Source organism: Elaeis guineensis, chromosome 13, assembly GCF_000442705.2.
Source record: "Elaeis guineensis isolate ETL-2024a chromosome 13, EG11, whole genome shotgun sequence".
In the NCBI taxonomy this organism is placed as follows: Eukaryota; Viridiplantae; Streptophyta; class Magnoliopsida; order Arecales; family Arecaceae; genus Elaeis; species Elaeis guineensis.
In genome coordinates this window covers 65,535,123-65,585,838 of record NC_026005.2, presented here as the reverse complement: position 1 = coordinate 65,585,838, position 50,716 = coordinate 65,535,123, and the positions used below count along the sequence as shown (strand labels likewise).

Genomic DNA, 50,716 nt, shown 5'->3' with positions numbered 1-50,716 from the left:
ATATTCCATTTGAATTTATTTTTTTGGTATCTAAATCAATTTGGATATGGACAGAAATTTGAGGATTCAACTAATATCTATATTTGTATTCATATCCATCAAAGAAAAGTAAATATGGATATGGATAGACAACTATCTGATCCATATCTGAATATCCAAATATACTTGTAAGTCTATATAATATTATATAGCACTTATTATATTTTTTAAAAAAATATACAATCATATGAACGTGCTATTAACTTGATTTATCATCTATTTAGTAATATCTTTGACTTTGCAGTCATAAAGTTTAATTATCCAACTTATATCCATAATTATATACATACTTTCGGTATCTAAATTGTATCCGTATCTATTTAAAATAAATATAAATATAAATTAAAGTAAATTATGTTCGTAGTCCCTAAACTAAGTCAGATTTTTTTAAGTAATCCCTAAACTACAAAATCCTAAACTTTAAACCTCCAACTATCTGAACCTCTTTAATGTTGCCCTCAAGTACGATTTCAATCATTTTTTCTCATCAAAATCTGATCTGACAAAACTCGATGCAGATGTGGACAATCAAGCTCGACCGATATTGACGTGGCTTTAAAAAAATTTGAGAACCTGATGATGATGTGGGCAAAATAGGTGATTAGACAGCTTAAACCATCCGAAGGGATGTTTAATGCTATATTTTCCTACCTATGCCCTAATCTCAGAAGACGCGGCTCTTTGTCTCCAATTGAAATCTCTTCTTCCCCTAATTCGAAGAAGGTCGATTTTTGGAGTCATATGTTCACCACTCCTCTTCCATAGTATTCGTCGGCCTAGATTTCTTTGCTCCTCATTGTATTTGGCATCTTTCTTCCCATCGAACTGAGATATTTATCCTAGATTTATATTGTTGGGTTTCTAATCTGCATGTATATCATGTTTATGAAATAGGGTATAGAAATTTAAAAATTTTGATATTTTTTGGTTTGTGATTATGAATTCAAGGGTTTGTGCCAAAAGGAGTCAATAGGCTAGGGCATGAATCCCTTTGTGGCCTGCGGCAATTGTTGAGATGGGTTTGGAAGGGACTCACCAGTTTGTGTGGTGCACATGTGGATATTTGAAATCTGCATACTCTGTTTAGACTGAATTGAATATGTTGGTGCTATGATTTAGAGGTCCTCATGCTTATCTATCTATGTTTTAATTGATCCTTATTCTTTATATATGTCTATGTTGGGTGCTATAATTGAACTTATGCTTTTGTATGTATGTATTCATTGTTAGGTAGTAGATTGCTCACTATTGTACTCTTGTTAATATGCAAATAGTGATTTGCATTCTTTTAACATATATCTTTGTGGTCCTCATAGTATATATCCTTTTTTAAAATGAACACTAATCTTTAAATAACATATAATTTGGTCCTCATAGCATTGTGGATATGGCTTCCAATATATTTTCTATCATAATTCATCATGGTGGAAAATTCATATTCAAACCTAATGTAAGATATGTTGGAGGGGCAAATTCAAATTTTGACAATGTGGATCCAAATAGATTTCTATTCTAGAGATGAAGAGTATGTTGGACTGATTTAGGATTTTTAGTATCATCTTAATTTTATTATGGTCAAGCCAGAAAAAAGATTTACATAATGGTTTGAAGTTCATTTTGTGATCAAGATGTTTTAGACATAATTTCAGATATTCTTCTAGATGGCGTGATACATGTTTACTGTGAAACATGGAGATAAAGGCAAAAACTATGCCAGAGCCAGTGTAGAGAATGAATTGCAGCCTTGTTCAGTTGCCTAGCTATGCTCAGTTTAGAGTATTGTCCCAATTCATTACATGAAGAACTTGTTGTGGAAGAAGTGAGGGAGGTGGGTTGAAGGCAGTGAGGGAGGTGGGACTAAAGAAGTGGAAGAGAGGAGTGATAGAAGCATTAATTTGGATGATCTATACAAGCGATTATGTTAGGAGTGATGGCAATTTTAAGGCAAAGTTCAAAGGGTTTGGTACTTAAAAGATGCCCTATGAAACGCAGCCAGGGCTACTACGAGGACAAATTTGATTTCCAACTAATCTAATGAAACATTGATGCAGCTGACAAATTTTGATTCCAACTAAATCTAATGAAACAATTGATGCAGCTGCATATCATGGTTGATGGCTGTTCTAACAAGATTCTGATTCAGACATACATTTAAGGTATGGCCAAGATGTGATATGCTGCTAAACAATTTGTCTGAAATTTTGATGATTACATATTGCATTCTAAAAATAAGCAAAAAATACATATACTGGAGATGATACGCAAAGCTGTGATGTCAAGGACAACTAAGAAGAGAGAATTGATGCTCAAATACATATGCTTAAATACGCAAAGCCATACATTTTTTAAATTTATTTTATTTGATCCTCGATGTTACTGCAATGACATATGTGGACCTATTTTATTTTTCATTAGTGCAACAAAGTCATTTGATGCATTGGCTTGCAATATACTTCAAAAAAAAACTGGCATATGTGGATTGATCTTGTTTTTTATTACAATGTATATCTCATTTCATTAGTCTATAACTTTTGAATTTATTTTATTTGATCCTCAATTTTACTGTAATGTCATATGTGCACCTATCTTATTTTTCATTACTATAACGAAGTTATTTGGTACATTGATTTGCAGTATACTTCAGAAAAAAAAAAAACTGACAAATTAAGGAACTCATTACAAACATTCCATTACAAATATTTCAATTGATTAGTGCACATTTCATTACAAATATTTCATTATAAATATTTCATTACAAATATTTCATTTAACATTAAGAAACTCTACTACAAATTAAGGAACTCATTCCAGTTGACAAATTAAGAGTTCATTACAAACATTTCATTTAACCCCTAGGTCTAACTACTGATTTTTGGCCATCAACAAGCCAATAAGCAACCAAGACAACAAAATAAATCCCTAACACATCTTCTCTCTAGCAAGGCAATGTCCAACTTGATCCACCATCTCCTCCAATTCATCCTTAAGCCGATTGATGACCACCTTCCCACTGGGATAGATTTTATCATCATACTATCCAAAGTAGTCACTAGATGAATACCTCCCCTATACAAAAGCATTTTTGAAAGTCAAAAACAAAAAAAATATCAAGTGGGGTTAGGGCAAAAGATAACTCATATCCCAAATCATGGACAACTAAAGAACCTTCAGTCTGGATTTTTTTTATCCATGAGGTCCTTATTTGAGCTCGCTGCCTACAAAGCAAAATCTTTTTCCTTCATTATTTGAAGTTCTCGATCGATGGGAGTCAGAATATCCAACTGTTGAATTTGTATCCATGGACATTGCAACTAGAAGATGGAAAAGAAATGAGGAAACTAGGGTTACAAAAGTGGACGAATATACTGAACCAAGACCCATACAACCCTAGGAATGCATACTTGTAACCAATAAGAAAGAAAAACGCTGAACAGAATGAAAAAATGAAGAAATCCCGATCGATGGAGGAGGGGATTCATGCTGGAAATCTTCCCTCTTATTCGAAGTGGGAAAGAACATAGTTACAACTCACAGGAGAAGAGACTGTTAGAGATTCTGACCAAGTTATCATCATATTTTAAAATTATTTTTAGCCACATCAGCATCGATCGAGCTTGATTGTCCATGTCTGCATCAAATTTTGTCAGATCAGACTTTCGATGAGAGAAAACAGTCAAAATCATACCTGAGGACAACATTAAAGGAGTTCAGATAGTTGGGGGGTTAAAGTTTAGGATTTTATAGTTTAGAGATCACTTAAAAAAATCCAACTTAATTTAGGGACTATAAACATAATTTATCTTATAAATTTTTATATCCAAATAATATCCATATCTATCTTTGTATTCGTCACAAAACAAACATGGATACAGATATGCTAGTATCCGATCCGGTTCCAACCCTATCCATGGTCCAAACCTTTTGTGGTATGTGAGGGCTTGTTTGGTGTTGCATTAGAAAATATATTATGTTATAATTTTTAAAATAAAATATTTTTATAAAATATAAGTTTGTCACCCATCTATCATGACTGAGCATGTGACTAATAGTTGCACATTGAGGATTTAGCCCCATGAGTCTGAATCCTCTACGGTGTATGTTTTGCACCATAAAGAGTTACATAACCATCATTGGGCAGCCATCATCTACTTTAGAAAGAGATGGCTATCATTCATCTAAAAATAGAGATCACCATGTTTGCATGTCAAATACGTGGCTTTCAGTGCCAAACATAGTGGACGAGGAGATGAGCCATAGTCTCTTATTTTCGAGATAGGTGCATGACAGCTATCCAAAGATGCACAGCTAACCTGCACTGCAGAATATCCTAGTTCTTAGTCCTATAAGACATGTCTTTCAAATAATTTTATAATTTAAAAATTAGATTTCTCAACACAATAATGTCCAAAAAGTGGTAATTGATGCATTTCTATATTCTATCATAATAATTTGAATAACCAAATTTTGATAGTTCAAAAATTATTTAAGTGATCAACACCCAAGAGTAGGCACTACTAGATAATACATAACTTGATCAAATTATTTTCAAAAAACTTCAAAGCAGTGGCCATTACTAGATCTTAATCTTCCTGGCATATTGTCCAAATCTAGTCCATGCTACTCCATATCTGAAAAAAAGATAAAAAATAAATGATGACCTAACAGCCCAATAAGTTACCTCCACATCTCTAGTTAAAAAGGCATATATATATATAAAGGGAAAGGTCAGACAAATACAAATATCCAAAAAAAGTGCTTTGTAAAAGGCATGTAGATGTTTATCAATTTATTGACTCACTTTTCAAAATGCTAGTATAAAAATCACATTTAACTCATCTTATTGAGGGAAAAAAAAATTCATTGCAGACATTCTTGGATAAAAGTAATTAAATTTTTCTCTTTCTTTGACAATAATAGTAATAATTAGTCTATGACAAAGCTTAAAAGAGACTACCCCCTAAATACATGATTGTTAGTGATCAACCCCACTAGCAAGGCTCAAAAGAAACTAGCTATGAACACATATTTACTGGTGATCAACCCGACTAACTAGGGTCGAAAGAAACTAATTTCTGAATATACATTAGCTACAATTAACCTTTAGCTAGGCCCAAATCATAGATCGATTAGATAGTGTTCAGTTAATTTATTGAAAACCATTACCTCAATCACACATTCATCAATGTAAAAATTTTTGAAGCCCGTGAACTTTCAGCAATATTCGACAACTTAATTCGTACTAGTCCATCATACAAAATCAAAGTAACATGTCCTTTTGATGCATAAATGGATTGCAACATGCTTATGTGTGATCCATATTCTAATCATTTTCATGCATAGCATACATAATAGTTAATTTAAACATAAATATACATAAGCAATTTTCATAATTTTAAATTTCAAATATTATTGCTATTTTCCAAGTATATATGTAAAACTAATGAATATAAATTTTTATCCTGATCAAATGGCATAGATGGTAAAAGCATTAGGGTAGAGGCCCTTACAGATCTAATTAATGATATTCTTGGTAGAAAACTACTCATAACCTATAAGAATTATAGCAAATCTTTATGCCTCTTTACCAACGAATCCAACAATTCCTTTGCTTTACTTATAGGAAGACCATGTCGAGTTGTAAGGCCCTTCAAGATTTCAAGAATGGGTCCTTCTAGGTCAAAGAGACTTACTCTACATTTGCAGATCATTAGCTCTACCTCTGGATGGTAAAAAAGCCTTGGTCTAGGTATACCTCCATTTGTCTAACAAGAAAAAACCCCTGATCCATGTATAAATTAATCCATTACCTTAACACACAAAAATCCTGATCCAAGCATTAATTGTTCTAAAAATATTGAGCCAAAAAATATTTTTAGAGATTACCTTAGGTATATTATGAGATCACAATCTCTAGCCTCCTGATTTGTGAAAGAGCGAAGAGTCAAAATACTCAAGTATAAGTCAAGACATATGAGGGAATGAGTCACAGGGAAGAAAGAGATTCATGCAGATGAAGAAAATACTAACATGGAAGCATAGGTGAGAGAAGAGAATAATGGTGTAGGAGATTGGGCACCAAGAAAAAGAGGTGAAGAGTATGAGCGATCAGGGAGAGAGACAAAGAGAAGACGATATATAGTTTGGTGGTGGCAATAGTGGTGTAAGAAGATGCCTAGCAACATCACAATGTAAATGCTTGGGAACACTGTAGACTAGAGGAGGAATAGAGGAGATAAGGGTTGCACATGGTGGAGCAAGAGAGGGTAGAGAGAAAGGAGGAAGAAGATTAGGGAGGGGAGTGCAACTTAGAATGGAACAAGGGTGTGGGCAAATGCAAAGGAGGGCAGGCTACAAGATCCACTACATCCATCAAAAGAAAAATATTAAGTGAGGAAGAGAAAAAATAGTGAAGGGAAGAGATCAGGACTCTCTGTGCCTACAATCAAATAGCATTTGAGGGAAAATAAGGAGGGAGAGAGGTATGCAACTAATCTCTTCTTCCCCCTATGATGCCTGGTCTGGTCCATTGACCGAGCAGCCTAGCCTAAAGGCCCAAGGCCTTGGGCCCATCTTGACTTTAGATCACGGCCAAAATGCTTGCTCCGAAACACAGAAGGCAAAGCATGTATTTGTATATGCTATGGATGAATATTAAGCTATCTAAATGATTGTTTGGTCCTCAAAGTGGTTATGGGTTATATTGCTCCATGGTTGCATCTCATAGTTTAATGTGTAGCATCTATCTATCCTATTACATTTTTATGATAATAAAAAACCAAGCTTAATAGGGGTGCATGTGTCGTAGTGCCCTATCATCAACCAATATGCAACCACATTGTATCCTAATGATGACCTAAGTTTTAAAGCCTAAAATACATCCGATAACATTACAAATTATTATTATTGTTACTATTTATTATAGTATAATATCGACAGTGGGAGGAATGTGATAGATGGAGGTAAGTTTCTGCGCTACTTGAAACAAACCAAAATGATGCATAGTCATAATTCAATTCAATTCATATGAACATATGTTTGTTGGAAAAATATTATCTCTCAAAAGAAGAAATGTTGTGATACTTCTATGTAAGGAGAAGTACTTAACTTTTTTATTTCACAATATATAAGGGTGTTCCCACCCATGAAAGCAAAAACGGATTCTTAACCCATTAACCACCATCTTGCATATTGGCATCAATGGTGGGCTAAGTGAGAACTAATCAAAATAATGAAAAACTTTATTCACTAGTTAGCTAGTTAGGGAATAGATATCAATGATTAAAACTATTCAGGAGTAGTTTGGCATTCAGCATCCAAATGCAATATAAGAGAGGGCAATATAGATGCTAGAGCAGTCTATGGATAATGTGCATAGGAGCAATGCTAGAAGTCAAAAAAATCCTAAGATGCCTTGCACTAATCACTTTGTTTCATTTAGGGGCACACTTCACAAGGAGATCAATGACAACAAATCACACAAGCTGAGTGACTTTTTTGAGTTATATATGCATTTCTCTATTTTTAAGGAAAAAAAAATTTGGCCGAATGTTTATTGGAAAACAATGGTTTGATGGAGTGTAAACTTTTGGATCATGCATTCAGATGCATGAAAATAATTTTAGTATCTTGTGTATGCATGGCTTCATATTCTCATGTGTCTGAAGCATGATCCAACACTCATGAAGTATGAGACTATATATTAAGTCCTATTTGGATAATATAGCAGGATTTGAGCTAAATTCTTACTAGCTAGATTCGTGGACTAGGAAGTCTATTTAAACATGCCATATCAACCCAACATCCTCTATCTCGACCTTATGGGGGAAAAAAAAAGAGATCTTCATGTGTCCCACAAGCCCGTATGTGAAAGATTTAGACTAGTATTTTGTCAGGATCATAGAAGATGCAAGCCGGACAAGCCAACAAATTCGACTCCTGCAAGAATATCCAAACATTCCCTAAATAGTCCTTTTAGCTTATCTGATTTACTTGAAAAAACTTTTGTTGAGTTACTTGAACGTTCCTCTATACTTAGAAAAATGATTTTGGCAGATTAATGAAATATAATTGTTTGGTAGAGTGCCAACTTTTGGATCATGCATTGAGATGCGTTAAAGCACCATTTTAATATCATGTACATGCATGACTCCATATCCTCATGTATCTCAAGCATGATCCAAGGCCCATGGTGTATCAGACAATTAAAGTCTCATCTTTCATAGCTTACCTGATTTACTAGGAAGAAGACGGGATAAGACAAATTGAAGTTTAATTGACTTTACTAGCTAAACAAATACAACTTTCAAAGAGGACTTCAATCTTATATAATCCAAATACGTATGAAACCTTAACTATATGATATAAAACCTTTGCTAGATTAAAACTAACGGAGACAACCAAAGCCAAACAAATTTGGAAGAGAAGTAAATATTTTAGAGCCAAATAGAATGGAGGAAACGAAACAAAGCTTAAAAAAGAATAACAAATGCTTGCTTTGGCGTTTGCCATTTCCACATAATGAACAAATCTTCCTTCCGATAATCCTATGCACAACAACACAGTCCGCCACAACCAATTTTATTTGTTTTATAAACTAAAGCAAAGAACATATAAAAAGCTTCATGCCTCCATGCAATATAAAAACACCGAAGTTTAGGCCGAAATCAAAAGCCTTGGCTTCTTCACAGTCAGAGGGCTCTGGACCTCCTCCTCCCCCCCTCCCGCCGCCCACCTCTCCACCCCAAACTCCGGCAACGGCGGCAGGTTCAGATCAAAATCCCTCAAAGTCACATCCGAGCTCGATGACACCTCCCAGTAGTGACACCGCTTGTGCCCACCCAGCGCTTGCCCCGATGGGAAACTCCTAAAGCAAACAGAGCACCGGTGAACCCTGCCACCCTCCGAACCGCCGCCAGAGCCACCCGACGACACCGAGCCATTGCCAGCAAACGAAGAGAAGAGCCGGACGTCTTCAATCCTGGTTGGCCGCCGGTGGCTGGACTTATGCCCGCCGAGCGCCTGGTAAGAAGGGAAAGCCTTGCCACAGACTGAGCACTTGTAAGCAAGCTTCGGCGGCGGCGGCGGTGGAGGAAACGAGGATGGCCGCCGGTGGCCGTCGCCACGTGCGAGCATAACGAGGCAAAGAGCAAGATATTCTTCCGGTGTTTGGAGAGGGGAGGAGGGGTGGTGGCGCTTGGAGCGCTTCCCCCGCGTCCATGGCAAGGTCTCTGGGGCTGGCTTCGGTGCAGGAGGAAAGGAGGTGGAGTCCAGTGGAGCTTGGAGAGCCATTGGTTTTAAGTATAGAAGGTGTTTGTTTTCTTGAGTGGGGAGTGAGGTTTGGGCGATACATATATAGAGAGAGAGGAGAGACTACTTTTTACTCGAGGGAGGAGGGGAAAGGGTTAGTGCAGCTACGTGGGATGGAGACCGATAATGGTAGGATTCTTCGGAGCGAGAGGCGGCGAGAGTTGGGATATCGGATTTAATTAAAGAGGAAAATGGTGTGGGTCATGTGTCACATCATGAAATTAGTGGTCATTATTTACATAAAAAAAAAGGACATCAGTGGTCAAAATGTGGTAGCTGGGCACGACATCGTGGAAAAGTATTCAAAGGTTGGCTCGGTTGCGCTGTTGAGCCGGGTGGAGATGATGCACTCCGGTCGTCACCAGATTTCGGCCGGTCTGGTTTTTTAAAATTGATTCTCCATGCACATGTTCTGAATTTTGAACAAAATCCCCTCTGAAATCAAAGATAAATTATACTTACATTCAATAATATAAAAATTTATATTTATTTTTTTAAAATTTATTTTTATCTAATACTTTAACTCATAATTTATAAAATATTAGTCAAATTATTAACTTTAAATAAAACCTGGATATGATATCAGAAAAATTTCGATAATAACTTTATATGGTATAACAACCATTCAAGGATATATAAAAATATATGTATCCACCGTTTCACTCAAAGATAATTTTAATTTTTTATATAAAATAAATAATTCTAACAACATCATAAATTTAACCAGATGTAAGCGTATAAGTACAAGTTTTAGAAATATTAGATATAAATATAATAAATGTAAATCTCAAAAGAATTTTTTTTAATTTATTTTTTTAATAATAAGAGGGTTGGACTTGTCTATTTTTATCATCATAAACATATTGCATATTTATTGGGAAAAAATATGTTACAAGAAATATTGATGCATCTGCCTCGGCAATATATCCAAACAATCAAGGCATTGTATTCCACATGATTTCACCTCTCTTCTCAGCGGTAGAATCAAAAAAATATTTCAAGATTGATCATAGAAATAATAATATTTGAATAACTTAAGTCTTATATTAAAGAATTATACATCTGATGCGAGTAAATTTCTTTATTTCTCCATAATCTGATTCTCTATCGGTGTGAGGAAAAAATAGAGCAAAAGGAGATCTACATGACCAGTTTGTGATTTTTTGGTTTGAGATTCTTGAGTTTTGCGAGCATGGTTTTAGAGAAAGATCCTTAAACTCGACCTATCTGGAGTGGGTTTAACATCAGCAAGATGAGTTGGTCTTGGTGCAGAATGTGGACATGAACCTTATAATATTACGTCAGACCGGGTCTCAGAACCGCAGTTTTGGAAAGTTCTTATCATGCAACATGGAAACTGTGTGCCAGCCCGTTTGGGCTGACGTGGATCCCACTATCTTCTTTCTAATTAGTGTGGTGGTCTCCGTAGGGACGAATCGGTCTTCTTTTTGAAAACCCACACTCTATCCGATAATAAAATAGAAATAACACACGCGACGGGACCACGGCGTGAGAGCGATCGGACTCTCACCGAGAGAAATTATTGCATGCAAGTGAATCAGGAGAAATCCCAGATCATATACCGGTGGATAGCGTGTAATCAGAAATTGATGAAATATAAAAGATAGCATGGCTTGTTATCCACCGTGGGATTTGACACGGTCCAATTGCATCTGATGCATGCATGTAATACGGAGGCCTCACTGGGATCTTTTGCATCTGTTCGTCTTTTAAAGAGAAATTATTGATCGGATCAGTTTACTATTGAGCTGATAGATCAGACCAAATGCGAATCAAAATACAGAAAGATAGGTAGGATTTTGATTATATTTTTTATACAAAAAAATAATTGATTTTTTTTTACGACAATAATCATTAGATTATATCCCACACAGATGTTAAAGTACTCAAAACTCTCTCTTTCATACATTTACACAGATGTTGTAGCAGCAATTATGCAATCTAATGTTGTATATGGTTAAAAAAAAAAATATTCTTTCATCTAAAATATATAACTCAAGTTCAGATGGGTGAAAAAAAAAAAATACAATATACACATATTTATGTATATTGCTTTGTGGTCGAACCGGTCCACCAGCTCACTGATAAATCAGATTCAATTAAAAATTTTATCCTCCAAAAGGTACGCATAATAACCAAACTTCACTATCACACATGACATCTGGGTTGCTCTCAGATTGGTGGATATTTCCTTTTTTTTCCCCTTCACTGTTTCTGCCTAGAGAATCTAGTCCAACACTGCATGCAGTCAGGAATCCTCGGCTGCACGTCAACTAAGTCGATCAACAAATATTTGGGAATGTTCCTTAAAAAATAAAAAAAAAACCGCACGTTTTGGAACGTTGACTCGAAAATAAGGACTAAGTAGGAGCCACTTGGATTATATACGATTTATGGACCCCTCCCATGTAAGCAAATTGCGAATATGACGAGTATTTGCAGTGCCACAAGAAAAGGAAAAAGGAAACCATTGGATCTGGATTAGTGGGGTATCTTTCAATCCAGTTGAACTGTTAAAAAAGACCTGTATCATTGGCCATTGTTTTCATACATAGTTTACTTCATGATCTTTAAAGAATAAATGGAATTTATGCTGCTTGTGATGCAGCCTTACTTATGTAATACCTACAATCTTCCTTTCTTTTTCCCAAAAAATATTACAATCTTGAACCCATCTTACCCTTTCATCAAGTGGTCTGCCGCAACGTTTAGCGACCAAGATTGATGATATGAAATTGGATGAAATGAATGACTCTCTCAAGGATTTTAGATCATCTACAAAATGCCTGCTAGAAATGATTTAATTTAGAGAAGTAATTTTCTGGTTTTTTGTTCTACCTTGATTTAATTTGGATCTGTAGCACCACCCACCCACCCCCATGCGTACCTACAAACACATATTGGGCCGTGTGCTGCATTGCTGGTAGGTGGAAAATGACTTCTAATTCTTTCGGTAGGTTAGTCATGAAGGTTTCGGCAGTCATGTAAAATATTAGCACCATATTTCATGAATAATGTTATGCTCAAAAGAAGTGCTATAGCTATCACAGTCATAACAGCCATAGGAGAAAATAGCTGACACCATAGAGTCGTCCAAAGCCATCACAGTGGCTTAATTTTTTAAACATAACAATTGGTATGTGCATATTTAGCAAATCTTAGCTTTCCAGCATGCATTTGACTAGCAAAAATTTAGGACTGCAGAATATATGCTCAGGACACCTTTAAAATATTTATGGCAAATGCTGCATAAAAAATGAATTAGATAAATTTATCATCAATTCATCATCGCTGGTGACCAGAATTTAGAATCATGAAATGTTGAAAACAAGCTTCACTCTTTTTAAAACATCAAATCTGTGTTCTGCAGTGCTTTTGGATAGTTTAATTGCAGACTTTTTTCCTATAGACATGTGCATTCAAATAGTAATATTGAAAAATGGCAAGTTTCCACCCGTTACAGTCTTTCTTTTAGGGCATAGTTCAACATCCCTCTCCAGCAAACTAAAATGTAAAATGCTAACCTTATCAATCATTATATCATGATTCGTCATTTGAGCAACAAATGCAGTAATACAGCAAGAAAACATCATGCCTTTGCCACCAGTAAATAATCAGGATACTCTTACATACGACTGGATTCACTACTAGAAAAGAAGAAAACCCCCTTTTTTGTTTGATGGGAGTGGTTTGCCGTCGCCGTTGTGTGTGCATTTGTTTTCTTTTTCCCTTTTTTTTTTTTTGTTGGAAGTGGAAGCAAACTTCAGAACAGAAGGTGTCCTGTAACAGAATATCAGCAACGTTAATATACAACTACAGTTGGGACTTTGCCTAGCATTACAACAATTTTGGATAGTCTGAAATCTTATTTGTAATTCAAACAAGAGCATCTTGTGCTGCTAACATGGGGAGAATACACAGCTTGTTTAGCTCTGTGGAGTCTTCTTAGACTTCTATGTCAAACCGTATGTGCCTAAGCAGAACAGGAATGACCATTTCTGGATTGCTCAACTGTGGAAGATGGCCTTCTGAGGGCATAACTTCGACAATGGAAATACCCGTGATGTTCTTATGCAAGTACTCAGATACCACAACAGGCACTGCAAGATCCTTGCTACTCTGAAGGATGTGACAAGGAACTGTAACAAGGCCTAGGAGACGCCTCACATCACTTTGGAATATTGTTTGTGCTACACTTAAGGCAATGTCAGGACGGATATTGAAAAGTGTTCGGCTGAACTCCTGAACTGCTACCGAATCCAAGTCTCCTCCCACACATAATGGAGCAAATCCAGATACCCATGCCTTGTAATTAGATCTCATGGCATCAAAAAGCTGGTCCAGTTCTTCCTGTTCAAATCCCCCAAAGTAGTCCACATCATTCAGATACCTGTAGTGAATTATTTAAGGAAAAAGGAGACCTTAAGAAGCAGAAGGAATACTCCAATGGTGATGCACAACAAATAAATGCAGAATCAACAAGTCCTAGATGGTAGGATTTGGAACACAAAGATGGTCTGGATGCAGAAAGATAATAATGGTTCAATTGGTTCTCTGTAGATAGTTGGGCATGGCTTATAGAATTTGCAGTCATGAAATAATGAAATATCAAGTATTCCCCCAAAATAAAGTCAAAACTAATTCTTCAAAACAAAATGAATGGTCCATGACTCCATGTTCATGAAGCTTGTGAGTGTTCCACACTTTTGAGAGTCAGATCATTTGCTCTGAGCAATTTGACAGACTGATTGACTAACAAAAGTGGCCACAGCTATATAGAACTTGGAAAATTCTAGGCATGTCAACTTTCTTAGTTACAAAAAATTAGTAAGAGAGAATAGGCACAAGAAGAAATGAAAGCTTGTCACTCAATATGTAACAACCTTTGCTCCAGAAAGTAGTATTTTTTTCAGAGATAAGACCATTTCCTTGGCCTTAATTTACAAGATTATCCTACATATAAGGGTTGCCGTTATGGCTCAAGGTACAATTGATTAAAATAATTAAATTTTGAGAACCGTCAGTCAACTTTATGTCAATCATCTATAAAATAGTAAAGAAATTTCTAAAATGCTGAAAATGTGATGTAAATTATCAGGAAACCGATCAATCTAAAGCATTGAATTCCAATGACTTGTTTCTTATCAAATGTTGCTTTAAGGTGGCTCTGTTCATTGACAAGTCTTCTCTCATGTGATTTCTTCTTTTTTCCTTGTAATCCTCACCAAGATGGGTCTTCCATATTCCTTGTGCATAGAAGACTCATGGACGCTTTTAGTAGTATTGACTGTTCTGAATCTTGAAGAATGCACAACTTATGTTCTTTGTGGCTTTTTCTGCCATAATAGAAATCTTGCACTATTTATAATAATGTGCAATGTTGTTAAAAGCGGCTGCCTAGGCACCTAGGTACTTAAATTTGGCCAGGCTTCCTAGACCAAGCCCATTTGAACCCTACCACTTTAAGGGTTTCTTTTCCAATTTTCTTTCCCTACTTAAGTCCCATAAGGGACATGTGGGCTGCTGGTGAAGATTACCACCAACCTACTAGTAGTTAGCAGGCTGATCAACAGGTACCAATAGGTCAGCTGACAATACAAGTGGCAGTGACGACTGTAATAACCAACAGAGCTCTCATTTAGGCAGCCATTATTCCACCTTTTCCCTAAATTTTTTCTTTTCTTCTGCTTTTCAGCCCCTAATCTTCTTGGCTCCTCCTGCTTGCTAGGTGTTGGCTACCTAGCTATGTTCTGTAATGTTTGATGCTGTAGTGGCAGCAATGCTGTTACTGCTCTCCATGTAGATTTTGGTCTCTGGACTTCTTAGTGTGGCAAACAGGTCCATGATCTCATATATGGTAAAAATAAAGTATATATAATAAATGCACTTGCATATTTACACATATGATTAAAAATATGCACTATAAAATGCTTGGAGACCCTTTTTCCCTGTGGCCACCTAAGCACGTAAGCGCCCACCTAGGCTATAGAAGAGGTCCACTGCCTGGCCTTGACTAGGCAATCTGACAACCTTGGTAATGTAATGGAAGCAAAGGAAATGCAGACTTGATCCATTATGAAGTTTGATGACAAATAAAACCTTGTTTCTTTGTAGCAAAGAGCGCAAAGTTTATAAATATAATAAGGATGACATTGAAAGCAAGTTAAAGAAATCTGAATATATACACATAGAAGACAAGGTTTGGAGTTCCAACCAAAAACTAGTAGTGAAGTTTTCAGTAGAGACCAAATAAAACTAACTATAGTTTTGGGTTTTCATCAGTTTGATTGAAACAGGTTGGCTTCCAACCAACTGAAATCAGCCATTGATGCTTTTCTAAGACTTTGTCTTGTTTTTTGTTTTCATATTGTAATGATTTCTTTATTTATTTGCAAATAAAATCTATATGGTACCAATTTTTACAGGATTTTCATTCTCTTTCTTGAGTTAAAAGAGGATACACAATAAACAAAATACTTGATAGGCACGGCCTTTGAAATGGCTCTTATTATAGTATTTACAAAAATCATTATAAACAACTAAACACACTACACTTCATAATAATAGCATTTTTTATACACAATAAACATAAAATTCCACAACTACATGGACTTGTGATGAGCTATCTCTTTACGGTCCTCATTCCCATCAATACTCCCATACATGTTGCAAAGATGATGATGCCCACCATTATTTGCATAACCTGCCTTGCAATAGTATATGATATTGAATAGGTAAACCTATTCCATTTTAAACTTTTGCATACTGTCTTGTTAGTTTATGCTTGACCATGTGACACTTGAATTTTACTCAAAAAGTTAGTGCTCTCATATATATTATAATCCTAGATAACTTAAAAGACAATCAAATAATGGGAGGTAAGTTGCACTAATTTTTTTTTCCTAATGCTTTCTCTATTTTTTGGATTTTTCCAGACTTTTTGGCTAAAAATTTTAAATTCAGAGCAAAACTACTAAAACCACCAAGACTGCCAACTGAAAAGCGATCCAAGAGACCAAACCTGAGATCCAAGACCTTGTCTATAACAATTGTTAAATTGGAAGGAAATAAGCATTGCTCGATTTTCTTGAAGACAGTATGATGTACAATGTGAAATGGCAGCTTGACACTTGAAAGCCCCTTAAATAACAAAGTTTCTGATAAGCAAAATTACAACTAAGTCTGCAATTATATACCTTGCGGGCAAGGGAATGCCATACTATGTTTTACTGCACTAACATTACCAAGTGGATCATAATTCATTTGTTCAATGTGGGCAAAAAAGCAGAAAAGAGATTATTCATCACAAAAAGACTGAAAATTTGATCCTGAATTTCATTCTAAGCCTGACTATAGATACAACATATCTCTTTTAGACTAGACCTCAGTGTTCGAACCTCAAACATTATAGAATTAAAACTTTCTTTCGTATTTAAATAAAACATGTAAAGACAAGGTCTACCATAATGATCCCTACGGACGATACCATATTGTACTGATAAGGCATCAGTATGGTATTGAGGTTTGATTAGGTATACCAGTGAAATTGGTAATACCAGTCTGAATCAAGCAAAACTGCCCCATCCCACCTAATATCACCAAAACCGGATGTTTGCCATGTTTTGCTGACTCATACCGTCCGATTTTGGACAAAACCATGATAAAAAGTAAGAACAAAAGGGACCGGAAGTTGTTTCAATTGCAATGCATACCATATTGTACCAAATTGGTAGAGTACTGGTATGATATCCAATACTAAGATTGCAGACCTTGACATGACCCTCAAAAAAATTGTAAAAATAAGTGAAAAGTCAAGGATCTTTTTTTTATTCTTTTCTATTTTTCAAGATAACAATATAAAAACAAAGTAGAACACACGTTTGGTACTATTATTTTTATTTTTTATTTTTTTAAATTATTTTCTTTATTTCTACAAAAAAATGTAAACAAGAAATCTTCATTTTCAATATTTTCAAAAACAATAAAGATGTGCTGCTATCACTGCCACACCATCACTACCATCATTGCCGCCACCACTGATAATGCTACCACCACCGTTACCACCTCTACCAAACCTCACTACTACTATCACTATTGCCATTGCCACCACAATCCCTGCTTTTGTCATATCGCCATTGCCCCTACCACCACCACTACTAAAGTTGCTACCAGTACCATTATTATTGCTACTAGCTACCAACATTGCTGCCAATACCACTATTATGACTACCACCTACCAACATTGTTGCCAATATCACTATTATTGCTACCAACTACCAATATTGCTGCCATCTCCACTGCCACTACCACCGCCGTCACTGCATCTATCACGTTACGTTTCTAAAAATAATTGACTATACTAAACATGTTTATGCTTTACAAAATTTACCAAACAGTAGAAAGAAAGTTTCTCTTTATCTGTTTTTTAAAACAAAAAAAGGTGAAAGCAATGCCAAAATGGCATCCAACTTTTCAATATTTAAGTAGTATCTTTCAAGTAGCATTGAGTGTTATCTTTTGATATCTGTGAATTTTGATTGGACCTCTTCCAAAACAGGAGATTTTTATGGATGTTCAAATTATCACCATCCACTATATTTAGTATTCACAAGTTAAATTCTAACTCTTTAAGAAGCAGAACTTTAGGCCTTTAAAATTTAACAGCATGCACTGACAAAAGTTCTTATTTTAACTATTGCCATTGCCAAGTAGGAAGGTAAGGAGCATGTGGAATCTATATTGCTTTTCATATAGCCCTTTAGCATTGTTATGTAAAAAATCAATTTGGTGGACTATTTTGTAAGGTGGGAGGTGCTCTTTCAACACTACTTCCTTTGTTTTTGAGCCTTTCTCTTTATTTATGAAAATAACTAACATGAAATAAAAATTCACTCAAAGGTTAATCTTATTTTAAAAGATTAAAATATTGGCATAGCAAGAAGACTCTATCCTTTCAAAAGAGAGAAAGGAAAAAAGAACAAATATTGGCACAAAATTACTGAAAGGAGGTTACAAAATGTCTAGCATTCCAAAAGTTCAGAGATGAATAATTTTGGTTATTGTTGAGAATACCTGATTCAGTGATGTGCCATCAGTTCATTAATCAAAGTTTGTAAGTAGCTATACTTCACCTAAATAACTTCTGTCAAATTTAATTTCTTTGTTTTCCCATTGATAGTTTCAAAGAAAAGGTGCAGTTCCTAAAATCTCAGGCTGCAAAGTGAAACCTGGCTATTCTTAAATTCAACAACCCTATTATTAAACTGGGAATGGTCTGAGATCTTCCTGCATCTGATTCCAAAGACTAGCAACTTATGTTTGACATTGCAATCTCATATCCACCAATTTAGATCAGTAGGAAAAGTCATTTCTATGTCTTACCCAAAAATTCTCCCCTTTCCATGATGCATGTGAAGCCCTATATTATCATTCTATACGTTAACTTACCGTCAAAAGTGCATGCAACATCACTACATTTTGCCATCCTTAGACTCAGTAACCTATGATAAAGCAAATCACAGCAATATTCCACAACTAGGAAATTTACTAACTCAAATTTTGATAGTAGGATTGTCACTAGGCATCATGTTCACTCCCCGGTACCATTAGGAGACATCCTAATCAACCATGAAAAGAAATATATATATTATCACCAAACCTCGAACTGCAACACCACCTCTACTCTAACAAAAAGATTCCCCTTTCCTTTTGGCACCTCCAACATGCACATGAACAAATCAACTTTACACAAATAGACCTAACATATTATGACAACCACGAAAAGCCCAAAACTCATCACCTTATAGTACTTCACGTTTCAACCATTACATAAGGCTTTTTTTTTTTTTTTTTTTTTTTTTGATGGAATGTTTCAGCCATTACATAAGTAATACAAGCCCAATTCATATCTAACCATCTTACCTTCGAAAAGAAGCATAGTGCAATCGTCTTCTTATCCACTAAGAGCAAAGAGGTGTAGAAAGTTTCAATTCTGTAATGTTTGTAGGCCTCAAGATACTTATCCTAGAGAAATCTAGGCAGTTATCTAGAAACTTTGGATTACACGAAAGGTCAAATACTTGCTTTCTGTTTTGGTTTCAGCCAGACCAAATGAGCTATACTTTTCACAGTGATGAGGGATTTGACAATTTCACTCAAATTCTGGCAATTTAGGTCAAAAAAAATATTCATAAAAAAGAAGCAAAAAATTAAAAAAGATGATAAAAGTAAAGAAAATAAAACAATGATCTAGAAAATTAATAGAAATTTATTTATTCTATTGTTTGGCCCCTTGGTTGCATTGCTTCCATGACTCACGCTAACATAGTTAAAAAAGACTTTTTTTTGCATGATATGTAACAACAACATTCACATTATTTCAAATTGCAATATATCTATCATAGTTTGATGAAAATCTACATAGTTAAATTTGAATACTGAGTACCTAAACCTACGTCACAAAAGAAAAAAAATCTTGGAAACCCGGCAATATATTGCTTCCAAATTTTCTCAGGTCACAAAATTCAACTCTAGTATCAACAATGTTCTTCTTGGAACTCAAAGACGAAACTAGGAAATGGCAAAAATAATCACAAAATGCCCACCTATGGATTATAGTTGGTCTTTGGCTGAAGCTTTGAAATTCAGATCGACTTGGTCTAAAGAAGAAAAATTACAATTTCAAAGTTTTGGCTGAAATCACAAACATAGGTTATGAAACTAAGAACTTAAGACACTTAGACATGGCATGACAAATGCTCATTACCACCCCAAATTTGAAGTATCCTGCTTGCATCAGCTAAAAGTATGGGCATTTGGTACAGCCTTTCTGCCGTATGCAATCAAAGTGCACTTCAGTCCATATAATGAAACTTTTGATTTTTAATTGCACCAAATGTCAGATATACCAACATAATGCCCAGAGACACCTCAATGAAGTCTCCCAGCCTTTTTCTTTTCCTTTTCCTAAATGTAGCATGGCATAAATGCCAAATATGTTTTCCATAGTTAAAAGATTGTCCATTCCATCACATTCTACATGACATGCTATCATTTTCTTCATACATCAATCCTAGCCCATGTCATGGCTACGAGAAATGGCTAATCTACAACCATCTTGCACCGAAAGCAATAACTACTACTAATGAATCTATCGCGCCGTGATACAAAATAGGTTCAGCTATCACAAACTAGGAACTATTCCAGAAGCAAAGCAAAATCAAGTCAGAACCATCAAGAGGACAGTGGCATGCTCTAACATCTAACGCGGGAGGTGCAGCCCACTACGGGATGATGTTTTAGATGGTTAATGATCGCAAGAAGAACTAACATCTTGGTTGGGAGTTTGGGAAAAAAAAAAAAAGAAAAGAAAAAAAAATATTAGCAAGAAAAAAAAAGAAAATAAAATAAAATAAATATATCTTTTTCTTTTTGATTGGAGTTTAAAAAAAGAAAAGAAAGTAATTTTTTCTGTTTTGATTGGAAGTAAAGAAGAAAAAAAATATTACAATTTTTTTTATTATTATACACTTAAAGGAACCGAACAAACTTAAAAAAAAAATAAAAAATATATTTTTTTTATTTTTTTATTTTTTTATTTTCATTGATTTTTTCTATCCACGAGAGTCTCAATCGAATGGAAAGCTTAGATGCCTTAAGATTAAAATATAATATTAATTTTATTATTCATTGAAAAAATAAGATGGAATTATAAAAGATTCACTAACTCTCAATTCTTTTCTTTCTAATTTCGCTGGATTTAGAGAAGAAAAGGATTATGGATTTGAGGGGATTTGTGATCCCTCCATTTCCCTCTTTTTCTTTTCATTTTTTTTATCAAAAAAACTCCCAGCCAAAGGAAAGCAGTAATTTTCTCTCCCATTATTTTTCTCTCTCGTATGGGGGGGGGGGGTGGGGGAAGGCGACGGCGACGCTTCACAGAGGCAAAGGGTCGAGCAAGTGGTACCTGGGGGAGGCGGAGAGCATGACGAGCTTGGAGAAGAGGTCGGGGCGAGAGATGGAGGCAAGGGCGCCGATGACGGCGGAGACGGAGTGGCCGACGAAGGTGCAGGAGGCGACGTGGAGCTCCTCGAGGATGGCGAGGAGGTCGAGGGCGTAGCCCTCCAGCGTGGTGTAGCGCTCGAAGTCGAAGTAGTCCGGGTTGGTGGGCCCCGCCCCCATGTTATCGAACAGCACCACCCGGTAATCCTCCACCAAATGCGGCACCAGGTGCTTCCACACCGACTGGTCCGTCCCGAACCCGTGCGCCAGCACGATGGTCCTCTCCCCATTCCCCAACACCCGAACGTTATGCGCATCCTCCACGATCCCCATCTCTCTCTCTCTCCCTCCCCTTCCCTTCTTCTTCTTCTTCTTCTCTCCCTCTTTTTGGAAGTGAGGAATTGGAGGCGAATACTGCCACAGGAGAGGAGGAAGAGGAGGAGGAGCAAGTGGTTCGCCGTATTAACTCATGGGAGTCCTCCACCACACAAATTGGATGGGGGAGGGGAGACGATGCGAGGGGCAACGTGACCGAAATATAAATATCTGGGCGGTGGATGGGCTGACGTGACATTTTGACTCCACCCAAATCTCGTTCGAAGTTAAAGTGCAAGCGGAATGAACCTGGGAGATCCGATTTGTTTTGACTGCTGCATCAATCCGCCCGTCAATCCATCAACTGTAGCGCTTGCGGCTTGGAGTGTTTACATTTGTTTCGACGGCAGAATTTGGACGGCAGACTTTGGACTTGGAGTCGACGTTTTTGCGTCAAACAGCCAAAAATATCGTACGGGCCAGCCACGGAACAGGAAATATGAAACGGACTTTCGGTTTTATTATGCTTCTCTGGTGCCTTTTTTTTTAAAAAAAAAAAAATCTAAAAATTATTTGATAATTAAAAAATTTATTTTTATAAAGTACTCTTTATTGATGATCAGATGATATGTACCAAATAAATTAACTATTTAGGGTATATTTGATTAGCCATTAAAAAAATATTTTTTTGCTTTTTGATTTTTAAAAAATATAAATAAAAAAATAATATTTGATAACATCATAAAAAATTAAAAATTAAAAATTAAAAAAAATCAAAATTATTGCTTTATATACAAAGCAAAAAATTTTTGCTTTCTAAAACTTACTTTTTTGCTTCTCTATATCTAAAACACTAAATCAAAAAGTAAAGAGTCTGAACTCTTCTCTCTCGTCGAGCTCTTCACCTCCCCACCACTTCTTCCTTCCTTTCCGAGCCTTTCTTTCTCATCGAGCTCTTCACCTGCTGTCCTCAAATATTATTTTTTTCTTTATAACAACATAGTTACCCAACATACTTTTTATTTTTTACTTTTACTTAATAGTAAAAATCAAAAAAAATAAAAAATATTTTTTAAAAATAAAAAATTAAAAAGTGTAATCAATATACAATTCTAGACAAATTGATACATAGGATCTAAAATATTATGTTCATCAGCATATAGTACATAGTCAGATAATATACGGTTAGCAAATTAATCATCTAATAATCCAATACATATATCTAAACAAATTAATATATAGTTTTCGAAGCATCATATGCATTTGTACATACTGTATAGCCAGATCATATATATTCGTCGACTTTATAATGATATGCACCCAGCAATGATCCAGTACATATCTTCAGATAAATCGATATGCAAATTTTAGAACATGCTCTTTTTTACTGGATTATGGGCCCTCCTAATATATAATTTCATCCTACTATATAATATATACTGATGAATATGATGTTCCAAAAAATATGCATCAATTTGCTTGAAAATATATATTAGATTACTAGTTGATTGATTTGCTAAATATGTATCATCTGATCTTGTACTATGTACTGAAAATATTATATTTTGAAAATCCTTTACTGATTTATCTAAAGGAGTGCATTGACTTGCTAGATAATTAATTTACTTAGAAATATAGCAAAATTGAAAGCCCGACCCATATATCTTTCTCTATTGTCCGTCCCATATTATTTTGTTCATCTGCACCAATGTGATTCTGCTCCAAGTTGGCTAGGGTAGAGGTAAGAAGGATAAACCACCACCCTCTTTGAACCATATTAAACACCAACCTATGCATCGAATGAACACTAAGGTGGCATTTGATAATCCAAATAAGATCATTGTGGTAATCCTAGATCATCGATGATTCTTATCATGGGACAGTATAATCCTAGTGATATAAAATCATCATATTTGATTTGCTATATTCCAGTGAGAGATCCCTAATTATCTAAGAGTAACTTGTTTGATATGTAATAAAAAATTCAAAATCACTGATCATATAATACCAAAACCATCCTTAGTATATCATATATATTTTGCAACTACTAAGTAGAATTCTCAAACAAATCATAGGAAAGCATATATGAATAACTAGTAGCATGTCTTCGCAATATATATGTAGAGTTGTATGGATAGACCATTATTATTAATCTTATAAAAATATAATAATTATTAATATAGAATTATATGCCTATATGGTTGTTTATATCCCATCTCTAGCTCAGGTTTAATAGAATCAGAGCAAATAAGGACCATGTGACTCCTATTGAACTAGATACGAGTTTGACTATAATAAATTTCACCAGATAAGAAGGTATGTGATCCAAGAGCATTTTCGAATTCGATGCGAACCACTTTAACCACTATGTATAGAGCTGGATAGACTCTCCAAGCAACATCCACCATATTGGGAATCAATTTTCAAGCCAAACTTTCAAAGATGATAACTTAGTCATACGACATCCAATTTCAATCATATTTTTTTTTAAAAAAAAGATAATTTTTAAGATCTACAACATGTATCACCGTATGAATGGGGTGGCTTCCCTAGCAATCAGGATAAAATTTCTTCATCTAGACTCCAAAATGGATCAGTCAATCCAAAAAAAAAATTTGGATAAGATTTAATTTAATCGAGCATAGCTTTCAATCCAAGAAGAATCTAATAGAACGATAGAAGACAGAATTGATATGTAGAAGTCAAGATCTATCTTTCGAAGAATTTTACTTTTTCTACATTATTTCTACTAAACACATTTGTTTTAAGTAAGAGAGTTAAAACTAGAAGAGAAATCAGACCTAATTTATCTAAGGCAGACCTCGTTATTACAAATAGAAGATCTGTACCTCATTTTTTTATCGATAAAAAACATAAAATAGAAAGAAAATGGACTTAAGTCCTATTTTTGAAAAAATCTCTTCTTCTATATTTTTTTTATGAGATTCGAGTGAAACAGATTGAAGAAAATCTTTCTTCTTCTCAATCAGATTAGCATAGACCAAAGGAGGGACTTGATCATGATCAATCAAGAAACGTAGGAATAAACCAACATGATTGAAATATGGGGTTGGAAATGGGCTTGGGCCCACCGAAGCCCATCGGGCCCGATCAACTTTGGGTCAGGCTATAAGCTAGGCTCAAAAGATTTCGGATTAGGTTTGGACTTAAAATATAGAGTCCATTTATTTTTTAAATAGAGCTTATGTATATCATTGGCTCGACATGGGCCTAGATCAAGCCCAAGCATGAATAAAGCCCAACATGGAGCCCAAATTTAGGCCCGAACTCAACTAAAAAAACTCTTGTTTATCTGCTCCTCTTTCCTCAATCTTCCTACTTAACTCTATAATGATAGTAGCAAGTTGCTTGCTTATGTGCTAAGATTACTTGAAATACCCTTTCCTCTTAAACATAGTAGCATTTTTTGTCTATTGAAATCATTCATGAGAAATTTTTTGTGCACCGCGGGTGGTGCAGAATTGCGTGCACCACCTGCAATGATTGGTTCACGCATGGGGTCGGGGTGCAACGCGCGAAAGAAAATTTTTTTTTCTTCAATCCTGTACGGGAACCAATCACCATGGGTGGTGCGCATGGTCTGCACCACCCGCAGTGCACAAAGAATTTCTCAATCATTCATTTGTATAATTATTTATCACATATCTTTCATCGAGCTCACGCCAACCCAGTTTTTGGCCGAAACAAGTAATTTGGTTTGATTAAATTGGATTTAGGTTAGGCTCAAACCTGAGTTTTCCAAAAATTTTTGGGTCTAAATTTTTCAAAAATATTCAAGCCTAAGCCCGAGCCAAAGTCTGAAAAAAATTTCGAACTAGCCTTGAGTAGGGGTATGGTCTAGCCCAACACTGCTCATTTCCAGTCCTATTGAAATGGTGTTAGAGATATTTCTAAATATAAGAATTATATTATAAACCAAAATACAATGTGCAAGTCACCCAAGTGGAGCTTGGCGAGATCCTTCCTGACCTCCTCGATGATGTTGGGCACGATCAACAACTGCTCCGCCACCATAGTTCTATAGTTGCAACCTTGGCAATTAAGCACCACCCATAAGTCCCCAAGGTTTGCCGCATAGAGCACATCATCGATAGGAGGAGGTGAGGGACAACGATTCTACCTCATGTACTTTAGACCATCTAATAACAATCCAGCATACCATTTAAGAAAATGAATTTTTCTTATTCAAAAAAAAAATTGTCAGCTGGCCAATCATAGTTAATAATAAATTTTTTTTATTTAAAATTTTCAATCAAGCTTGAATAATAGTATAATTTTTTTCATTAATAGATGATATGCTGGTTTGTTATGGATGATACAAGGTACATGTGGTAGAACCATTCTAACTAATAATTTTTTAAGGTGAGGATCTGGCCCTCGTCCTCCAAAGAGGAGTTGGCCTGGATAATGATGATGGAGAGTTGTTGGATGCATGGGGCTACAGATCCATGTGCTAGAGAAGCCTACCTCCTCCTCCACTGCCCTAACTGCTAGCCCATCAAAAGTACCGCTTAACTCGAGTGTAGAGAATGCCTTATAAGAGGAAAAGGACAGAGATGAGGGAGGATAAGAGAGGAAGGGGAAGAAATAAAATGAGAGAAGAACATTTCCTATATGTTATGATATGATCACTTTCTTTGCTCAATCTGATTTCTAAAAGCTTCGTGAAAAAGAAATTATGTATTTATCACTTTATTCTCTCATATTTTATCTCTTTCCTTTTAATGTCTAATCCTAATGGTTGTTGCTTTAGTTATATTTAGTTTAGAGATTCGGAAGACATATTTTGATAATACTTATTTGCTTTGCGAGCATGCTGCTAGATGATGCATTAATGTTTTTTTTTTCTTTTTTATTTTTTATCAACTTTATTATTGTCTTAAGGTTGGTGGGAGGAGCAAAAGTGTCCACTATATTATGCCAAAAGGATTCTTTGATTATTACTTAGATGAATATATGATATTAGGAGTTGAAATTGAATCGGATACGGATGGAATATTAATATATCCATATTAATATTTATTTTATTTGATGAATATACATATGAATATAGATATTAGTTTGATGAAAAAATTTATATCTATATTTATTTTAAAAGGATATGGATGCAAATCGGATACTTGATGTATTGATGTAAATGTGGATTGAGTCAAATAATTAAACTCCATGACCATAAAATCAAAAATATTACTAAGTAGATGGCAAAATTAGATAACAGTATATGAATGCTATTATATATTTTCTTTAAAAATTCATAAGTACTATATATAATTAAATAGAATTATACATAAAATTGGATATTCAAATATGGATCGGATAATTATATATCCATATCCATATCAATTTTTCTTTGACGGATATAGATATAAATATGGATATGAGTCAAATTTTCAAATTTTTATTCATATTCAGATAGTTTCAAAAATGAACCTTAAATTACCGCACTAGTAGGGAAAAAAAAAACATCCCACCCGACTCTCCTTTCATGGTGCCAGCACTTGATAATCTATGAGCTAGTCTACAGCGATTGTTTGTCACGACAGCGATTGCTTGTCATGGCCACTTGACACCTGTACACCGCAAACTATCATAGAAGACCGATGCTGTATATGTAAATAAATGGAATTGGGAAACAATACTCTATTAGTAGGTTTATACTTGGAGCATAAAAATAGAAAACAAGGGATGCATGTCAATGATCAAGTGTAGATAGAACATTGGAACAGGAGGAGTCAAGGTCTATCCCTAGTACCAATTTATATTGAGTTTCTACTGATTAAAAATTTTATATTCAGCTCCTGGTTTCAATCTTTATTTTATGTTTAGTCCTTGATCCATGTATAAGTATGCACCAAACATATGTAAACATGAAAAGAAATTGGTACTAGATGCAAGTATAAACTAATTGTATATGAGGACTAACTGCCATGATTCAGTTTGGAATACCTAATAAATTGATCCGGCAGAATATAACAACTAATGGTTCCTAAAAATCATAGATTTATGAATCGAGGGTTGTAGATGTGCCCGATTGATCAAGTCAATCATCTATATGTGGTCGATCAAGAAAAGGAACTTTATTACCCTAATAAAAAAATTATAACTTTCAAAAAAGATGAAAACATCACAAAGAATAAAAGTACTAAGAGGAAAAAATAACTCACATAATAGCTAAAAAATTGATTACATAGAAAAAATATAATTAAGTACATTGACAAGTTCTTTACAATGGAGTGGCCTCCATGCTGAAGAATAGGGAAAATTGACAAGAGTGTCGAATATAGAGTTCTCTTGACACTCGGTCAACCTCCTTCAAAATCAAATGAGATGTCATGTTGGAAAATTTTAAACCATATCACCGATGGAGAATGCTCTTGACATTGTTTTTATTATGTAGATTGATAGTTGTTGATAGCTACTTCTGATTATAACCACCCTTTTTGGTAGTTCCTTGTTTGATACCTCTTATGTTGATGGTTAAATGTACTTCTTTCAAGTATCATGTACAAATAGTTAACTAAATATTTTATAAGTATCAACATGGGCAATGTACGTGATGGGAAGAAGAATGAGTGACTATGGTCCTCGTATTTGATTATAATTTTTTTCATTATTGAAGTAATTTAATAAAAACTAATATTTTTATTATGATTCCCTCTATATTATTTTTATTCTTTGTATTATTTTAATCTTTAAAATTATTTATTTATTTATTTTCAATTATTTTCACCTTTTGCGAGTTGTTAATTAAAGTTCATATTTTAAATTCTTGTTTTTTTTCCACTACAAAACAACTCTAAGGCAATAATTTGGAAGCAAAAAAGGAACTCAGGAGTAAGTTTTGTATGTCTTCTTTTATACTTTGGATAAAATATTTTTATCCAAAGTTCACATGATCATTATATCACAGGACAAGTAACATTATAATGACAATTTTTTTATTTAAAAATAAATATATCCTTTTCTAGTTGCTTGTTGCAATTAAAAAAATATTTTTGATTATTTAGATAACTAGTTGAGTTAGGTAGGATAAAAAAAGGGGATAACCCTCATCCCTGGACGCCTCAAATAGTTTTTATCCTTGATTATCCTTGGTTTTACTATATTGTAGGGGATTAATGATTTGGCCCCAAAATGGCTCGTTTATGCTTATCTCAAGATAAGTAAGGATAACTACCCTATTTTGCCTCTAATCTTGCTTCAAAATAGGCCTAAGCTGGATTGCTACTCCAAATCACAAACTTCGCCCCTCAACTAAACCAGACACAACCCTCAACCTGGACCTAATCTAACCTGCAGATGAATAGGTTGAGCATGGAACCAAAATCAAACCAATTAAAACTTTCAACCTAGGCATAGTTTGAGTATACCTAATTGGACCCAAACCCATATAAAAAATTACCCTATTTATTACATACATACATGCCCATACAAACACAAACATGTACACATACATACATACATATGTAAAACAGTTTTAATTATATATCCTTTAATTGAGCAAATTAAAAATAATTACATGTTAGAAAATGTTTGGGTATTCATGCTTGACTTTAAGTAAATATATTTTTAATATTTAATTCATTGTTATTTTATAGCTAACATCATATGCTTGTTTCATGATTTAATTTTTCTAGCATGTATGAGATATATTATTAATAAACATCTTAAAATATGGATTGCTTAGCATAATTGACTCTTTAAGATATAATATTTAATATCATATAGGTATCAATATTATCTAACGGCAGCAAAGGAGAATTTTCAATATTATCTAACGCTTACGAGCGACAAGGACTTCTATAGCCTTCACTGGTCAAGGGGTTTGCCTTATTGGCAGTGAACCTCAAAATTGAATGCAAACTTTGTCCATGACTAATTCAGCTGCTAACGTCAGCTACAGATCTTTTGTTTGCTTCAAGATCCACTATTTCAATATTAGATATCATATTGGTACTTCATCGATTCTGTATGGTATGATTGGATAAGTACAATATATATTTATTGTGATCAATCTCTGATTACACCTATCATCGGTGAAGAGCTATCTATAAAAGAAAGTCCACTAGCTGGAGTTGTATACTACAGAGATCCTCCAATGCTTAAGTCAGTGGAGAGTAGTCAAACAAAAAATTAAATATAAAATATGACAGAGTATCCACTCAGAAGTATCTTACCATCGCTATTCTTTTATCTTCCTTTTATAAACAAACTATTGGTAACCGTCTCTAACGGTTAAGCATGTAGGTCCTATTTATTCTGGCACCATGTGATCATGGGATGGGTGGTTAGTGCCCATTAATGATCATGCATGTAGCCATTATGCTCCTTTTATCTTGGTAGTTTCTGATATATCGACTATATATCGGTGATTTTGACATACTGAGTGATCATCGCCGTCAGAAAAGTTGATTAGGAGTTACCGACAGTCAATCAGCTTACCGATTGATAGTTAGTAGTCCATATCCATTGGGCCGATTGAAAGTCGGATGATAAATCGTAGGTGTTGTAGTCAAGCTAAAACTCATTCAACAATCCCACTTTGATGGCCCATCGTCAGTCACCGACATATAGTCAGTTGACCAACTGTAAATCGGGGGAGCAGGTTCGATTGCCCCAACAGTTGCCCCCCACTCCTAAGTCTAAGATGATTTGACATGTAGCTTGACACATGTTCTGGCATGTTGGATGATGAGAGTTATATCTCAAGTCCTGATTCTGCGGTCGATTTGGCTACAAGTATTAATAATTCTCTCGAAAAATCGAAAGATCTCCAGTCATTTTATCATTTTGATGGTCGTGCAATCATCATTGAGATGTCGATTCAAGGGGATGACTATGTAATGCTATAGTCTATTTGACAGCCAAACGATCCGATCGATTTGATTCTGACTAATCGATTGCCACCATGCATCCAGCTAATATTAGCTCCTAACTGTTCACACAGATTGTGATGATGTGGCATGATGAGATGGTAGATATGTTGAAAGGTCCGACTGATGGTTGGTCCAGATGTCATCACGTATCAAAATTTGGGATAGTCTCGATTTGAATGAATTTATCCTGACCATCGATGAGTCTTATATATATATAACTGCTTTCTTTACTTTAAGTCTTCTACTACAATTTTGTCTGCTACTCCCGTGCAAATGGGGGTTCTCCTGTGGGTGTTGAGGGCATTCTTCTCCCTCTTGCATTTTTGTGATCTCCAGTCTCATTTAATTACCAGGTTAGGTTTCTCCTTCCTTCTTTTCTTTCCTTTCTTATCTTTTTCAATTTATTTCTTCACCATTACTGTGGCTAGTAGCAGTAAGAAGGGCAAGGGGAAGGTTAGAGTAGATGAGCCCCCTCGAGATAGTCGATCAGATGATCTGATTGATGATTCTCTTTCGGATCCAGACGTGGAAGCTTCTTCCTTATCCAAATCCAACGTCGTTCGGCTCTGGGAGCAATATCACATCCCGAAGTAATTTCAGCTCTTTATGGCTGGTCCAAATGGTCAAGTATGTTTTTCTCCTCTGTCTGGTGGTAATTTATGTAAAGGACCTTCGGTCCGGTCTTCATTTTTTGATTTCAGAATTTGTCCGAAATCTCCTTGATTTTTATAGGATTTATACTGCTCAGTTGGCTCTGAACTCCATTTGACTAATCGTTAGTTTTGCTTTATTGTGCCACATGATCCCGACCAATCCTCAGCCTTTACTCTCTCAAGCTTTTTTTATCCTTCTCCACACCCAAAGGCTAAGGGTTGGTGATTTTTCAACCCAAGAAAAAGTTTGTCATTTATCTCCGATCTTCCTTCTTCCATCCACGGATGAAAGAATCAATTTTTCTTTATTTCTTCTTCCCTGCCTTAGGGCTTTCCTTCTACTTGGAGAAATCTGAGGACAAGCCCGAATGAACATAGTCAGGTCGAAATCATTGATCGGAAAGACTTTCTCTGACTAAAGGACATGGAGGTCCCTTCGCAGCGGGAGCTGTTGATGGAGCAAGCTCTCTACGATGCTGGATTTAGTTCGGTGCTTGCCATAGGTATAGCTTAGTCGGTCTTTTACTTTTCACTTGGCCTCTTTTTACTCAATCTCTTTTGTGACTGAGTTGTTATCTTTTGCTTACAGCTATGCGATCTTCAGCGTAAGTTTTGGTAGCTGATATCTGATAGTTTGCTGTCAAGAAAAGGCCCAATGTCGATGTAAGGCCATCTCAAGCACTGAAGAAGAGTCGGCCCAATGCACTATTGCTAGCGGTGAGTCAAACTGACATTCCATTGGTAGTCATCCTGGATGCTAGCGTTGAGCTGGTCATCGCTCTATCAGCCCTGTCAGTACTCCCACCAGCCAAATCACATCCGCTCGTTAGGGGACCAGATGGGGGTGACGATGTCACAGTTGTCGAAGCACCACTTGCTAGCGTGATGCCGACGATATCTCGGGCAACTCTCATGCCTAAACCAGAGCCGACCAATCTGGGGCCGACGGTATCTCAAGCACCTCCTACGTCCGAATGGATGTCGGTCAATTGGCCGTCCACTCAGGAATGAGGGAAGGCACCGACGACTTCGGCTGATGATGGAGCTTCGATGAATTTTATGGAGTTCTTCAATATGTAGATTTCCACCACTGAATCGGCCTTGTCGAATTCAGCATTGGCAAAGAAGCTGGTAAAGGCCGCACTTCTCCCGATCGATCAGGAGAACAGGAGGAGTCGAACCATGGCCAACATGTTTTCATCCTTTTATCCGAGTACCCTCAGTGTAAGTTGATAATCTATCTTCCATCTGCCTCTCTTCTACTTATTTGTTTCTAACTTATTCTCTTTTTCATTTCAGCTAGCGCACGACATGTCGGTGCTGGAGAGAGGGTATCGAGCAATCGTGGATCTCCATCGATCATGGGCTGATAAAGTTGCATCCGCAAATGCCGATAAAGCCACTGCTATAAAGTGTCTTCAAGCGGTGACTGAGCGGGAGATGAAGCACCAGGAAGAAATCTCTCGCATGAAGGCCGATTTAGAGTCAGACTGAGCCGAATTAGAGTTGGCCCAACAATCCGCCAAGTCCTAAGAGGAGTGGATAGAGGAAGAAACATGTGATCAATCGGCTCCGGAAGAAATGTGATGGTTTCTTCAAGAAGTTAGAGGAAGAGCTGGAGAAACATCAGGCCATTGAAGCATGGTTGGCACTGACCAATGGAGAGTCAGCTACCGCAAAAGAGGAAACAAAGTTGGCTCAGGAAGCTCACCGTTGGGTGTAGGAGCAGGCTGTCGAGGATTACAAGGGGTCTGAGGACTTCAAGAATGAAATCCACAAAGGTAGCAATGCAGCCTACTGGGTTGGCTATGAGGATGGCAGGGACACCATCAGAAAGCTTTATCTGGATCTGGATCTGAGCAGCATCACCATCCCAGTCCCTGAAGGAGTAGAAGTAGAACCGATCAATGAGGCAACTGCTCGAACTGACGAAGCCACATCGACTATTATGGAGCCTACCCCAATTGCAGAGGATACCGTACCAGCAGTGATCGGAGTAGGGCCGACCACTATTGAAGGTTGAGAGATCGGAGCTACGACATCTACTAATACAGTTGAGGAAGAGACCGATTGATAATCGATGTAGATATTGTAGGCTTTTCCTTTTTTTCTTGTTATTGAACTGCAGTCCGACTTTTCTTCTGTGACTAGACTTTAGTCTAATTTTGTAATCCTTGATGAATGAAAGGATTTTTCTAAGTGTTGAACTTCTTGAATGCATCATTCATCGTAGATAGTTATTATCAATGTAGATGAATATCAATCAGACAGCCAACTAGAATCAAAATGTCGACTATCAGCCAGATTATCATAGAATTTGCCTATTAGTCGACTGTAGCTGAGTCGGAATAAGGTTTTGCTCAATCATAGCTGAGTCGGCATAAGATTTCGTTCAGTCGTAGCTAAGTCGACATAATGTTCTGCTCAATCGTAGTTGAGTCAGCATAATATAGTTGTTCATTTGATATCGACACATAGAATTGTCTGACCGAAGCTAAGTCAGAATGTATTTTTATCGATTAGTCTATTGTGCCATATTCTCAGGTGTGTGGAGTACCTCCCACAAGGAGATCAATAAAGAAAACTCACTAGAAGGGGATGAAACACGTTGAAGAAGAACAGCCTTCTTGATTGCAGCAGCCTTGAAAATTCTGTTAGCCGGATTTCTTTCTTCGATTTGAGCCCCTTCTCCATCAGATATGAAATCCACTTTTTGGGACCTAGAAGCACACTTGATAAAGCCTCCAAAACCAAAAAAATTCGGATCTGAAACTCCTCTTGGGCAGCCAAGAGGGGGCGCTCAAAAAGGGGCGTGCAAAAGAGGCAGTGCTGGTTCCTTTCTTTCCTTTTTGGGTTGGCGGCCAAGAAACCCTAGATTTCTTGGTTCTAGGGCATGGAGAAGACTAGAGAGAGGGAGAAAGGAAGGAAGAGAGAGAGTTCAGGGAGAAAATGATTTGATTGATTGAATCCTCTTACAAACCTTAAATATAAAGATATTTATACAAGGTCAATGTGACCCAACCACAAAACTTCCTTAGCTAACTTGATATGAGATTTGTGCTAACCCAAACCTATGTACATCCATGATTTGAACAAATCTTATATACCTAGGATTCAAATCTAGTCCAAAACAAGTTAGCCCCTTGAGGCTCAAGTCTCCTGAACCTCAAGACCTGAAAGGCTGATAGCTTTTTATCCTAGGACCCAAACTAGTCCTAGAAACCCAATGAGCACCTCATGGACTTTGGACCTAGGCCTTAACCTTGATCTCTTGATCCTTGAAAGTACCACATGAGGTCCAACAATCTCCACCTTGGTACCCCAAGGCCTCAGCCAACTCCATCCTGTCCATCAAGCACATCAGTGTCACACATTTTTGAAAACTGTCTCATGAAAGAACCTTCGTCAGTGCATCTGCTGGATTCTCCTTGGTGTGGACCTTCACTAGCTTCACCTCACCTTCTTCCACAAGCTCTCTGATCTGGTGATATCTAATATTAATGTGCTTCATCCTCGCATGGTAGACAGAATTATGTGCAAGTAACAGTGCACTCCGACTGTCACAGTGAACCTGCTGATCTGGCTTGCTGCGTGGGCGATATCCGGCCTACAACACATCATGGCATACATAAGACTTCCCACATCAGAGGCATACAGCACTCTCTCCATCTTTTAAGCCTCCACCTTAGTCTGTGACGACATCATCTTCGAGAGTCTAAAGTGCCCGGTGAGTGACAGTTCCACCGATTTCACTTCCTTCATCCCGAACCTCGTCAAGACCTTCTTGATGTAGCCTCCCTGAGATAAATATAGTACATTCTTGGCTCGATCTCTAAAAATTTTCATACCTAAGATCTTCCTCGCAGGTCCAAATCCTTCATCTCAAACTCTCGAGACAAGGCTATCTTCAGTTCCTGCACAACCTTCCTACTCTTGCATGCTATAAGCATGTCATCCACATACAAGAGTAAAAACACCCTAGACCTATCCTCTAAAGATTGAACATAAATACAAGAGTCATACTCGCACCTGAAAAGTTCGATGCTCCTTAAATAGGAATCAAATCACTTATACCATTGCCTCGGTGACTGTTTTAGCCCGTACAGTGATTTCTGCAGCAAACAGACCTTTCCTTCTGCTCCTGACTCTTGGAACTCCGGTGGCTGCTCCATATAGATGCTCTCCTACAGATGCCAATGGAAGAACGCTGTCTTGACATCCATCTGCTCCAGCTCCAAGTCCTGAGCTGCTACGATACTCAACAACATCCTAATGGAAGTATGTCTGACAACAGCAGAGAAAATCTCGCTGAAGTCGATGCCTTCCTTCTGGGAGTATCCTTTGGTCACTAGCCTCGCTTTGTACCTGATACCTCCCTACTTCGAAGGCCCCTCCTTGCATTGGTAAACCTATTTGTAACCAATACATTTCTTCCCCTGTGGCAACTGCACCAATCGCCATGTCTCGTTCTTGTGGAGAGACTATATCTCCTCGGACATTGGTTGGACCCACCTCTCTCTATCCTGACACTCCATAGCCTCCTTGTAGGTGTAAGAGTCCCCACTCACTGTCACTAGGGCATATGACAAAGTCTTCTCGAAGCCATATCATTCCTGTTGCCTGATGTTCCTTTTGGATTTGTGCAATGCAACCCCGATGTCCATCCTAGGTCTAGCTTGCTCCTGCTGGACCTCTTGGCTTCTATCACCTGTCCGAGCTCTCTCCACCTATGGAAACACCTTTGGAGGGTGCTCCACCTGAATACCAAGTCCTCCTGATACACCTGCAAGAGGCAAAAGAGAATAGGATGTAAGTTGTCCAGTGCTGCCTTACTGGACCTCCTACTGCTCTTGCTGCTCCTCCATGCCATCTCGCCTTTGGAGAACTAAATTTTCATCGAAGGTGACATCCCTACTGATGATGACCTTCTTCTCCAAGGGATTCCACAACTGGTATCTCTAAATTCCTCGTAGATACCCCAAGAACACCATCTTTCGTGACCTGGCGTTCAACTTGGTCCGCTAACCAGCACTGATGTGTACATATGCCGTGCACCCAATCATCTTTAGATGGCTCAGTCCAATCCTCCTTCCAGACCATTTCTTCTCTAAAATACCACTATCTAATCTTGTGTGAGGTGACCGATTCACCAAATAGCAGGCTGCATCCACTGTATCAACCCAGAATGCCTTAGGAAGCTCTGCTTGCAGCCTCATGCACCGTGTCTTTTTCAAAAGGGTTCTGTTCATCCTCTCAACCATCCTATTTTGCTGAGGAGTCTCTCTCATCGAGAAGTATCTTTTGATGATGCACTCCTCACAAAAAATATGAAACTCCCTGCTGGTGTACTCTCCGTCATTATCGGACAGCAGATACTTCAAGCTCCGACCTGTCTCTTTCTTCATCTCAGCTTTCCACACTTTGAATTTGGTAAAGACTTCTGATTTCTTATTCAGGAAGTAGACCCATACCTTTCTCAAGAAATCATCTAAAAAGGTCAAGAAGTATCTCACTCCGTTTCTAGCTGAAATCAAAGCCGATCCCCGCATATCAGTGTGGACTAGTTCCAATGGGGCTGCACTGCAGACTGAACTGCTGGCAAACTGCACTCTCTTCTGCTTTTTCATTTGGCATGGCTCACATATCTCTGAAATACCTCCATCCAAATCTGGAAGCAGACCATGCTTGCTCAACTCCTTCATCCCATGTGGCCTAGGCGGTAGTGCCACAACCGATGAGCCCCTTGCTGATCCTATGCTGCAGTTGCTACACTAGATTTTCTGGTCACCACAGATCCTTTCAACCTATAGAGGTTATTCTCCATCTTTCTACTTTTCATCACCACCATGGCTCTATTGGAGATGTTCAATACTCCACTTCTGGCATGATTGTTGAAGCTAAAGTCACTCCACTCCAAATAGCCTAGTGACATCAGATTCTTCTTCAAGTCTGGGATGTGCTTCACATTTGTGAGAGTCTGCACCATCCCATCAAACATCTTCACCCGAATGCTCCCTATACCAGCAACCTTGCATGGGGGATCATCTTCAAGTGTCACGGTCCCCTCATCAATCTTGGTGTATATCACGAACCAAGATCGATTTGGGATATAATGATGCGAACAGGCTGAATCCAGGGTCCATACATCTGTGTATCACCTGTGACCATCAGATACCACTAAGAGGTCATCCTCTACCTCCAGATCAGCCACCGTACTCAGCCCATCAGATCTTCCCTTGTCTCCCTTCTTGCTCTTCCACTGCAGGCAATCTCGCTTGAAGTGTCCGATCTCATTGCACTTGTAGCATCGAGCCTCTTTCTTGCTTCCGCTCTTCTGAGACTTTGATCGTCCCCTTGACTTGCCCCTTTCTTTTTCTCTTCCTGACCACTCCCCCATGGCTAAGCCCTCCTAGGGAGCTTCATCCTTGGTCATCTTTTCCTGTTGTTCATTGGAGCGCAGCACCGAGACCATGTCTTCATACTCCAGAGTCTCCTTGCCATACAACAACGTCGTCACCAATAGATCATAGGAAGAAGACAGCTAGCATAGCAATAATAGAGATCTATCTTCCTCCCCCATCTTCACCCCGATGTTCAGTAACTCGTTGCACATCTGATCGAACCTTTGGATGTGACCCAAGACATCTCCATCTTCTTACGTTCGAAGGCTGTACAGTGTCTTCTTCAACATCAACTTGTTGCACATATTTTTCTTCATATACATGGTGTGCAACTTTGACCACAAACCCTTTGGAGTCTTCTCCTCTAACACCGAATAGAGAGCCTCATCCGTCAAACATCTTCTAATCACCGAACAAGCCTTTTTCTCTAGGGACATCCATTGACGATTCGATATTCCTTCAGACTTCTCCTCCAACGCCTGATCTAGATCTGTCTGAACCAAGAGATCTTCAACCCGAACTTTTCATATAGAAAAATTTTTTTTTTCATCAAACTTCTCAAAATCAACCTTCATGTTGCTTGCCATGACTGGATCTAAACCAAATCACAACAGAAAATTCAAGAGATTTGAGAAATACCTTGACAAGGATCTTACTGAAATTTTAGCCTTTGAAGATCTTCAACTTCTAGTGTCTCGTCCTCCCTCCACGCAACACGAGCTCTGATAGCACTTGTTGTGCCACATTTTTAGGTGTGTGGAGTACCTCCCACCAGGAGATCAATGAAAAAAACTCACTGGAAGGGGATGAAACATGTTGAAGAAGAACAGCCTTTCTGATTGCAGCAACCTTGAAAATCCTGTTAACCAAATTTCTTTCTTCAATTTGAACCACTTCTCCATCAGATCTGAAATTTATCTTTTATGATCTGGAAGCACACTTGATGAAGCCTCCAAAACTAAAAAAATTTGGACCTAGAACTTCTCTTGGGCGGCCAAGAGGGGGCACTCAAAATAGGGGTGTGCAAAAGAGGCAGTGTTGGTTCCTTTCTTTCCTTTTTGGGTTGGCGGCCAAGAAACCCTAGATTTCTTGGTTCTAGGGCATGGAGAATATCAGAGAGAGAGAGAGAAAAAGAAAGGAAGAGAGAGAAAGTTCAAAAAAAAAATAATTTGATTGATTGAACCACTTTACAAACCCTAAATACAAAAATATTTATACAAGGTCAATGTGATCCAACTACAAAACTCCCTTAGCTAACTTGATATGAGATTTATGCTAACCCAAACCCATATACACCCATGATTTGAATAAATCTCATCTACCTAAGACTCAAATCTAGTCCAAAACAAGTTAGCCCCTTGAGGCTCAACTCTCCTGAACCTCAAGATCCGAAAGGCTGACAACCTTTCGTCCTAGGATCCAAACTAGTCCTAGAAACTCCATGAGCACCTCATGAACTTTGGATCTTGGCCTTAGCCTTGGTCCCCTGAGCTTTGGGAGCACCACATGAGGCCCAACATAGTCGTCGGTCATATATCTAGTTGAGAGTTTGTTGAGAATCGATCATTTCATTCCAAATATGTTGTACATGTAGACAACTTTATTAATAGTACATTCGAGGTTATCAGCATTTCATGTCTGGGGGATAGACACTCCATCAACAGTCTCTAATCGATATGTACCTAGACGAAGGGTTTCAGTCATCCTGTAGGATCTTTCTCAGTTTGGAGATAGCTTCCCTTGATCCAAGGGTTTCGAAACTTCTGCTCTTCTCAGGATCAAGTCCTCAGAATGAAATACCTTCGATTTGACCCTTGCATTATAATATCAGGCCACTCTTTGTCTATATGTAGCCATTTTTATTTGAGCTTGTTGCTGAATCCCCGAGAGCAAGTTCAAGTTAGCTCTTCAACAATCTGAGTTGCTTGGCTCTTTATACTGTTCAACCCTCATTGATGGTGGTTCGAGCTCCAATAGGATCATTGCTTTTGTTCCATATAGAAGGTTGAACGGAGACTATCCTGTCAGGATGCAAGGAGTCATTTAGTAAGCCCATAAGATAGGATATAGCTCTTCCACCCATAAGCCCTTAGATTCATTCAATCAGATCTTGAGACCATATAGGATTGTTTGTGTCACCTCTGCTTCATCATTTGATTATGGATGGCCGACAAAAGTGAGTTTATGTATAATGTAAAGTTTTGCACAAAACTCTTTGAACTTTTGATTATCAAATTATCGATAATTATCAGTGATGATGGTATGAGGCAATCCGAATCTGTATATGATAAACTTCTGAATGAAGTCTTCCATTTTTCCTTCAGTGATTTATGCCAGAGGTTCGACTTCCATCTACTTAATGAAATAATCCACCGCGATGACTAAGAATTTTCTCTGATCGATTGCCAAGGGGAAGGGATCGAGTATGTCGATTTCCTATTGTGCGAATAACCATGGAGCAATAATTGACGTCAGCTGGCCGGTCGATTAATACCATGTGTTGGCATACTTTTAACATGCTTCGCATCTCTGAACAAGTTCAGCTGCATCTTTTCTCATAGTGGGCCAATAGTATCTCTGTCATAGAATTTTATAAATCAATGATTTACCTCCCAAGTGATTTTTGCAGATCCTTTCATAAACTTTTTGGAGAGCATATTCGGTGCCAGTAGGTCTCAGGCACTTAACCAATAGAAGAGAAAACAACCTTTTGTAGAGTTGTCCATTTAATAAGACATACTGTGAAGCCATCCATCTTAGCCATTTAGCTTCCATAAAATCTCTGGGTAGAGTACCATCAGTCAAGTACTGAATGATCAGATCTATCCAGCTTGGTTCATTATTTATTTGTAACACTTCGTCGATCTTATCGATACTCGATTGTTCGAGATATTCGATGAATGTTTGATCGAGTAGATTGGAAGAAGTTGTTGCTAGTCAAGAAAGTACATCGGCTCATGCATTCTTAGTTCTCAGAATATGAGAGATGTCCAAATATTTGAAGATTTGAAAGAGATCTTTCACTCTCTGAAGGTGCTTCATCATAGTCAAGTCTCGAGCTTCAAATTTACCTTTGACTTATCCAGTAATAAGTTGTGAGTCGGTGAAGACCTTCAAGTTGTCTATTCTAAGCTCTCTAGCAATCTTCAAGTTGACTAGAAAAGTTTCATACTCGGCTTGATTATTAGATGCTTTGAAGTTAAACTACAGAGCGTATTTAGTTACTATTCCTTTGAAGTTGGTGAGAATGAAGCTGACTCCACTCCCTTGAGCATTGGATGCTCCATCAACATGAAGCACCCATATCAATTCAGGATCGACCTCTGAAGTTTCAACTTGCTCTGACTTTCCATCAGATTTATGATCAGACTTGTCATTGAGTATAGTGCATTCGGCAATAAAGTTAGCCAAGACTTGAGCCTTCATTGATGGTCATGGATGATACTATATATCGAATTCATTAAGTTTGATGGCTCACTTTGCCATCCGACCAGAGATATCAGGTCAATGCAAAATCACCTTCAAAGGTTGGTCTGTCAAGATGACTATCAAGTGTGTTTGAAAGTATGATCGAAATCATTATGCTGAGATAATCAGAGCTTAGATCATCTTCTCCGCTCTTGAATATCTTATTTCGACATTGTTAAGTACCTTACTGGTGTAGTAGATAGGTCGTTGGGTTCGGTTTTCATCTTTTCGAACGAGAACCGAACTGACAGCTTCTAATGATGTGGCCAAGTAGAAATACAATATGTCCCCCTCTTTTGGTTTTGAGTAGTAGGGAAGACATCAATTACTTTTTCAAATTTTTGAAGGATTATCGGTATTTATTTGATCATGAGAAGTCCTTCGTTTACCACAAGATCTTAAAGAAAGGTAGATATTTTTCTGCCGACTTCGAGATAAATCAGCTAAGCGCAGCAATCCTTCCGTTCAGTTACTGTATCTCTTTCTTAGAGTTAGGATGATTCATATCAAAAATGACCTTTATTTTCTCTGGGTTACCTTCAATTCCTTATTGTGACATGAGAAAATCGAGAAACTTTTTGGCTATCACTCCAAATGCATACTTAGTCAGATTCAACTTCATCCGATGTCGCCAAAGTGTGTCGAAGACTTTTTCTAAGTCCCAGACATGATTACGAGTTTCAATGCTTTTCATCAGTATATCATTGATGTAGACTTTCATATTCCATCTAATTTATGACTGGAACACCTTGTTGACCAATCGTTGGTAGGTTGCTCCAGTGTTCTTCAAACTGAATGGAATCATCCTTTAACAGTAGATGCCCTTGTCAGTTGTGAAGGCAGTGTGCTCCTCATCTTCAAACGCCATTCGGATCTGACTGTAGCCACAAAGGCATCCATAAAGTTCAAGAATCGGTGCCCCGATGTTGCATCGACCAGCAGATCAATTTTCGATAAAGAAAAATTATCCTTCAAGCATGCTTCATCTAGGTTAGTGTAGTCGATGCAAATTCATCATTTTTTGTTGACTTCTCTCACCATTACAATGTTGATGAGCCAGTCTAGATAGTTGGCTTCTTTGATAAAATCAGCTACAAGGAGCTTGTCGACTTCTTCGTCAATGATCTTCTGCCTCTCAAGGGCAAAGAATCTTTTCTTCTATCCCTCCAGTTTAACTTTTAGATCGATGTTTAATCGATGAGTTATTACTTTCGAAATAATCTCTGACATGTCGGTTACCGACTAAGCAAAGATATCAGCATTTGCTCTCAATAAGTCTATCAATTACTTTCGCTCTGGATCATCTTCTCTCAGCGAGATTGAAACTAGTTATTCAGGTGGCTTGCCCCTTTCTTCATTCTCTCTCTGGTTTAGTTTGTCAACTGACAGAGAGTCTTCAAGTTTGCTGCTTTCGGTAAAAATCATGGAGCAGCATTCGATCAATTATTGATCTCCATGCATTTCTCTGACTCCTCTCCCTATTGAGAATCAGACAAGTAGATAGTAAGTCGACACCACCACCCTCAACATATTAAGTTCTGATCGTCCAAGTATGGCATTGTATGTTGAAAGAACCGAACAATCGTGAACATTAAAAGAATGGTATTTTATTATGAGTTGGTTCCTGCAGTCAAAGGGAGAGTAATTTTTTTCTCCATGGTGACTGCATCTCTAGTAAAGTCGATTAAGGGCATTGAGACTCTTTTGAGTCAGTCAGTCGGTAATCTCATTTGTGAGAAAGCAAAGAAGAACAAGACATCAGTCGAACTTTCATTATCTATAAAAATTCTTTTTACATCATAATTTACTATCGTTGTCAAGATGATGACAGCATTATCATGCGAAGTTTATACTCCTCGAGCATCATCATTTGAAAAAGAGATTATATTATCAAGTCATTGCTTTTTAGCTGACTCTTCTTCGAAGCTTGCCCCCTTAATCTCTCAATCACCTCAAAATCATATTGATGACTCCCATCGTTGGTCGATTGTCGTTCATTTTCTTAGGTTGAGGTTGAGGTTATTGATCAGTGGGAGCTTCAGCTGGACGATCATATCGAAATTTTTTGGGATTGCCTCATCGAATCAGGACTTTTATTTCATCCTTAAGTTGAATGCACAGCTTGGTGTCGTGACTATGATCATGATGAAACTGACAGCACTTCTTCTTATCATAGTTTCTTGATGATGCTTTCATTGGTAGGAGATGTCGGAGGTACTCTTCTCTCTCGATCTCTATCAGAATTTGCACATGAGGGACAGAGAGAGAAGTATAGGAGTCATATCTGAAATTAAAATTATTCGATCTCGGACTCCATCGGTGAGGTGAAGCTTTTTTATTAGTTGATAGCTAACTTGATTCGATCAAAGCTCCACTTTTTTTGTTCTTTTTCTTCTGACATTTTTCTTCCATTTGACGTCGATCAGTAGCGCCTTCATCCGCATGAATATACTTATACGCATTGTTGTGCAGGATCCGGTACTAGACGATGCAGCAAGAATAAAAAAATAAAATAAAAAATATAATATAAATACATAGATCGACCTCAAGTCTATCTCTATGGGGCATACAAGTTTCACTATGAGAGAATAAAATACAATCAATATAAGAGAAATTTATCACTCAATCTTTGTACAAGAATCTCTCAATAAAAATTTTAAAACTCTCATAAAAGCTCTTTGAAATCTATCTTGAAGCCTTTCTACACCTTCAAGATGTCACCAGCTCTCCAACATAATAAACAGCTTATCAATCGGAGTTATATAGGCTCCAAAATCTGAAAAATATTATTTCAGTAGGAATACAAAGTTTCAATCAACCCTAAAACCATCCGTGGCCATCCGATCATGATCGGCTCGCACCAAAACCGTTCGATCACATAAAATAGCCTCTGATCATGCTTGATCATGCTCGGATTGAGTTTCAGTCATCCGATTGCTACCGCATGCAATCTGGATCATCAGATCGTGCAAAAATGCCCCTGGACCGTGCATGGACTGCATGTTCAGTCCGTGCGGCTTCCAAGGACTGCCCAGCAACCTACAGTCCACGATGGACAGTAGAGATGCTAGGCCTGGGCGCCCATGAGCACTAGGCCAGCCCCCGCACATGCTCGCACTAGGCCCACTTGCGTGTTGGGCCGCACGCACACACTGGGCTCAGTCACACCACCATCGGCCTCTATCACCTCGTGCATCGTGTCACCTTCTTCAATCTTTTTTCATGCATATTTTCACTATCTGAACTCCGTTTGCACTATTCTTGGACTCCATTCGTCATTCTGGACCTCACTATAAGCTTAGTGTGGATCGAATTTTAAGACATTAAATCTCAACAATCTTTATCTCAACTCGATATTCGACCTCCATCTATCTCTGAGAGTTTGTGATCTGTCTCACTCCCATATCCTGGGACATGCATGCTATCTCATGGATGGATAAATGTGAAAGTCGAATCAGGCCGCTCGATCCCACCACCATCATGGGTTGTGTCCACTTTGATCAAAGATCTGCTCAGATTATTATCCTATGGCAATAGAAATCTCACCCTGCAACATCACCTCTCATCCTTCCAAGTCTCCCGTCTAATGTCCGATCCACCTCCATCTAGAGCTCCACCTCGCTTTGGACTCTTCCTGGCTCCTGAAGATCCACCTCGCATTGGGCTCTCTGTCAAGTAGTAATATCCTCTCATCCTCTTCTTTTTCTTCAGAATAACTCTATCGTCGTGCAACACCTTCAGGATTTCTCTACCAGCTATCATTCTGTAGCCTCTCGAATCCAGTCTGCTCAGTAAGATAAGATTTCGTCTGAAATTGGGTATGTATCAGACCTCCTCCAATCTCCTCACTATACCATCATGTGTCCTCCAACTGACCATCCTGATATCTTTGATCGTGCAGTTTGATCTATTCGACAGACAAATAGTGCCCTCACTACTCTCCAGGGAGTCAAACTGCTCTTCTCTGCAACATACATGATAGGTACATACAGAATCTAAAATCACTGCTGGAAAGAAGTAGATACCTCGTTAGATATCTCTAAGACATCATCCTCTGACTCGCTACTGGCCGTTACTGCTGCAGCCCTCGTCAGATCCCTGAGTAGAAGACAATCTCTGGTTAGGTGTCCCAACTCATCACATTGATAACATCTGATTTTGCTCAAGTCTCTCATCCTGGATTAGGACCTCCCTCACTGCGATCTTTTGTCGCTCTGTCTGTCGCCTTCTGTTCTTTCAAAAATCATCAAAACTGAGCTGCCGCCATCTAAGCTCGAAGCTGAATTCTTCCTCCTGAGAACCTCATTCTGGAGAATCACCATGGTGACCTCATCCATCTTGATGATACTCTTCTCCATTAGAAGAGCAGTCACCAAGAACTCATACGAAGGGGGATCGATGCTAGCAAGACCAGCGTTCTAATCTTCTCCTCAACTTTCTCATCAATACTAAAAAAATCGGTAAGAATCTTCTAGAAGTAGCTGAGATGCTCCTGCATACTCTGTCTCTCAGTCATCCACAGCTGGTAGAACTACCTCTAGAGGAAGAAGATGTTGGTGAGAGACTTCGCCATGTATAACTCTTCGAGATTCGACCATAGCATCATTAGAAAAGTATCGTCAAGCACATGGATCACCACCTTATTCGTTAGGTACAAGCGGATCATACTCACCACCTGTATCTAGAGCCACCTCCAATCCTGCACCTCTATGGTAGTCGGCTTCTCCTCACACAAGAGAGTATCTATCAACCCTTGCTGGATGAGCACGTCCTTCACTCTTGCCTGTCACAAGGAGAAATTACTCTTTTCATCAAACCTGTTGATCTCCATCTTGATTATACTTGTCTTCTCCATCTTCTATCTTGATCACCACAATCCGCAACCTATGCTCTGGTACCATCTTTCTCTGATATCAATTGTTGTGTAGAATCCGATGCCACACGATACAGCAAGAAGAAAAAAAATAAAATAAAATAAAAATATAATATAATACGTTGATCGACATCAAGCCTACCTCCATGGGACATACAAGCTTCATTATGAGAGAATAAAATACAACTAATACAAGAGAAACTCACCACTCAATCTTTGTACAAGATTCTCTCAACAAAAAACTCCAAAATCTTTATAAAAGTTCTCTGAAACCTCTCTTAAAATCTTTCTGCACCTTCAAAACATCACCAGCTCTTTACTGTAATAAATGGCTCATCAATCAGAGCTATATAGACTTCAAAATCTCAAAAATACTATTTCAGTAGGAATACAGAGTCTAAATCAATTCTAGAACTATCCGTGACCGTCTGATCATGATCGGCTCACACCAGAGCCATCTGACCAAGCAAAACAGCCTCTGATCATGCCTGATCATGTTCGGATTGAATTTCAGCCATCCGATCGCGATCGCATGTGATCTGGACTGTCGGATCACGCAAAAATGCCTCTAGACTATGTGTGTGGACCGCATGTTCGATCCATGCGGCTTCCATGGACCACCCAGCACCCTACGGTCCATGGTGGACTGTGCAAGTGCTGGGCCTAGGTGCCCGCGAGCGCTAGGCCAGCCCGCGCATGCACCCATGTTGGGCCCACCCATGCACTGGGCCGCCCATGCTTGCGTGCGTGCACGTCTCTGTCGAGCCCATCCATGCCACCATCGGCCCCCGTCGGCCTGCCGCTGGCCTCCGCTGCTTTGTGCACCGTGCCCCCTTCTCCGATCTTTTTTCACACGTATCTTCACTGTCTAGACTCTGTTTGGGATGTTCTTGGACTCGTTAGACTCCGTTCATCATCCTGGACCTTGCTATAGACTCAGTGTGGATCGAATATCAAGGCATCAAATCTCAACATACACGCTTAAGAAGTTCTACGTAGGTCTGAGGGAGAGTCTTATCCAGAAAATAAATAAATCTGGATCCCATCAAATCCCTCTACATGGTCGAGATGGCCATATCTTCATTGAGATCCCGAACCTCAAGTGTGGTGGCATTGAAACATGCTACAAAGCTTCTCAGAGTCTCTCCTTCATTCTTCTTAATGGAGAAGAGAATGTCGGATGTTCATAGCATCCTCCTATTGGTGCTGAAGTAGGCTACGAATGAGTGCTCCAGGTGCTTGAAAGAATAGATGCTTTCTGATTGGAGCCTAGAATACCAGGCTTGAGCAACCTTCTGAATGGTAGCCGAGAAGCCTAGGCATAAGAGGGCATCGGTTGCCTCCTGAATCATCATAAGAGCTTTATAGCTCTTCAAGTGATCGACGGTGTCGGTGGAGCCGTCATAAGGCTCCATTTGTGACATCTTGAACTAACTTGGGATCGGCTAGTCCAAGATGCATTGAGAGAAAGGTGGAGAAGTGTAGATGCCAAGGTCGTTGGAGGACCCTCGTGTTGGATTTGTGCTCTAGAGGTCAATTGTTGGCTGGCACATTATGTATTTTCAGGGTCTAAATTTGTACTTGTAATACTTTCATTATAAATAAAGGGCTTTTTCTTTCCAATCATGCTTATCTGTCCATGATTTATCTTAAAAATTAACAAAGATAATTTTTGTATATTCTTAAAGAGTTAAGAATTTGAGACATACATTAATTAATGGTTAATTTCTAAATACTCCCAATCAAGGGATCATCATGGAGAATAGTGATCAATTCATTTGAGATCGATGCACGGATCACCTCCCTTGTGGGCAGATGAGTCTTGAGTCTGCAGTGTAGAGATACTGGAGTGAAGGTGCAGGTGGTTATTAGAAAATAACTTGCATTGAGTGTGATCAATACGAGAACCACATGGATGTCTACTCACTCATCAGCGGTCTTCTCGATGCTGCAGTGGTATGAGTGGTTCTTTGACCTACGGTAATATTGGCTATTCGCAGCGAGACTACTGAGTTTGACTGCACGTTTCCTTAGTCCCTAGCTATTCGGATCCTTGCTGTGTATGTTGGCTTCAGTAGGTTCAAGTTCACTGTTTGGAGTAGGATGCACCTAGATGAAATTTATCGACCTTGGTAGAAAAAGAAAAGTCCTATATGATTTGCGAGATTGAGTTCAGAAAATTTTTGATCAAGCAAGTATGAATACTGGAAAAGAGTTTTTATGGGATTCACAAATGAACTCGAGTCGAGTCAATCTTACATAAGACCGACGATGGGTTTGACGAGTTCTCCATGACCTTCGTCAAGTCAGAACTCACGATAGAAGGACTAATTCATATGATAACTGTACCTAAAAATTCATATTTTCATTCTATTGGATCGTCACTATATACTGTTAGGTATCACTGATAGATTGTGGACTCATCAGGCGTCATCTTGATGATCGATGGTCTTCGAAGGATAGAATTAAAAATATTCCAATCCATCGAAAAGAGTTTCCGATGATATTGTGATAGAGATCACAATATTCTCACTACCAGATAGAATGGAACCTATGGGTCACACATTAAGGATTTAATCTCAAATTTGCCAATTCGGTCTATGAAGTTCCAATTGGGTTAAGGTTTATTTGAAACTCTATTAGGTTTATGAGAATCATGCTAGCACATGGTTAAACCTAATTCTTCTCGAGATTTTGATTTGATCAAGTCCATAGCCTTGAACCTAATCTAAATTTATTTGGATTTAATTGAGCTCTTAATTATAAGTCCAAGAGGATTTAATTAAGTCAATTAGTTGGCATAATTATCCTAATATTATCTCTTCTATATCTCTTAATTATCTCTAAGTATGCATATGGAATAGATGAAAGAATGGGTGACGTAATTTTTCTTTTTTAAAAATTATTGAGCCCCATATCCTAGAGGGACCCACCCCCTCTTATGTGTCATGGCATGAAGGAGAGAGGGTGGGGTCCATGCCCCATCTCTTATGACTGGAGATCCCTTTATGGGCACCAAGAGTTGGCATCCCAACCACCTAACATGTATTCCATGGATGGCTATTGTACATGCTTAAAAGGACTGATTAATTACCTTTTATATCTGATTTTATTTGATATAAATAATATTTAAAAGATAAAAAATTCTTATGAGATAAGGATCTATCCTTTTTAAGATGACAGGGTTCCTAATGTGTGTTAGAGCTTATGTCTATTTTAAGGGAGGTCTTTAGGGTTTCTTAGTATTGATTTTTTATCGAAAAAATTTTTTCTCTCTCCATCTCCATGCCTCCTCTCTCTCATATTCTTCCTTTCCATGCCCAAAGGTTGGGTGTTCTCTCTTCCACATGCTTAGAAGGAGTTCTGGTGACTTAGAGATCAAAGATCTAGGAGAAGAAAAAGAAGGCTGCAGATCAAGGAGTTGATCTCTCAGTTAAGATCAAAAAAGTTGATCAGAGTCCTCAAGGTCAAGGTTCTTCTTGAGAAGAAGAATCTTCTACGAGAAGAAAAGTTCAAGATTAATTTCGGTGGATATCCGTAGAGGCCAGACACATGTGCGGCTTCATCTTCTATGAATTCGAGATCATCTGAAGCAGTGAATTTTTACTTACGCAAAGGTAATGAGATATGATCTTATATGTTTTTAAAATTTTAGATTAATTATATGTGCTTTTCTTTGAGCTTGAGTAGGTTTTAGATCTGGTATCTTGCATGTGGGGTTAAAGGGTTTAACCCGATTTATTTTTCACTGTATGTTTTCAAAATTTTAAAATCTACACATGCTGTCTATCTTGTTTTCTATCACCTCGGCCATCCATCTGGAGTCAGATGAGTTGGTAGTCAATTTGTTTGAATTTATACTCATAGTCATCAAACCATCGTTGCTAAGAAAAGACAGGGGTAGAATCCCCTGAAGAGTTTGAGGATGGAGAAGTTGAAGGTGAGCGTGGCCTTTTCCCCTTCTTAGTACTGTGGTGGCGAAAAGGGAAAGGAGACCATCAATGATGATGGGTGGCACGATGAGAGTGCTAGAAAGATGGTGGCTCGACATTATGAGAATGCTGAGTCGGTCATCGTTCTGGTGATGGAGAAGGAGATCATCGAGGGACGCGATGACTGTAACAAGATGGCACTATACATGCTGTTGGCTCCTCAACCACTGGTTGCTGTTGCTACTACTGCATTTGCTATTGTTGGAAGCTATGCACTATCTCCATCAACACTTTCATCTGCTGCATCAAAACAATGAGTTGGACATCTATAGTAACAACTGGATGCGAAGAACTGGGCTCTGCCATTGGAGGTGGAGGTGGGAGGTCTTTATGACGGGAAGACTACCTAGTGGAGCTGGTGGAATTGCTTTGAGCTCTTGTTTTCATTATAACTAGATCCTTTCCGCCCCACCTAGTGCGTCAATCTACTACGGCCAATCCCCGGTTGCACCTATCGCCGGTGAAGAGCTACTTACAAAAGAAAGTCCACTGGTCGAAGTTGTGTCTGACGGAAATCCTCTGATGCTTAAGTTAGTGAGGAGCAATCGAACAGAAAATTGAATATGAAGTATAACAGAGTATCCGCCTAGAAGTATCTTATCATCGTTGTTCCTTTACCTTCCTTTTATAGACAAACTGTTAGTAACTGTCTGCAATGGTTAAGCATGTGGATCCTATTTATTCCAACATCATGTGATCATAGGGTGGATAGTTAGCGCCCATTAATGATCGTGTATGTAGTCGTTACGCA

The 50,716-nt window shown here is 37.9% G+C and overlaps 2 protein-coding genes across 2 annotated transcripts; both read right to left on the bottom strand.

Moving 5' to 3' along the window:
• Positions 1-8,482: 8,482 nt before the first annotated feature.
• On the bottom strand, positions 8,483-9,388 carry LOC140853386 (zinc finger protein ZAT6-like). The gene has a single exon (XM_073247947.1). The coding sequence runs from the start codon at positions 9,325-9,327 to the stop codon at positions 8,692-8,694; it is 636 nt and encodes a 211-aa protein (XP_073104048.1). The 5' UTR covers positions 9,328-9,388; the 3' UTR covers positions 8,483-8,691.
• Positions 9,389-13,128: 3,740 nt separating this feature from the next.
• LOC105032505 (probable esterase D14L) lies at positions 13,129-21,839 on the bottom strand. The gene is made up of 2 exons (XM_010906961.4): positions 21,332-21,839; positions 13,129-13,756 (listed from the first exon to the last, which is right to left on the bottom strand). The coding sequence occupies exons 1-2, from the start codon at positions 21,697-21,699 to the stop codon at positions 13,312-13,314; spliced, it is 813 nt and encodes a 270-aa protein (XP_010905263.2). The 5' UTR covers positions 21,700-21,839; the 3' UTR covers positions 13,129-13,311.
• Positions 21,840-50,716: the final 28,877 nt, after the last annotated feature.

Excerpts from the sequence above, each read along its gene's own strand:
- LOC140853386 (XM_073247947.1), bottom strand. The coding sequence starts at position 9,327 with ATGGCTCTCCAAGCTCCACTGGACTCCACCTCCTTTCCTCCTGCACCG.
- LOC105032505 (XM_010906961.4), bottom strand. The coding sequence starts at position 21,699 with ATGGGGATCGTGGAGGATGCGCATAACGTTCGGGTGTTGGGGAATGGG. Across the intron at positions 13,757-21,331 it reads ATGCTCTCCGCCTCCCCCAG|GTATCTGAATGATGTGGACT; the intron begins GTACCACTTGCT and ends AATTCACTACAG.